The 72,089-nt window shown below is 42.6% G+C and overlaps 1 protein-coding gene and 1 long non-coding RNA gene across 2 annotated transcripts; both read left to right on the top strand.

Annotated features, from left to right (window-relative positions):
* Window positions 1-11,962: 11,962 nt before the first annotated feature.
* Window positions 11,963-18,658, top strand: LOC147912682 (uncharacterized). Its single transcript, XR_015549404.1, has 4 exons — window positions 11,963-12,413; window positions 14,251-14,330; window positions 15,023-15,215; window positions 18,002-18,658. It is a non-coding gene; the product is annotated as an uncharacterized LOC147912682 (long non-coding RNA).
* A 29,927-nt stretch (window positions 18,659-48,585) lies between these two features.
* On the top strand, window positions 48,586-66,050 carry ZNF671 (zinc finger protein 671). Its single transcript, XM_014794392.2, has 4 exons — window positions 48,586-48,888; window positions 59,017-59,143; window positions 59,670-59,792; window positions 60,419-66,050. Exons 1-4 carry the CDS (start codon window positions 48,856-48,858, stop codon window positions 61,675-61,677), a joined length of 1,542 nt encoding a protein of 513 aa, XP_014649878.2. The 5' UTR covers window positions 48,586-48,855; the 3' UTR covers window positions 61,678-66,050.
* The last annotated feature ends 6,039 nt before the right edge of the window (window positions 66,051-72,089 follow it).

Genomic DNA, 72,089 nt, shown 5'->3' with positions numbered 1-72,089 from the left:
TGTGTTACAACTGCCTACAGTATTCAGTACAGTAACATGCTGTACAGGTTTGTAGCCTAGGAGCAATAGGCTATACCATAGAGCCTTGGTGTGCAGTAGGCTATACCCTCTAGGTTTGAGTAAGTACACTCTATGATGTTCACACAACAAAGCAATCACCTAACAATGCAGTTCTCAGAATATACACCCATCATTTAGCAATGTGTGACTGTATGGAAAGAGAAAAATGCCAAGCAAGAATATTTTAGGGACCGGCCCAGCGGTGTAGTGGTTAAGTTCACGCACTCCGCTTTGGCAGCCCAGAGTTCGCAGGTTCAAATCCCGGCCGCAGACCTACACACCGCTCATCAAGCCATGCTGTGGGGGCATCCCATATACAAAATAGAGGAAGATGGGCATGGATATTAGCTCATGACTAATTTTCCTCAGCAAAAAGAGGAAGACTGGCAAGGGATGTTAGCTCAGGGCAGATCTTCCTCACACAAAAAAAGAATATTTTACTTGACAAAGCTTTCCTTCAAAAATGGAGAGATAAAGACCTTCCCAGACAAACAAAAGGCAAGGCAGTTCGTCACCATGACACCTTCCTTACAAGATAGGCCAAAGGGAGTTCTTCAAGCTGAAAAGAAGCACACTCCTGAAGGTAAGTATATAGTTAAATTCAGAATACACCAATATTGTAACGTGGTGATGTATCAATCGCATAACTCTAGGATAAACATTTAACGACAAAAGTATTAAAAATAACCACAGCCACGATAATTTGTTAATGGTTACACAATATAAAAAGATGTAAACAGGGACATCAAAAAAATGGGGAGGTAGTAAAAGGGTGGAATTGTGTATAACATCAAAGTGAAGTTGTTATCAGTTTCAAATAGAATGTTCTAAATATATTTTCTGTAAGCCTTGTGGTTACCATAACAAAGCAAAAATCTATTAGACAAAAGAGAAAGAGAAAGGAATCAGAGCATACCATGAGGGAAAATCATCGAATCACAAAGGAAGACCACAAGAGGAAAACGAAGCAACAAAAAAAACTACAAAACAGCCAGAAAACCAGTAACAAGATGGCAATAGTAAGCCCTTACAAAATTCTCCAACTCAAAGACAGAGTGGGTAAATGGATAAAAATACAAGACCCCACTATACGCTGCCAACAAGAGACTCACTTCACCATTAAGGACACACATAGGCTGAAAGTGAAGGGCAGAAGAGATACTCCAGGCAAATGGAAAATGAAAAGGCAGCAGAGGTAGCTATACTTATAGCAGAGAAAACAGACGTTAGGTCAAAAACTGCCACAGCAGACAAACAAGGTCATGACATAATGATACAGGAATCAATTCATCAAGAGGATGTAAGAATTGTAAGTGTACACAAACTCAACATCAGAGCACCTAAATACATGAAGCAAATATTAGCCAATCTAAAAGTAGAAATAGCCAGCAACACAACAATAATAGAGAACTTCAATATTCCCCTCTCAACAAAAGATAAATCATCCAGACAGTAAATCAATAAGGAAACTTTGGACTTGACCTATACTTTAGATCAAATGGACCTAACAGACATATACAGAACAGTCATCCAACTGCAGCACAGTACACATTCTCCTCAAGCGCAAACAGAACATTCCCTAGGATAGATCATACATTATAGGTCATAAAACCAGTCTTAATTAACAAATTGAAGAAGACTGAAATAATATCAAGTATTTTTTCCAACCAATGGTATAGGCACACCTCATTTTGTTACATTTCCCTTTATTGTGGTTCTCAGATACTGAGTTTTTAACAAATTGAAGGTTTGTGGCAAACCTGCATCCAGCAAGTATGTCAGCACCATTTTGCCAACAGCAATCACTTTGTGTCTCTGTGTCACATTTTGGTAATTCTCGCAATATTTCAAACTTTCTCATTACTATTGTATTTGTTATGGTGATCTGTAACAGTGATCTTTGATGTTACCATTTTAATTGTTTTGGGGTGCTACGAACCATGCCCATATAAGTCGGCGAACGTAATCAATAATTAGCACGTATGTTCTGACTGCTCCACCGACCTGTTGTTTCCCCATCTCTCTACCTCTCCTCGGGCCTCCCTATACCCTGAAACACAGCAATATTGAAATTAGGCCAATTAGTAACTCTACAATGGTCTCTAAATGCTCAAGGGAAAGGACGAGGCGCATGTCTCTCACTTTAAATTGAAAGTTAGAAATCATTAAGCTTAGTGAGGAAGGCAAGTTGAAAGCCGAGATAGGCTGAAAGCTAGGCCTCCTGAGCCAACAATTAGCCAAGTTGTGAATGCAAAGGGAAAGTTCTTGAAGGAAATTAAAAGTGCTACTCCAGTGAACACATGTATGATAAGAAAGCAAAACAGCCTTATTGCTAATATGGACAAAGTTTTAGTGGTCTGGATAGAAGATCAAAGCAGCCACAACATTCCCTTGGGCCAAAACCTAATCCAGAGCAAGGCCCTAACTCTCTCCAATTCTGTGAAGCCTGAGAGAGGTGAGGAAGCTGAAGCATTTGAAGCTAGCAAAGGTTGGTTCAAGAGGTTTAAGAGGAAAAGGCGTCTCCATAACACAGAAGTGCAAGATGAAGCAGCAAGAGCTGATGTAGAAGCTGTAGCAAGTTATCCAGAAGATCTAGCTAAGAAAATCAAGGAAGGTGACTACACTACACAACAGATTTCAATACAGACAAAACAGCCTTATATTGGAAGAAGATGCTATCTATGACTTACACAGCTAGAGAGAAGTCAATGCCTGGCTTCAAAGCTTCCGACAGCCTGACTCTCTTGTTAGAAGCTAAGGCAGCTGGCGACTGTACGTTCAAGCCAATGCTCATTTACCATTTCAAAACCCCTAGAACCCTTAAGAATTATGGTTAATCTACTCTGCCTGTGCTCTATAAACGGAACAACAAAGCCTGGATGACAGCACATCTGTTTACAGCATGGTTTCCTGAATATTTTAAGCCCACTGTTGAGAACTACTGCTCAGAAAAAAAGATTCCTTGCACAATATTACTGTGCATTGACGATGCACCTGGTCACCCAAGAGCCCTGATGAAGACGTACAACAAGATTAATGTTGTTTTCATGCCAGCTAACACAATATCCATTTTACAGCCCATGGATCAAGGAGTAATTTCGACTTTCAAGTTTTATTATTTAAGAAATACATTTTGTAAGGCTATAGCTGCCATAGATACTGATTCCTCTGATGGATCTGGGCAAAGTAAACTGAAAACCTTCTGGAAAGGATTCACCATTCTAGATGCCATTAAGAACATTCGTGATTCATGGGAAGAGGTCAAAATATCTACATTAACAGGAGTTTGGAAGAAGTTGATTCCCCAACCCTCAGGGGTGACTTTGACAGGTTCAAGACTTCATGGAGGAAGTAACTGCAGATGTGGTGGAAATAGCAAGAGAACTAGAATTAGAAGTGGAGCTGAAAATGCAAGTGAATTGCTACAGTATCATGACAAAACTTCTACAGATGAGGAGTTGCTTCTTATGGATGAGCCAACAAATTTCTAGAGATGGAATGTACTCCTGGTGAAGACGCTATGAAGACTGTTGAAATGACAACAAAGGATTTAGACTATTACATAAACCAGCTTGATAAAGCAGCAGCAGGGTTTCAAAGGACTGACCCCAATCTTGAAAGTTCTACTGCAGGTAAAATGCTATCAAACAGCATTCCATGCTAGGGAAATGGTTTGTGAAAGGAAGAGACAATCAATGTGGCAAACTTCATTGTTGTCTTATTTTAAGAAATGGCCACAGCCACCACAACCTTCCACAACCACCACCCTACTCAGTCAGCAGTCATCAACATCGAGGCAAGACCCTCCATCAGCAAAAAGATTACAACTCACTGAAGGCACAGATGATGGTTAGCATCTTTTAGCAATAAAGTATTTTCTTAATTAAAGTATGTACTTTATTTTAGACATAATGCTATTATCCACTCAAGAGACTAAAACATAGTGTTAACATAACTTTAATACGCACTGAGAAACCAAAAAATTCACGTTAACTCACGTTATTGTGACATTCACTTTATAGCAGTGGTCTGGAACCAAACCCACAGGATCTACTAGGTATGCCTGTATTAAACTAGAAATCAATGACAGAAGGAAAGCTGGAAAATTCACAAATACGTGGAAATTAAACAATATAATCCTGAAAAATCAACAGGTCCAAGAAGAAACCAAAAAATATTGTGAAAATAGTAACACAAAACACCAACACTTATAGGATACAGCAAAAGCACTTCTGAGAGATAAATTTAGAGCAATAGATGCCTATGTTAAACAAAAGAAAGATTTCAAACAATTTTCTACCTCAAGGAACTACAAAAAGAACAAATTAAACCCTAATTTAGCAGAAGGAAGGAAATAACAAAGATCAGAGCAGAAATAAATGAAATAAAGACTAGAAAAATAGAAAAGATAAATGACACAAAGAACTGATGTTTTCAAAAAATATAAACAAAATTGACAAACCTTAACATACACTAAGAAAAAAGAGAAGACTCAAATAAAATCAGAAATGAAAGAGGAGACATTACAACTGATATCACAGAAACACGAAGGATCATAAGAGACTACTATGAACAATTCAGTGCCAACAAATTGCATACTCTAGAAGAAATGCATAAGTTCCTAGACATACACAACTTACCAAGACTGAATCGTAAAAAATTGAAAATCTGAATAGACCTATAAGGAGATGAAATCAATAATCAAACATCTGCCAACAATGAAAAGCCCAGGACCAGATACATTCACTGGTGAATTCTACCAAACCTTCAAAGAAAAATGAACGTAATCCTCCACAAACTCTTCCAAAATTTAAAGAGGAGGACCACCTCCAATGAAGCCAGCATTACCCTGCTACCAAAGCCACATAAGGACACTACAAGAAAAGGAAATTACACCCCAATATTCCTGATGAACAGACACGCAAACATCCTCACAAAAATACTGCCAAACCAAATTCAACAGCACAATAAAAAGCTAATATACCGTGACCAAGTGGGATTTACCTCTAAGATGCAAAGACACTTCAACATACGGAAGTCAGTCAACGTGAAACACCACGTTAACAGAAGGAAGGATAAAAATCATTAGATCAGTGGGGACGGCCCAGTGGCTTAGTGGTTAAGTTTGCGCACTCCGCTTCGGCGGCCTGGGATTCGCAGGTTCGGATCCTGGGTGCGGACATATGCACCACTTATCAAGCCATGCTGTGGCGGTGTCCCATATAAAGTAGAGGAAGATGGGCATGAATGTTAACCCAGGGCCAATCTTCCTCAGCAAAAATGGGGAGGATTGCCAACAGATGTTAGCTAAGGGCTAATCTTCCTCTCCCACTCCCACACACACACACACACACACACACACACACACACAAATCATTAGATCATCACAATAAATATGGAAAAAGCATTTCAAAAAACTCACCATAGTTTCATGATAAAAACTGCTTCAAATTAGGTATAGAAAGAACATACTTCAACATAATAGACACTATATATGACAATCCCACAGTCTATATCATATTCAACAGTAAAAAGCTAAAAGCTTGTCCTCTAAGATCAGGAACAAGACAAGGATGGCCATTCTCTCATCACTTCTATTCAACATGGTGCTGAAGTCCTAGCCAGAGCAAGTGGACAAGAAAGAGAAATTAAAAGGCATCCAAATTGGAAAGGAGAAAGTAAAATCATCTCTGCACATAACATGATCTTACATATAGAAAACACTAAAAACACCTCAAAAAACTGTTAGAACAAATAAACAAATTCAGTAAAGTTGCAGGATGTAAACTCAATATACAAAAATCACTTGCATTTCAGTACATTAACAAGGAACTAACTGAAAGAGAAAGGAAGACAGCAATCCCAGTTACAACAGTATCAAGACTAACAAAATACTTAGGAATAACATTAACCAAGGAACAGAAAGATATACAATGAAAACTCAAACAATGATGAAGGAAATTGAAGAGGACTGAAATTAATGGAAAGATATTCCATACTCATGGATTGGAAGGATTAATACTGTTAAAATGGCCATAATACCCAAGCAACCTATAGTTTCACAATTTCAATGGTATTTTTCACAGAAATAGAAAAAAACATACCTTACATCTGTATGAAACCACAAAAGAGTGTGAATAGCCAAAGCAATCTTAAGAAAGAAAATCAAGGCTAGAGGCATCACATTCCTGATTTCAAACTATCTTACAGGACACAGTAATCAAAACAGAATGATACTAGCATAAAAACAGATCAATTGAACAGAACAAAAGGAGTAGGGGTAAATGCTGAGCCAGAAGTAAACTCAGATATACAGTCAACTAATCTTTGACAAGGGCACCAGAAACACACAATGGGGAAAGGATAGTCTCTTCAATAAATAGTATTGGGAAAACTGGACAGCCAAATGCAAAAAAACGAAACGGGATCCCTATCTTTTAGCACTCATGAAAATGAACTCGAAATTGATTAAAGACGTAAACGTAAGACCTGAAACCATAAAACTCCTAGAGGAAAACAAAGGGAAAAGGCTCTGTGACATTGTTCTTGGCAATAATTTTTTTAATATGACATCAAATACATAGGCAGTAAAAGCAGAATTAAACAAGTGGCACTGGATCAAATTTTTAAACTTCTGAATAGAAAAAGAAACAACAGAGTGAAGAAGATATACAAATGGCCAACAGGTGCTCACAAACACTATTCATCTGGAAATACAAATCAAAACCAGGAGATATCACCTCATACCTATTAGAACGGCTATGCTCAAAAAGACAAGAGGTAACACACATTGGTGAGGATGTGGAGAAAAGGGAATGCTTGAACACTGTTGCTGGGAATGTAAATCAGTGCGGTCATTATAGAAAATATTAAAAATAGAAGTTCTATTAAAAATAGAACTTCCATATGATCCACCATTCCCACTTCTGGGTATATATCCCAAGGAAACAAAATCAGTATCTCCAAGAACTATCTGTATGTGCATATTCACTGTAGCTTTATTCACAACAGACCAGATAGGGAAACATCATTAAGTGTCCAGCAATACATAAACTGATGAAGCAAATGAGGTATAGACATACAAACACTGGAATATTTACCCACAAATAAGAGAAGACTGTGACTTGAAACAAGAATGAACATGGAGGAAATTACAATGGTAACTGAAATAAGCCAATCAGACAAAGACAAATACTTTATGGTATTACTTATATGTACACCTAAAAAAAAAAAAGTAAAACTCTAGAAACAGAAAGCAGAATGTCAGAAGCCGAGGGTTTGGGAAATGGGGAGAGTTCGTCAAAGGACACACACTTTCATTTATAAGATGAATAAGTTCTGAGGATCTAATGTACAGCATGGTGTCTATACTTAATAATAATGTATTGTACATTTGAAATTTGAGAAGACAGTAAATCTTAAGCATTTTCACCAATAAAAAAAGGTAATTATGTCAGGTGATGGGTGTGTTAATTAACTTCATTGTGGTAATTATTTCATAATGTATATATATATCAAATCATCATGTTATACAATTTAAATATATATAATTTTACTTGTCAATTATACCTCCATAATGCAGAGGGGTGGGGGAGGCAAGCTGAAAAAGAAATCTAAACACTACAAAATGAACCAAACAGGAAGGTCTTGGAAAACAGCCCATGGTCCTGGTAATCAGTGATCATGACAATACCAGCAATTCCTGTCACAGGCAGCCACGAGAAACTGTCAGCTAAAGGAAGGGATCAAATCATAGAGAACAGAAATTGCATGGATCTGGACACATTCACCTGGCCAATGAGAAGGCAAGCAAGGTGCCATCCATTAGCTTCACTGCAAGACAACTGACCTGGAATCCTTCCCTATAAGGGTTCAGTACAGAGGATATTGGGGCTGCAGGGGAGAGAAGAGGGCAGTGCACACACCTCAGTCCTAGCAACACAGCAACGACCCAGAAAGATAGACAAGGATGTATTGCCCACAGTTCACCTGTGAGAAGGACACAGCACCTCCTGGGGAAAAGGAGTAGGGGGAAATGCAGAGCCTACTCCAGGTCACTGGGGAAGGAGAGGGCCTTACCCAGTGAGGATATGAGTGGAAAGTTCTCCAGCATCACATCGAGGCACAGGTGTCTCTGAGCCTCATCCAGGAGGCCGTATTCCTCCCAGGAGAAGTACACAGCTATGTCCTCAAAGGTCACACCACCCTGCTATGACTAACACAAATGAAACCATGATCATTCTCTCTCTCTGAGAACCCACAATGCATCTCCTCACACACCTTTCCCATGCTCATCCTCCTCCAGAGCTCCCCACTTCAGAGCAGACACCAGGCCCTGGTGCCACTGAAGCCTGATCTCTACTCAGGGTCCCATTCATGACTGTGTTCAGCCCTCAGCAACAACAGGCAGGGGGACAGATAAATGCCATCTAACTTCTGGGCCTGGCCTGCAGGGTCCCATCCCTCTCCTGCCAAGCAAGTTCCCTGGGGTCTCCCAGATGGTGCCTCTAAGACACATCCAAACGTGGGCTCCTGCTTTACAATTCAGTCCCAAACACCAGGGCCAGGGGCCTTCAGCTCACACTTCCTCTTGATGTGCACATCATTCTGTGGACTCCACCTCTGTCACATCTTCAGATCCCACCACTGCACCCCCATAGCTCTGCCATCTCCCTGCCCCACATCATAGGCATCTCCCTGGACTCAAACATGGACTTGGAATATGGTATCCAGAGAGTGCCTGAAAATTTCAAACACAATCTAGTACCACCGTAGTCCTCTGATAGATCCCACAGCCAGGGAAAGCTGCAAATGCTGCTTTGAAGGCCTCCCCACCTGCCTCTGATTTCTGCTTCAATAGTAGCCACCCAGAACCACATGTGAATTGCCGATCCCCATGACCCTCTTCCACTTCTGTGCTGCACTTGCTCTCCCCTCAGAAACCACAACCTTCCACTCTCCACTCAACTTTCATTGAAAGACCAGTCCAACTGGTCTCCACGTCAGGCACAGTGACTCTCACAAATGACCACATTTGCTCTACAACTTATCCACCAGTAAGACTGAAACTCTCCAGATCCCATCAAAGCTCACCACAAATTCTAGTGAATCCATACAGTAGTGAATTAATAAAAGCCCTGCACTGTGTCATCTTCTCTCAATTACTCCTCCACCTCCACAGCCATCTGAAGTCCACTCATCCTAGGAAAGCCTTGGCCACCTGCCAGATCAACCTCTCTCCTACACAGTTCTCACTATCACTTCTCTCTTTCACCTATGTTTGTGAGCAACCCAAATGAGGTGCCAAAGAAAAGAAGCACTCCTTGGCAATACAAGCTAGTCTTTCTGACCCGATAATAGCACTGCCATCAAAACCTGCTTTCCCCTCCTCAACATCCACAGCTCCACCCTGCTCCACACAATAGCCATCACCTTTGGATGTCTCCATCCTGAACCCCTTCCTCAGATTTCTAGACCTGTGGGTCCAGCTGCCCACTTGATGCCTCCACTCACTGTTCTCTGAAACATCTGATTCTTTTTTTTTTTTTTTTTGTGAGGAAGATCCGCCCTGAGCTAACATCCGTGCTAATCCTCCTCTTTTTGCTGAGGAAGACCGGCTCTGAGCTAACATCTATTGCCAATCTTCCTCCTTTTTTTCCCCCAAAGCCCCAACAGATAGTTGTACGTCATAGTTGCACATCCTTCTAGTTGCTGTATGTGGGACGCGGCCCCAGCACGGCCGGAGAAGCGGTGCGTCGGTGCGCGCCCAGGATCGGAACCCGGGCCGCCAGTAGTGAGCGCGCACACTTAACCGCTAAGCCATGGGGCCCGCCTCTGAAACATCTGATTCTTAACAGGACAAAAAGAAAACTCTAACATTCCCAAGGAAAATAAATCTACCGATAACTTCCCCACCCCAGTTGATGGAGCTTCCATCCCTTCAGCTGCTAAGACAAAAAAACAAAAACAAAAAAAACCCTGGGGTCATCCCTGACTCCTTCCTTTCTTTCCCTCACCTACAACTTGCAAAAGTCTAGTTGCCCTGTTCTAAGTGAAAGGACCTAGACTCCAACTTTTTCTCGCATCTCCATGGCTACCACTCCCGTCCATCAACACTCATGTAGATTATAGTATTTGCGTTCTCCTGGGCTCCCTGCCTCCTCCCTTAAAAACTGTCTATTCTTCACTGTTCAGCCAGATGGAGCCTGTTAAACCCGGGTAAGACCAACTCTTTCCTCTTATCCAAACCTCCCATTACCTCCCTAACAGATGCCCAACTTTTCAGGGAAACACATTACAGGACGGAATCCTGACCCCTGGCTCTGCATTCTTAACAAAAACAATGGAGACCCGCCGTCCCCTGTCTCCAGCTCAGTCACACTTCCAAGCATTTGTACATGTTGGTATCTGTCCCTGGAAAACCTTCCACACCTGCTTACTTTGGTTGGTAAAAAAGGGAAGATCTCCAGTAACCCTTGGCCTGCACTCAGGTCTCAGGGCTTGGTGGACCTTCAGGGTCCCCACATCCAAGAGCTGAGAAAATAGCAAGGGAAGAGTCTGAAGACACCACAACCTCAGACTTCACACGGTGGTGTCACGACCAGTAAGGAGCTGGGACACCCTCTCCTTCCCTGTGTAGGTTCCATAAGTGCTTTTTCTACTTTAGAACCTGTAGGAAGAGGCAGGCAACCATGGCTGGGCTAAATATGCACAGGTCAGCCGTGTATCCCCGCCCAGCCCTGGAATCGGCTGACACGGGAATAACTAACTAAACTCTTCTCAGTTCTCAGAGCTGCCTCTTACCAGCTTTGTGACCTTGGACGAGGACTCAACTCTCTGTGCCTCACTGTCCTCATCACCCCCCATTCCACTCTGTTCTCTGTCCGAGGAACTTTTGGAAAACTTTTTAAACCCTAACACACGCTGTGTTCGTCTTCCGTTCACAACCCTCCACGGCTCCCAGGGGCCTCGGATTGAAGGAACAGCCCCTCAGCTTCCAGTCCAGGCGACACCGCGCGTCACATTCTGTTCACTCCACACAGAACACGGACCCCAGGTCCCCGACTCCTCCCGGCTCAGTCGCCCTCCACGCCTCTCCCCCGCCGGGCCCTCCCCTGGGACCCTCTCCCACACCCGTCACCCCGGCTCTCAACAACAGGCCCCACGAGCGCCTCCCCGTCCCGGACACCGGGGCCTGGGCTGCAGGCCCGTGAGCGGCGCCCGCACTCGGGGCTCTAGGGCTGGGCTGGGCTGAGGGCGGGGAGGGCGCGGAGCACGAGCACTGACCTGAGCCGGCTCCCTCAGCGCGGCCGCCGCCATCGGACTCGGGGCTGAGCGGGGCCGGGAGCGGCGGGAGAGGAGGGGCCCCGGGCACGGCGGTCCCTGTCCCGGCCCTGGCGCGAGTCCCCCGGGCGACGTCGCCGGGGACGGCGGTCCCTGTCCCGGCCCTGGCGCGGGTCCCCCAGGCGGCGTCGCCGAGCCTCAGACCCGCCCTGTGCAGCGGGCACAGCGCTTCCTCTCGCGCCTCCTCGGTCCCGTCACCTCACCCCCGACCCAACTCTCCGGAGCCTCTGACGGGGTGAGCCGACAAGAGAAAAGCCTAAAGGACCGCGATGGGTGTGAGGGCAACCTGGCTGACTAGGTGGGTTTCCCCTTCCTCCCTGGAGGAGGACCGTTCTCGGTCAAGGGTATCCACGCAACGCTTTAACGCGCTAGAACCTCCAAACAAAGTGACCGCCCCTGAGGAGGAGGCCGGAAGTCCCGCCCCGGCACGATGCGCGCGCACGGAGACGCCTCATTCTGATCCCTCATTGGCTCCTCTCTACTGAGTCTCTACCTAGGCTCTTCCGGGTAATGTGGTTTCCCGAGCTCTAGAGGCCGCAGGGAAGGGTGTTCTGCGTTCTAACCGACCAGAGCACTGGCCGACAGGACCGCTGAGGGATGCTGGAAATTGATTGTCGTACCCAGGAGAGGGTTTGCTCCCTGTTAAAGGCGGCGAAGAGATGTAATTTCCCACCCGTGAAGCTCAGCCCGTTCTCGCAGGATAAAACTAGTATTTGAGATGCTCCCAATCTACTGCTGTGCATCGCCATAAAATCAATCCACGCATAGCTGGAAACTTTATGTTATTGCTCTTTCAATGCGTGGTGCGTGAACTGTTATTCAGTGTTGTGTGTTAAGTTACCTTTGGTCAGGAAGAAGACAGAACACTCCGTAGAGGGCTATGAGGGGAAGGAAGAAGAGGGATGTTAAGCCGCCCTGAAGCAGATGGACAAGCAGGAGCTCTGTTTCTGGTTCCCGCGGAAAACTTCTCCATCGTCTGTATCCACAGAGATTGTGTTCTACCCATTGAGGTACAGTGTTTTATCCGTATAACAATTCTTGCTCCGTATCCTAAGAAATGCTCAATTCCTTTTAGCAATCTTACATATATCTCAACCAGAGAGCAACTTAAGTAATACTATTTTTTTTTCTAATAGACTTTATTTCTTAGGGCAGTTTTACAGTCAGAGCAAAACTGAGTGGAAGGTACAGAGAATTACCATATACCTGCAGCCCCGACCCACTCCCCAACATGCAAAGTGTTCACACCCAAGTAAGAACTCACAAGTGTGGTGACTGTGACAAATTACGTATCAGCATGTACAACCTCATTAAACATTGGAGAGTTCACACTGGAGAAACTATATTAGTGCAGTGAATGTAGAAAATCTTTTAGTCAATCCTCCACACTCATTGAGCACCTGAGAGTTCATTTTGGATAAAGGGCTTACTAATGCACCGAAAGTGGGAAATTCTTTTCCAAAGCATTTTCACTACTTCCATATCAGAGAGTTCACACTGGGGTAAGGCCTTATGAGTGCATTGAATGTGAGAGGTCCTTTACCTTCAACTCCAGTCACTTAACACATCACAGTGTTCAAATGAGCTGAAGGCCTTAACATAAGAGTACTGTGTTTTGAACTAAATGAATTATTCTCTCCACCTCATTTTTGTGGAAGCCCTACTGTTACCAGACCAAACGTGAGTCCCCTTCTTGGAGAGTTAAATCCAACTGCACCAGAAGTACTTGTCTCACAAAGAAGAAATTTTATTTTCATCATGCAGCATAGAAAATGGAGACCATAGGGAACATTTTCGCAAAGCTATGGCTCCCCAAGCGCAGGGAGAATGGTACCTTTATTTGAGGTAGGAAATGAATATACAAAGGGGAAGTTTCATCATCTCATGTAGAGGTGGGCATAAGATTGCAGATGCATGGTTTGAAATCATGCTTTTACATACATCACATGATCTAAAAATGGCTGCTTCACCACCCCAAAAGGAGGAGAATTTGCGATGTTCATGAGGGCAGGTTACTTTAGTACAACTCTCTGCCTGTCTGCATAGGTGTCATTCTTGTGGTTGCAGTATGGGCTGGTCTGGGCAGGTTTGGAGCGGCTGGGTCGAGGGTGGTTGTCGCTGAGAGTTTCTTCCTAGAACATAGCTGAAACCACATAAGCGCAAGACCCCAAAGTCATTAGAGAAAGGAATATTCACACCTTTCAACAAGACAAGAGAATTAGGTCAAATACAAAAGTTTAGGCTTTTAGGCAAGACAAGAGAAACAGGTTAGAGTCCATGGCTGGTGACACTACCACTCAATTTGTCTGTGTTAAGGATGTAATTAAGGTTAGATACAGGCTGGTCTTACAGGACTGGTGATTTTATAAGAATAGGTAGAGACATCAGAGGGTTCTCTCTACTCATGCACACACAGAGTGTGAAAAATGTAGAAGTGAAAAATTAAAGCCATCAGTAAAATACTGTTTAGTAAGAGCTAATTGTGCAAAAAAGAACAGTTCGTGAACTTGGAGTCTTCAGATCCAAAACTGATATGAGGCTTAGAGGCATGATGTTATAGGATGGCTTACAAAATGAAAATAAGGACGTTGTTTAATGTTTACAATGATCGGTTATTACAATGAGGGTTTCCAAATGGCAGGGGATTGGTTAAAAGTGATTATCTTATACCATTTTAGGAAGATGACTTAAAATTTATTTTATGATTATCAGAGGGATTTACAAGAAATAAGTTTCAATTACATTCATGAAATGAACTATATTTAGTGTTGCTTAGGTGGATTAAATGGTTTTGGTGGCTTGGGGGATAGTCTAGCCTGGTCTCCATTTTGTTTATTTTAACAACAGGAAAGGCCACCTACAAGCCAGGAAGAGAGTTCTCACCATCCTGATGGCACCTTGATCTTGAACTTCTAGACTCCGGAACTGTGAGAAAATAAGTTCTTGTTGTTTAAGCTGCCCAGTCTATGGTATTTTGTTATGATACCCTGAGCCAACTAATGCACATTATAGTAGCAGGAGTTGGGTGCTGCTGTAACAAATACCTTAAAATGTAGAAGTGACTTTGGAACTGGGTAATTGGTAGAGTCTGGAAGAGTATCGAGATGCATGCTAGATAAAGAAAAGATTGCCTTCAAGAGACTGTTAGTAGAAATATAGACATTAACAGTGATTCTGCTGAAGTCTCTTATGGAAAATGAGATGAAATGTGACTAGAAGGGCAGCCGCGTAGCGTAGTGGTTAAGTTCAGCACACTCCAGTTTGGCGGCCCAGGTTCGTGGGTTTGGATCCCGAGCACAGACCTACACCACTCGTCAGCCATGCTGTGGCAGTGACCCACATACAAAAGAGAGGAAGATTGGCACAGATGTTAGCTCAGGGTGAATCTTCCTCAAGCAAAAACGGAGGAAAATTGGCAACAGATATTAGCTCAGGATGAATTTTCCTCACTAAAAAAAAAAAGTGACTGAAACTAGATGTGGTTTGTGATGCACTCGCATATTTAGCTGAGGATATTTCTAAGCACAACATTGAAAGTACATCTTGGGTTTTATTTACTGATTATTGTAAAATGCAAAAGGTGGAAGATGAACTGAAGGAAGACTTTTTAATCAAACAGGACTTGAAGAGTTCGAAACTTTTCCACCATCCATACTGCAAAAACATAAGAAAGCATGTTCTAGACAGAACACCAAGGTGTGGCTGGAAAGTTATTTGATAAAGAGATTACGGATGTGAATCACAACTTGAATCAACCATCTCAGGAGAACCCAGGAATAGAGATGGCATTTTGTCAGCAGAAACACTACCAGGTGAGACTATATGGGAAAGAAAAAAGCAGGACAGGAAGAAGGAAAGTTGTTGGACTTGTGGGATTTCACAGGACCTGACAGGAGAGCTATCTGACTGCAAACATGCGTTATCCTGGGGAAGAATTGGGCTGACCCTGTAGCATAGTGGTTAAGTTTGGCGCACTCTGCTTCAGCAGCCCAGGTTTGCGGATTTGGATCCGCAGCGCAGACCTACACCACTCATCAGCCATGCTGTGGTGGCAACCCACATACAAAGTAGAGGAATATTGGCACAGATGTTAGCTCAGGGCTAATCTTCCAGAAGCAGAAAAAGAGGAAGATTGGCAACAGATGGTAGCTCAGCTAATTGTCCTCAGCAAAGGAAAAAAAAAAAAGAGAAGGGAAGAATGACCCCAAAGACAATTAAGAGATCATCAGGGCTGCCATTCTCAGCACAGGCCAGGGGACAGAGCTGTTTCCTCCTCAGTTTCAGAGGGTAGGGTCCACTCTTCAGATCCAGTGGACCAGGAAACCACTGTACAGGCCTCAGGGGTAAGGCTTCCCTGCAGAGCTGAGGGGATAAGGGTGCCACTGAAAACCTGAGGTGTTGCGGCCACCATCTGGGTCTGTGGGAGTGTTGCTTCCACCCCAGAGGGTGGAACATCCAGCCAAAGAGAATTATTCTGGAGCCCTAGAATCTAATGTGATTTGCCTTGCCAGGACTTGGGAACTGTCACCCCTTTCTTTTTCTCCAATTTCACCCTTTTGTACTGCAGATATCTATCCTATACTTGTCCCACTACTGTATTTCAGAAGCACATAATTTGTCTGCTTTCACAGGTTTACACCTGGAGAGGACTTTTGCCTCAGGATGAGTCCTACCTTGAGTCTCACCTATATCTGATTTATATATTTAGATGAGACTTTGGACTTGGAATTGATGTCAGAATGGTTTATGATTCTTGGTGCTGTTGTGATTGGGTGAATGTGTTTTGCATGCAAGAAGAATATGAATTTGGGGTAGCCAGAGAACAGAATGATATGGACTGAATTGTGCCTCTCCCAAAATTCTTATGTTGAAGGCCTAATCGCTAACAAGAGTGTATTTGGCAATAGAGCCCTTAAGGAGGTATTAACGTAAATGAGATCGTAATGGTAGAACACTAATCCGATAAGACTGGTGCCCTTATAAGAAGAGGAAGAGACACCAGAGGGCTCTCTCTCTCCACATGCATGCACAGAGGAAAGGCCATGTGAGGACACAGTGAGAAGGTGGTCATCTACAAACCAGGAAAAGAGCCTCACCAGAAACCTACTCTGACATGTTGATCTTAGACTTCTAGCTTCCAGAACTGTGAGAAAATAAATTTTTCTTGTGTAAGCCACTCAGTCTGTGGTATTCTGTTATGACAGTCTGATATTGTGATAAGAAATGTGTATTTAGTCTTCGTCCCTGTTCCTGGCACAGAGCTCCTAAAACCCTAGGAATTTCCTAAGTGATAAGAGCTATAAAGGTGAAAGGAATGTCTTTGGTTATTCATAACTAGCCCCTTTAAACCACACCTGACTTTATGTTAATAAGATGACTTTTGGACAGCCCCTAAAGATGGGGGCTGGTTGCCAGGGGAACCAGTCATATCATTGAGGGGTTGGAACTTTGAGTCCCAACCGTGACCACTGGGAAGGACAAAGGGACTAGAGATGAAGTTTATCATCAGTGGCTATTGATTTAATCAATCATGCTTACGTAATGAAGCCTTCATAAAAAACCAAAAGGACAGGGTTTGGAAAGTGCCCATGTTGGTGAACATGTGGAGACTGGCAGGCTCAGAGAGAGCATGGTGGGGCCACACCCCTGCCCACATACCTTGCCCTGTGCATCCCTTCTATCTGGCTGCTCCTAAGTTGTGTCTCTTTATAAGAAACCAGTAATCTAGCAAGTAAACTTTTCCTGAGTTCTTGGAAATTGTTGTACCTGAGGAGGGGGGTCATGAACACCTCCAATTTATAACCAGTTAGTCAGAAGCATGGTTTATAACCTGGACTTGTGGCTGGCGTCTGAAGTGGGGGCCTTGTGGGACTGAACTCTTAACCTGTGGGGTCTGTGCCAACTCCAGGTAGGTAATTGTCAGAATTCAGTTGAATTGTAGGACAGCCAGTTGGCACCCGTGGAGAGCTGGAGAATTGGTTGGTGTGGGAAGAACCCCACACATTTGGGGTCAGAAGTGAAGTACTGAGTGTTGGTGTGAGTACAAAGAAGGAAGAACAGTTTATTGTCCTTTTGAGGCAGTCTGTATCAGTCTTCCTGGGCTGCCGTAACAAAATACCACAGATTGGGTGGCTTAAACAACAGATATCTATTTTCTTGCAGTTCTGGAAGCTGGAAGTCCGAGATCAAGGTGCCAGCAAGGTTAATGTCTTCCAAGGCCTCTCTCCTTGGCTTGCAGATGGCCAACTTCTTGCTATGTCCTCACATGGCCTTTTCTCTGTGCATGAGTCTCCATAGTATCTTCCTTTTCTTATAAAAACAGCATTAAAATTGTATTAAGGCCCCACCCTAATAAATTCATTTCACCTTAATTATGTCTTTAGGCCCTGTCTCCAATTATAGTCACACTGACGGTTACGGCTTTCACATATGAATTTTCAGGGGACACAATTCACTCCATACAATTGTTTTTGAGTACTGGAAAATATTTCCTCAATGTTTTGTGCTATTTATAATGTAACAGCCATAGACACCATACACTTTGTTTATCTTCACTGAAGCCACTCTTATTCACGGTAGTTATGTTCTCTACATACAGGTTGAGCTTCCTGAGAGCCTCTGGTCACAACATTTTCATCAACTCATCAATTCTTAGCATTGTTTCATGCGTGTTTCTATTTAAAGACACCATATTTGTCATGTATTGTTGATTTATTAACATTGAATTCATGGCCAACAGCACTGTAACTCATTCCTGAACAAAGCTTATCTAACACATATGTTCTTTCTAAGACACATCACAGCCTTGTACTTAGGAATACTAGACAGCACTTGGGAGCCATTTTAAACAGTGGAATCACCAAGAATAAGCACAAATGTGGCATGAAATAGACCAGAGAAAGGACACTTGTTTATAGCATTGGAGCTGAAAGGGGAAGGCAGAGTATGGCCTCATAGATCTTATAGTTTCCTTGTGGGGAACATGCACATTGGGTGTCTCAAATTTTTCACAGCTCTGCACAAGTTCACAAGTGAGTGTAAAATTGTTGTTAGTATAGGTTTTGGAATTATAAATAAATTTTAGGGGCCGGCCCCCTGGCTTAGCAGTTAAGTGCGCACGCTCCGCTGCTGGCGGCCTGGGTTCCATCCCGGGCGTGCACCGACGCACCGCTTCTCTGGCCATGCTGAGGCTGCATCCCACATACAGCAACTAGAAGGATGTGCAGCTATGACCTACAACTATCTGCTGGGGCTTTGGGGGAAAAAATAAATACATTTAAAAAAATAAATAAATAAGTAAATTTTAGCAAGTAGGTGAATTTCCAAAAAGGTAGTAGTTTCCAAACATAGAGTTCACAAAAAAAGGAGGATCCACAGAATAATTTTCTTATAATAAATTGTGTGTATTTAAAGTGAATATAATTTGTGTTTTGATATATGCTTAAACCCCTGGGGCCAAAACTTTTCTCCTACCCTTTTCATCCATCCTTCTTTACATCTAAAGTTATTGATACCAGGACACATTCTACCTTATGTGACAGATATTTTCAAATACAGACACATGGAAAGGACATTTATTTTTTGTCTTGTCACTTATAGCCATTCTGATGGGCGTAAGGTGATAGCTCATTGTAGTTTTGATTTGCGTATCTCTAATAATTAATGATGCTGAACATTTTTTCATGTGCCTCTTGGCCATCTGTATATCTTCTTTGGAAAAACGTCTGTTCAGATCCTCTGCCCGTTTTTTGATTGTGTTGTTTGCTTTTTTGTTGTTGAGTTGTGGAGTTCTTTGTGTATTCTAGAAATTAACCCCTTGTTGAATATATATTTTGCAAATGTTTTCTCCCAATTGGTGGATTGTCTTTTCATTTTGTTCATGGTTTCCTTCGCCTTGCAGAAGCTTTTTAGTCTGATGTAGTCCCATTTGTTTATTTTTTCTTTTGTTTCCCTTGCCTGAGGAGACATAGTATTCAAAAAGATACTGCTAAGACTGATGTCAAAGAGCGTACCGCCTGTATTTTCTTCTCAGGAGTTTTATGGTTTCAGGTCTTACAGTCAAGTCTTTAATCCATTTTAAGTTAATTTTTGTGTATGGCATAAGACAGTGGTCTACTTTCATTCAGGAACACTCACATACTGCACAGAGACTTGTGAGACAGGCATGTGATAGGGACGCCCCCAAAGCTGGAGTGTGGGACACACACACAGTCACACAGTGTCTGTGGATTGAGTGTCACAAGACAGGCACAGCCTGGCTTAGAGAGAACATCCCTCCCCTTCATCCCTGCAGGTCTGGTGACACCCTGATGGGAGTGAAAACAGGGAGCCAGGTGCACAGCTTGGCTCAACCTGGAGACTCACACATGTTTGATGCATGAATGTCGGTGCACAAGGACACTTGGTGGAAGGTAATCAGCCTCAGCCCTGGAAGCGGATAGCTTTACTCAGAACACCTCGAAACAGTGGTCTCAGGGGGCAGGAGTGCACGGTGGGGCAGGCTTTACAAGCACAATCAGCTCACTTCCAGCTAGCTTCAGGATGCGTGGACTCTGGCTCTCTCTGTCCCTCACACCTCCTTCAGCTCCTCTGTCCCTCAGGCCACACCCTCTCCCTAAGTTCCCCACTGCCCCCAGCACTCTCTAGCTTCCAGCTCCCTCTGTTTCCCAGGTGCAAGGAGAGAACAATGGGGCTCTCAGAACTCCTGACCCTGTGCACTCCTCATGGACCAAGATGCACCATTGAGCTGCAGAGTCTGGAGACTTTAGTGTGGATTTCGACTGTGCCCCTTCCCGGGACTGTGACCTTGACCAAGTCCCTCCCTGCTGTTGGCCAACATTTCCTTGTGTCCAAAATTGGAAAATTCACAATTCCTCCCCTGTGTTGAGGGACATGGAGAGGGCACATGTGTGATGCATGTCCCTTAATTCCACCAGGTGGCCTCCTCGGTGAGAAGACATGCCCCTTCTGAGGTGGCCTCCAAAAATATTCTCAAGAATATGGAGGTGCACCATGAGGGCATATAGAAATTCTCAGTATGTCCAGTGCTATGTCCCTTATGGCCCAGGTCACTGGCTGTACGTACAGTCTAAAGATTTTGTAGATGCCTGTAGCTTCACTTGAAGGGTATTGCTGCATAGGCAAGAAAACAAGAATCTAGAGAGAGGGCCTATAGCTCATAGATAGGTCTCGTGTGACCCAGTTCTAGTTGCTGGTGTCTCAGGGGAAAGTCGCCTTTATTACTTGCCGATTTTTCCTTCCACTGATACAAGGATGCCCCTCCCAAGACGTGAAGAGAGAAATGGTGAAATGAATACAGCAATTTCAAATCTTCTGGGTTTCCAAGAGTAGTGGGAGATCCAGAATTTTATGTAGAACCAATTCTCCAAAGCTTTATTACTGTATAGTTAAACTACAAATATTTAACTTGTACAAATTATTATATGTACCTATGATCGTGTGTAGATATATATATTCATAAACTCACTCTCACTCACACACACACACACACACACACACATGCACACACCAGTGAATCCATCATCATGAACAAGATACTGACCATAACTATTTCTCCCCACATTACCTCCTGCCCCTGGACAATCCCTCTCTCCCTGCCTTCCATGGTCTTCCTTCCCTAGACAACCATTTGTTGACTTTATTTCTGTTTAGATTAATTTTCCTGTCCTATAATTTTCAATAAGTCAAATCTTTATATAAATTTTTTGTGATTTCTTTCCTATTGCATAATTATTTTGAGTTTTATCATTGTTGTGTGTATGACTAGTTTATTCTCTATTGCTGAATAATGTTCTATTGTATGAATAGAACACAAAGTGTTTATCCTTTCATCTATTACTGGACGTTTAGGTTGTTTCCAGTTTTGGCTATTCCAGATAAAATTTCCACAGATGTTTGTATCAACTCTTTATATGGAAATATGCTTTTTTTTTCCCAGTAAATATCTAGGAGTGTATTGCTGGGGTCAGATGGTAAGTGAATATCTCTGTTGTTTAAGAAACTGCCAAACTGTGTTCTGAAGTAGTTTTTATGGACTAAATGTTTGGTTTCCCCCAAAATTCATATATTAAAACACTACCATTCCCCCAGCTGATGGCATTAAGAGATGGTCCCTTTGGAAAATAATGATGAGGATTGGATGAGGTCATGAGGGCTCCACCCTCATGAATGAGATTAGTAACTGTCTAAGTGTCTGAAGAGACAGAGCTTGCTCCCTGCCTTTCTTTCAGCCATATGAGGATACCAGGAGAATTTGGCTGTCTGCAACCTGAAAGAGGGCTCTCACCAGAACCTGACCATGCTGGCACCCTGATCTTGGACTTCCAGCCTCCAGAACTGAGAGAAATAAATTGCTGTTGTTTAAGCCACCCAGTTGATAGTATTTTGTTATAGCAGCCGGAACTAAAACAATAGTTAAACAATTTTAAATTCTGGTATTGTGTGAAAATTTCAGTTTCTCTAGATCTTCACCAACACATGGTATAATCAGTCTTTTTTTTTTTTTTTTTTTTTTTTGTGGGAAGATCAGCCCTGGGCTGTGATCCATGCCAATCCTCCTCCTTTTTTTTTTTTCCCCTTTTTCTCCCCAAAGCCCCAATAGATAGTTGTATGTCATAGTTGCACATCCTTCTAGTTGCTGTATGTGGGACACTGCCTCAGCCTGGCCAGACAAGCGGTGCGTCAGTGTGCGCCCGGGATCCGAACCCGGGCCACCAGTAGCAGAGCGTGCGCACTTAACCGCTAAGCGATGGGGCCGGCCCCATAATCAGTCTTTTTAATTTTCACCATCATGATATGTGTTTCTTGAATCTTCCTGCAAAGGAGAGAGGCACCATGCCTGGTGGCTTTCTTTGACTTTGACAGGCAATTTTTCCTCTGCGAGAAGTATGACTGATACAACAGGGTACAAGGAAGATGACACCATTGAGGGGGTCCTAGAGCAGGAAAGGGCTCTGCAGCAGGTCTGGGCTGTGCTGCAGGCAGTCCTGCCACTTGAGCCATATGATTCAGCTGACTCCTTGGTATTGAAGGTATCAGTAAGTGGAAAATATGCAGTATGGGGTTTTAGCAAATCTCAGACAGAGAATCACAAAGCAGGCTCCTGGGACTCTGGAGGAAGTCAATGCCATCTGCCGTACAGATTTCTACATCATTTTGAAACAACTGCTGTTGTGTCACTGAGCCACACTAGGACAGAATGCTAGAATATGGAACATTAAATTGTTCATCCAGAACAGCATGAGCAATGTTCTCTTGACCAAAGAAATAAGGAATAAAATCAGACAGGCCCTGCTGTATTCCATTATAAATTAGAAATGTACAGCCAGGATTGAGCCTGATAAGGTCCAGAGAACATGAGTAGGATGCACGAGCAGGTTTTCAGACTCCATGTCATACACTACGGTAGTAACAGCTGTCTTGACATGAGTACAGCCATGTTTGGCTGCTCCATTGACCTACAGCCACCAGCACAACAAAGAAATACAAAGCTGCTTTCTGTGTGGTGGGAACTGGCCTTTTCCCGGGAACTGGCCTTTCTCCCACGGAGAGAGTTGCAAGTTGTAACATTTCAAGGCTCTTGGAGCGTCCTGGCCCGGAATGGACTGGCCATCTGTGCCGGGCTAAGACGATAACCAAAGAGAACAATGCACGTGCGCAACTACTGGGCTGGGACGTTAGCCAGGGGGCTCGGTGCACGTACGCCACTGATAACCATTTGTGCATGGGAACACTAAATGCTTGCTCTGCAAACTCTGTAATTGCTTACTCTGAAAATTACTGATGGTATAAAAACTGCTGGAAACTGAGCCTCAGAGAGAGTTCCACCTAGAGAGAGTTCCACCTGTGGAAGGGACACCTTGCCCAGGACGTGTGATCCTTGCCCAGCCGCGTCGATTGACAGAGCTCTCCCGGCAGTGGGGCGTGGATGTTGTGAGTAACTGATTTGATGTGAAGTAATTGATTTGATGTGTAGTAAGTGATTTGATGTGTTCTCTTTTTGGTTAACCTGGTGTTTCTCTTTCTGGTTGATTTGTGTCATTTCTCTTCAGCCGATGTGGGTATTTTCCCTTTCCAGTCGGGCTGATGTTTTTTCCCTCTTAATATTTGACCTATTTGGATCTGTTTGCAGACTGTCACCTTTACTATCCTCTATATAATAAAATATACCTCAGTCCATTTGTTTGGAGTGGAAAGTGTCTTTTACGTCTCCGATCGAATCCCCGAACCTCTCTTAACACAGCTCACTGCAGTGTACTGGGTGAGAGTACCCAGTATTCTGGGTGTACTGCTGGAGTAGGAGAAAGTTGGAGTAGGAGAAAGTCTGAGCTTGGACTCTGCTTGGGACATTTTGGTTTATGGGTGCAAGTAAAATCCACGGTGGCTGCATCACAGCCAATTCGGGGTATCTCTGAAAGACAGTGGAGAAGCGATATTTTTCCAATCGGTGGAGCTATGAGCTGGTCATCCATTTTACATGAAAGAATAAGTATCCCAAGGCAACAACAAATACAAATTCCATTGCATCAGCCATTTATCTATCTGGATGAGGAAGGAAAAGTTGAGATACAGTTGACAAGGAGGTCTGGTGTAGAGGCATGTGGATGCACATAGGGGAATGTGGGCATAGTAGGAAGATTTTTGTGTGGTATATTAAAACCCACCAGAAAATATCACCAGCTACTCTGGAAACAGCACAATGAGAAGGATGGGTATTAAATTTTCTTTGAATATTTGGTAGAATTCACCAGAGAAGCCATCTGGTCCTGGACTTTTGTTTTTGGGGAGGTTTTTGATTACTGTGTCAATCTCTTTACTAGTGATTGGTCTATTCCGATTCTCTTTCTTGATTCAGTTTTGGGAGGTTGTATCATTTTAATAATTTATCCATTCCTTCTAGGTTATCCAATTTGTTGGCGTATAGCTTTTCATAGTATAATTCTTTGTATTTCTGTGGTATTTGTTGTAATTTCTCCACTTTGGTTTCTGATTTTATTTATTTGAGCCTTCTCTCTTTTTTTCTTAGTGAGTCTAGCTAAAGGTTTGTCAATTTTGTTTATCTTTTCAAAGAACCAGCTCTTAATTTCATTGATCTTTTCTATTATCTTTTTAGTCTCTATTTCATTTATTTGCACTCTGATTTTTATTATTTCCTTCATTCTACTGACTTTGTGCTTCAATTGTTCTTTTTCTAGTTCTTTTAGGTATGGTGGTAGATTGTTCATTTAAGATTTTTTTTGTTTGTTGATGTAGGCCTGTATTGCTATATACTTACCTCTTAGTACCACTTTTGCTGAATCTCATAGATTTTGGTATGTTCTGTTTTCATTTTTATTTGTCTCCAGATTTTTTTAAATTTCTTCTTTGATTTCTTTGTTGATCCGGTAGTTGTTCAGTAGTATGTTGTTTAGTCTCCACATATTTGTGACTTTTCCGGCTTTCTTCTTGCAGTTGATTTTTAGTTTTATACCATTGTGTTCAGAAAAGATGCTTAATATGATTTCAGTCTTCTTAAATTTATTTAAACTTGTTTTGTTTCCCAACATATGGTCTGTCTATGAGAATGTTCCATGTGCACTTGACAAGACTGTGTATTCTGCTACTTTTAGATGGAATGTTTTAGATATATCTAGTAAGTCCATCTGATCTAGTGTTTCATTTGAGGCCACTGTTTCCTTGTTGAGTTTCTGTCTGGATAATGTTTCCATTGATGTAAGTGGGATATTAGAGTCCCCTACTATTATTGTGTTGCTATCAGTTTCTTCCTTTAGATCTGTTAATAGTTGCTTTATATATTTTGGTGCTCTTGTGTTAAGTGCATATATGTTAATAAATGTTACATCTTCTTGATGGATTGTCCCCTTTATCATTATATAATGTCCATTTTTGTCTCTTGTTAACTTTTTTGGCTTAAAGTGTATTTTGTCTGATATAAGTATAGCTACACTTGCTTTTTTTTGCTTGCCAGGCAGCTTTTATGCCAAATAATTTAAGCATGTGCATACTTATAGTGATGCAGTGTCACATACTCATTGTTGCTGAGGATGAATATAGCATTTGATCAATCAGTTAGTACCTCAAAATATCATTGATGACTCTAGATCCTTATCAAGTTACACTCAGTTAATAAATGGAAAATAACACCTGTGAAAAAGAAAGTTGTTTCATGGGCCCCATGACTTAGCAGTTAAGTGCGTACGCTCCACTGCTGGCGGCCCGGGTTCAGATCCCAGGCGCGCACCGATGCACCGCTTCTCCGGCCATGCTGAGGCCGCATCCCATCCTGCTCAAACTCTTCCAAAACATTGAAGAGGAAGGGATGCTTCCTAACTTATTTTACAAGGCCAACATCACCCTGATACCAAAACCAGACAAGGAAACACAAAAAAGGAAAATTATAGATGAATATCACCAATGCAAAAAAATCTGAAAAAAATATTAGCAAGTCGAATACAACAATACGTTAAAAAGATCATACACCATGATCAAGTGGGATTTATTCCAGGGATGCAAGGATGGTTCAACATCTGCAAATCAATGTGATAAGCCACATTAAGAAAATGAAGAATAAAATCACATGATCATCTCAATACATGCGGAGAAAGCATTTAACAAGATCCAACATCCATTTATAATAAAAATTCTCAATAAAATGGGTATAGAAGGAAAGTACTTCAACACAATACAGACCATATACAACAAACCCACAGCTAACATCATATTCAACAGTGAAAAACTGAAAGCTATCCATCTAAGGACACCCTCTCACCCCTTTTATTCAACATAATATTGAAAATCTTAGCCAGAGTAATTAGGCAAGAAAAAGAAATAAAAGATATCCAAATTGGAAAGGAAGAAGTAAAACTGTCACTATCTGTGGATGACATGCTTTTAGATATAGAAAACCATAAAGAATCCACAAAATAACTATTAGAAATAATTAATGAATACAGTAAAGTTGCTTTATATACTTTGTTGCACCTATGTTGGGTGCATATATATTAATAAATGTTATGTCTTCTCGATGGATTGTTCCTTTTAGCATTATAAAATGTTCCTCTTTGTCTCTTGCTGTCTTTTTTGGCTTGAAGTCTATTTCGTCTGATATAAGTGGGTATATGGCTATACCCACTTTCTTTTAGTTGCCAGGCAGCTTTTATGCCAAACAATTTATGCACATGCATATTAGTGATGCAATGTCACATACTCATTCTCTCTGAGGATAAAATACAAAATCAACATAGAAAAATCAGTTGCATTTGTACAGACTAACAATGAACTAGCAGAAAAAGAAATCAAGAATACAATCCCATTTACAATCACAACAAAGAGAATAAAATAACCTAGGAATAAATTTAACCAAGGAGGTGAAAGACCCGTACACTGAAAACTTTAAGACATTGTTGAAGATATCAAAGATGACACAAAGAAAGGAAAAGATATTCCATGCTCATGGACTGGAAGAATTAACATAGTTAAAATGTTCATATTACCTAAAGCAATCTATAGATTCAATTCAATCCCTATCAGAATCCCAACGACGTTTTTCATGGAAACAGAACAAAGAATCTAAAATACATAGAGAACAACAAAAGACCCCAAATAGCCAAAGCAATCCTGAGAAAAAAGAACAAAGCTGGAGGTATCACACTCCCTGATTTCAAAATATACTACAAAGCCATAGTAATCAAAACAGCATGGTACTGGCACAAAAACAGACACACAGATCAATGGAACAGAATTGAGAGTCCAGAAATGAGCCCACACATTTATGGATAGCTAATTTTCAACCAAGGAGCCAAGAACATACAATGGAGAAAGTCTCCACAATAAATTATCTTGGGAAAACTGGACCGCCACATGCAAAAGAATGAAAGTAGACCATTATCTTACAGAGCCAGACCAGCACGGCGGTCCCTGTCCCGGCCCTGGCGCGGGTCCCCCAGCGGCGTCGCCGAGCCTCAGACCTGCCCTGTGCAGCGAGGACAGCACCTCCTCGGTCCCGTCACCTCAGCCCCGACCCAGCGCTCCGCAGCCTCTGACAGATTGAGCCGACAAGAGAGAAGCCAAAAGGACTGCGAGGGATGCAAAGACGACTTGGCTGACTAGGCGGGTGTCCCCTTCCTCCCTCATTGCTCCATGACGACTACCTTCCCTCGAGAAGGACAGTCCTCGATCAAGGGTATCCCAGCAGCCGCGTTACTGGATAGAACCTCCAAACAAAATGAGTGCCCCCATGAGGAGGCCAGAAGTCCTGCGCCGACCGGATGCGCACGCAGGGAAACGCCTCGTTCCAGTCCCTCATTGGCTCATCTGCGCTGTCTCTCTGCCGAGGCTCTTCTGGGTAATTTGGTTCCCCGAGCTCTAGAGGCCACAGGGGAGGGTGTTCTCCAACCTGAGAGGGCATTGGCCACGGGGCACGTGAGGGATGCTGGATACTGGTACTCTTAGGTAGAGGGAGGGGCTTTGCTCCCTGTTAAAGGCGGTGAAGAGATGTAATTTCAGACTGGGGGAAGGTCACCCTGCTCCCCACAGGATAAAACTATTATTTGAGATGCTCGCAAATCTACTGATCTAAATGACCATGACATTCCATAGGGTCAGTCAGACATAAAAGGAGTCCACGCATAGCTGGAAACATTGTTATTGCTCTTCAAATGAGTGGTGCGTAAAGTGTTACTGAGTGTCTAGCTGCAAGACATGCCAATCAATAGTCAAGAGGCAATGTGGTAGGAGAGAAAGGACTTTTTATTATAGCTTGCTAGCAAGAGGGAAGATGGCAGACTCATGTCCAAAAGAACCATCTTAAGGGGGCACAAAATCTTACAGCAGTTATATAGGTCAGTGGGTTATTGGGAAGGGGGTTAGGAATGTTGACCTTCCGGTGTTACAGACTGGGAGTGCCACACCAGATCTTTCAGTTTTCACTGATGATGGCTATCAGCATAGATTCTCTGTTCGGGGGTCATCACGTGCCTAAGGAACTCAAAAAAACAGTTATCATCTTATCATAGCTGGGAGGTACATGCACAAGCAGGGGTCGTAAAATCTACAGAGCAGTTAGACCTCCTGGAGGGTGCATATCCAGCTGGGTTAGTTTGTCAGAGGTCCTTCAAAGTTACAATAGAGTTTTTCTTTTCTGCAATATGGCTTCCCTTATGTCAACCTTGTCTTGAGCAGGTATCACGGTCAGGAAAAAGAAAACAGACTCCATACAGGGCCATGAGGGGAATGAAGAAGAGGGATGTTAGGCCACCCCAAAGCAGATGGACAAGCAGGAGCTCTGCCTCTGGTTCCCACGGAAAGTCTCTCTCATCTGTATCGACAATGAGTGTGTCCTAGCCACCGAGGAACATTGTTTTATCGTTATTACATTTCTTACTCTGTAGTATTCCTCTGCCCTAATTGTCCCAGGGCCAGGCTCCAGGCAACTAGAGACCACCCCTGTGCCCCAAAGTTCACCTGAGTTATTCAAACAGCCAGTCTTAAACTGTTTTCTCTGTCCTACCTTGCCTTTCCCTAGGAGACCCCAGAAAGGATCTGGCCTTGACTTTTCTCTCCCTCCCGTCTTCTGCCTCCTGAATACTCTGGTGTTTTCCCCTGGAACCCTGTGTGGCATGCAGTGACACCCACTCTGGCACCTATAAGCAAGACAAACTTCTTTGCAAGGCTTGTTCTCCCTTTTTTTTGTTGCCCCAGTGACTTGACCATAGCACATCCGGCATTCCTGGATTAACTGAGTGAACAATAATGGGAGTTCGTGGACAATACAAATGGCACTGCTTATCATCATACACGATAGAGCTCAGTGGACTGTTGCTGATTTCCATCCCTTAGCCAGGATGTCCCTGATAATGTACAGCACACAAGAAGCAACAACTTGACCAAACTTTAGGCAGACATCTTAGCACTGTATGCCCTGGCCAACAATGGCCCTATCTCCACATTTATTATGAACTTTTGAACCGTTGCCTAAAAATTGTCCCCTTCAGGTAAAAAACTCTGGGAATCTTTTGCCTCACAGACTCCCAAAATATAAATAAAAATCGCATATAACTCTACATATACAAAGGCCACAATACCAAGGCCTTGCAAGGACATTCTTCATTCTCTTTGGAGTTACAGACTCATTACTGGTAGTAACCAAGACATACATTTAACTTTTCAAAAGACACAATGCCGGGCTCTTGGGAAGGCATTCAGTAGAACTTTCCAGTCCCTAATAGGTCTCAGATAACCAGTTGTGAGAAAATAGGAAATATATATATTGGTCTTTGCCCCCTGTTTCTGGCATGGAGCTCCTAAAAACCCTTGCAATTTCCTGAGTGATAGGAGCACCTTTTTCCTCGTATTTGATCTTTGACCTCGGTTCCTGACACAGAGTTCCTAAATCCCTTGGAATTTCCCCGGGTGATGGCAGTGTCTTTTGTTCTAATGAGATGACTCTGGGTGGGCTCCTGGATGAGAGCTGGTCACCAGAAACACCAAGCCATGATTGGAAGCTTGGAATTTTTGGCCCTATGCCCCATCCCATTCTCCAGAGAGGAAAGAGGGGCTGGAAATGGAGTTAATAATTGATCATGCCTATGTTATGAAGCCTCCGGAAAAATCCCAATAGTACGGAGTTGGGAGAGCTCCGAGGTCAGTGAACACACGGAGGTGCTGGAAAAGTGGGGTGCCCAGAGAGAACGTGAGAACTCTAATCTTTCTCTCACATACCTGGCCCTATGCATCTCTTCCATCTGGATGTTTATCTGTATCATTTATCATGTCCTTTTATAAATAACTGGTAAACGGTAAGTAAACTGTTTCCCTGAGTTCTGTGAGCCACCCTAGCAAATTAGTCAAACCCAAGGAGGGGGTCTTAGGAGCCTCTGATTTATAGCCAATCAGTCAGAAACAGAGGTAAAAACCTGGACTTGCAATTAGCATCTGAAGTGAGATGGAGGCAGTTTTGTGGGACTGAGCCCTTAACCTGTGGGATCTGACGCTATTTCCAGGTGGATAGTGTCAGAATTAAGTTAAGTTGTAGGACACTCAGCTGGGGTCCCAGGGAATTGCTTGGAGGGGAAACCCCCCACACATCTCGTGTCAGAAGTGTTGTGAGTGTGGTAGTAGTGTGAGCGTAAAAGAGACACATAGGAGGAAGACTGAATTTGTTCCTGAATGCCGGTTTAGTTGAGAATCATAGTGATCTCCTCAAACATCTCCTTCTCAAATTTCAATCCAACAAATAAACCTCTAAAGGTCTTGATCTTGCCCCAGACCTTAACCTACTTATAATTGTTTTATTTTACTCCTATCCCACAAAGCCAGAGGCCAGATTGAGGGTGCATACTCTACCGGGACCCAGTAACCATAAAATGTCCCATGGGCCAGGCAGCTGCTCATCTTTTTTTTTTTTTTTTTGCGCGAGGAGGACTAGCCCTGAGCTAACATCCGATGCCAACCCTCCCCTTTTTTCTTGAGGAAGATTCGCCCTGGGCTAACATCTGTGCCTGTCTCCCTCTACTTTATATGGGACGCTGCCACAGCATGGCTTAACAAGCGGTGTGTTGCTGCACGCCTGGGATCCGAATCTGCGAACCCCAGGCCGCCGCAGCAGAGTGTGCGCACTTAACCGCTGCGCCACCAGGCCGGCCCCAGCTGCTCATCTTATCTGGGACCCACTTGAGCCTAGACTTCCAAAAACAAAAGCAAAAACAAAAACCCTGTCAAGCGCAGCTGAACACCATTCTGGTGACTGTTGATTTTTTTACTCCTGGTCTGGGCACTTCATTGGCCCTTCAAGTAAGCCATTGTTTCAACCAAACACAATGCTGAGGCTCATATCTACCTAAGTCGGTACCCACTTGGAGAGGACACCCCAGTTACACATCCCAGATGATGCTGCCCTGGCCCAGAAGCTCACTGCTGGAGATGACACTGTCTCAGATGACATCACCCCAACCTCACCATTGGAGATGACTGCATCTCCTGTGCTGGAGATGACTTCTCCTGAACGCTAAAACCTCTGCCCCAGCAATGCCCAAGGGACTGCCTGTACTAAGGCACAAATGGGACACAAGACATCTTTGCTTTTTAACCTCTGATATTAGGGATTCTATTATGTGCAGTAGACAAAATCTCTACTAATGAGGTAGGTTCAAGTCCAGTCTTTCCTTAGTGTCTTTTTTAATAAACTAAGTCTCCAGGTTCTAATCTATGAGGTATGTTGTCTTCTTTTGGAAGTGGACCTCAGAAGGCTTTTTGGACCTGGTGGAAACAAGCCTTTGAATATTGGATTAGTGCTTTAACAGTATTGAATCATGTCATGATTACTTAGGATAAACATGAGAATGTCTCATTTTAGGAGGTGGTGTTGCAGGTGTGCTTCCACCTAAGTTAAGCCTCCATATGGTGTGAGCAGTCAGGTATTTGGTGAGAGGCATCTCTGTGGAAACAAAAGAAAAACAAAGGTTTGCTCTTGGAGCAAATTATAAAATCATTCTGAGTCTGGAAAGCAGCCAGTCAAGGAAATTTCTAGATTTGAGCTCAAAATACTGTTAAGTGATAGAATGAAGATTGCAGTTTCAACCTGATGTATTTTCCTGATTTTCAGATTCAATGTCTTTGAAGATGTCATGAGGTGTTCTGTTGAACTCTTTGAGTGGCCCACCTAGAAATAGGCATGAAAGTTGTCCGTACCTGATCTGTTGTGATTTCTGTGAAGTTTACATCAAGCCATCCAGCTTTACCTTGTTAGGGCTTTGGGGAAAGGGCAGTTTTAGTTTTCAGTGATTCCAAGTCAGAAGACTGAAAGAAAATGGGAAATGTTAGTTTGGAGAGTGAGAGCCAGATATTGGAGAAAACTAGAAGAATGCAGGATCCAGTCCAGTTTGAACAAACTGGTAAAGAACAAAACATCAAGGACAATGAGCAAGACTAGAATCTGATAATGGGTACACTATAGTTTTCTATTGAGACACAATTTTTCTGTCTGAAATCATCCCATTTTTGCTAAAGATAATCACAGTAAGACTAGTTTGTTTGTAAAGTAGGTCTAGTCTCATTCAACTTGGCCTGATTATATAAGTCCAGCAAGGTTAGTGAATCTATGCATATTCTCAAATATAATATTCCAGTTAAAGCTTTGGTAATAACCAAGGGGCTTTAGTGCATAAAGTCAACCTTAGTCCTTTAAAACTGTCTGGTAATACAGAATTGCAGAATAGAACTTTAAAAGCATCTTTAGGGGCTGGCCCCATGGCATAGCAGTTAAGTACGTGTGCTCTGCTGCTGGTGGCCCAGGTTCCAATCCCTGGTGCGCACAGATGCACCGCTTGTCAGGCAATGCTGTGGTGGCATTCCATATAATGTGGAGGAAGATGGGCACAGATGTTAGCCCAGGGCCAGTCTTCCTCAGCAAAAAGAGGAGGATTTGCATGGATGTTAGCTCAGGGCTGATCTTCCTCACAAAAAAAAATAAAAAAATAAAATAAAAGCCTCTTTAGGCTAAGAAGTCAAGCCAAGGACTTGCCCAATTATGTCCTGTTACAAGGAGAACAGATTCTTATTGAATTCATGTAAATACCTATATTGCCATGCAAATAAGAATATTCAATAAGAGTTTTTTGAATTCTGCAGCAATCATGTAAGGAGCAAAAGATAAATGTTTCATTTTTGTTTACAAGAGTATACTTTACCAAATTGCTGTAAGTTATAGATAACTTAAAAGAGAAAAGAAATTCTTTAAATCTGGAAAACAAAACACTAAAGAACCATCAGCATTTCAATTAAAGTCATAAAAATTATAATCTTTGTTAGCTCATTCAATACCATGTAATTATTCTTGTTCTGCTTGATCTTGGGTTAGCAGTTGTATGAATCAGTTTTTCCATGAGAGTTTTAGAAATTCTTACCCAATTCACTGGTATGATCTTAAAGTTTTCAGAAACATGTATTCTAGACTACTTGTCAGGGTTCCTTCCATCCCTAGAGTACTTGTCAGGGTCTCCTTGAAGATGAAGCATTTTTGCCTGTAGTTGATTGAAAACACTTTCAGAGGAGAATCGAAAGTAAAACAGTAACTCTGTGAATGGCAAAAGACTTAACAATAGCCATTATTTAATCAGGTTAAAGGTCTGGTGACAATTCATTATTAAAAAACAAGGCAATTGACAAGTAAATTTGGTTATTTCTGTGACATATAACATTTTAAAATAATAATTAGGGCCGGCCCTGTGGCTTAGCAGTTAAGTGCGCGCGCTCCACTACTGGCAGACCGGGTTCGGATTCCGGGCGCGCACCAACGCACCGCTTCTCTGGCCATGCTGAGGCCGCATCCCACATACAGCAGCTAGAAGGATGTGCAACTATGACATACAACTATCTACTGGGGCTTTGGGGGAAAAAAAGGAGGAGGATGGGCAATAGATGTTAGCGCAGAGCCGGTCTTCCTCAGCAAAAAGAGGAGGATTAGCATGGATGTTAGCTCAGGGCTGATCTTCCTCACAAAAAATAAATAAATAAATAAAAAATAAAATAAAATAATAATTAGACTTATGATTGATAACATTATATATCAGATTTCTAGGAATTTTAGACAATTTCTCAAGCACTTCTGGTAATAACATATATCCAAATATAACCAAAAGAAGATTAAACATCACCATTATTTGACACTGCTTTCCATGCAATTTAACACATTAATTGTCCTAATTAAACATCTCTCTTTTCATATGGAGAGAAAACAAATCTTTTGAGATCTTACAGGGGCCCTCTGGAAAATCCTAAAGTTAATTCAAGGTGATACATTTTGTTTTAAATTTGATTTTGGAAAATCTAATAAAAGTGTCAAAAAGTTAAAAACCCTTGATCAAATAGGATCACAGGTTATTAAGAGCAGACCAATAATCTAAGAAACTGTTGTTTCAACAGAGAGAAATCTAAACTCTAGTTTTGTATAAGTACATTATTGTGCTCATTTAAAAACTCTTATAAATAAATCATTCTAATCTTAGCCAGCTTTGATCTCACCACATAAAATTTCTTTTCCACAAGCCTGGATAAGAAAGCATGAGCAAAATTGGAGATGAGCTGACAATCCAGAGATAGAGAAGAGAGAGAATAAGGCAACATGAGGCAATAAAGATAAAAATATATCAAATAATGGCAATGAGAGTATGTCAGCGGGAATAAATTATTTTGTGAAATAAGTGATAAATATAAAATTACATGTTTAGTATCGATTAATTGAATATTATTATTCAGTAAGGAAACCACTATCCAGCCAGCCCTGGTGGTCTAGTGGTTAAGATTTGGCGCTCTCACCGCCATGTTCATCTGACCTCCAGGTTCATTCCCAGTCAGGGAACCACACCACTCGTCTGTTGGTTGTCATCCCGTGGTGGCTGCTTGTTGCTCTGATGCTGAAAGCTATGCCACTGGTATTTCAAATACCAGCAGGGTCATCCATGGTGGACAGGTTTCAGCAGAGCTTTCACACTAAGACATACTAGGAAGAAGGATCTGGCCATCCACTTCTGAAGAAATGGGCCAGGAAAACCCTATGAATAGCAGTGGAGCATTGTCTGATATAGTGCCGGAAGGTGAGAGGATGGTGCAAAAACTGGGCGGGGTTCTGCTCTGCTGTACACAGGCTTGCTAGGAGTTGGAATCGACTCAATGGCACTAACAGCAACAAGGAAACCACTAGTAATCATAGTTTCTGGTTAAGTTATATTTATTTTTAATTTTACCCATCAACAAAATAATTCAGAAGAAAAATATATGTAAAGGACCTATGAATCAGAGGCCAAATAGAACCTAGGGAAGGAGACAGGCTAAAGAACACAACTGCAGTGTTACAGGACCTGATAGTAACTGAATGTGGTCAGAAATGGACAGATGTAAACAGTTGAAGAGGGTTCTTTTTTTTTTTTTTTTTTTTTTGGTGAGGAAGATTGTCCCTGAGCTAACATCTATACCAATCTTCCTCTATTTTGTATGTGGGATGCCACCACAACATGGCTTGATAAGCTCTGTGTAAGTCTATGCCTGGGATCTGAACCCACGAACCCCGGGCCACCAAAGCAGAGCATGCAAACTTAACCTCTACGTCACGGGGCTGGCCCCAAGGTTCATATAAAAACACACAACAGGGAAATAAAAGAACAAGAAACAATGAATGATTTCAAGCACAAATTTGTATTTTTAACAGAGTTGGCACCAGTGTAGTCCCTTATGAAAAGGATGGCCAAGGCTAGTGGAAAAGTTTTATTTTCCTGAGTGAGTGGCCACTTGGTGCTGACCCCAAGAGAGCTTCATTATGGGTGATTCAGATCAGGGTGAATACAATGAGAGAAACAAAAGCAGCTTGGAGGCAGCATGCCCTTGCAATGTGTGTCTGTGTTGTGACCTTATGTGGGCTCTGGGCTTGACCGTGACATAGAGAGACTTCTTCCTTAAAATTAAATAAATAAATGTCCATAAAAATGGGTATTCAGTGAGGTTTTGCAAATTACACCCCTCCTTCTCAGCCACTGGCCTTGTGCCAAGCAAGCCTCCGATGTACCTTTATTCGGTCAGTCATCCCTCATTCCTTTAGAGAACTGCATAAAATTCAAGAAGTCATTTGAGGTATTTTCTTGAATCAGGCTTGGGGTCAGCACTAAAATTCAGGATATACAGACTCATTGCCACATCCTGACTGAGCGACCTACACCAAGCTGTGAGGCTGTTACTGATCAGCTCCCTTTCTCTCTGTGGGTGGCTGACATTGGAATCCAGCTCCCAGTGAGGAGCTCAGAATTACAGTGACATTCCTTTCTCTTGTTCCCCAGCTTCCCTTCTGAGGTGGAGCAGCCTTTGCCCTAAACAGTTTCCAGATTACCCAACAGGAAACAGTCGTTACTGTCATAGGATTACCCAAATCCAAGAAAAATATCTCCAAGAAAGTTTAAGTAAGTAGTTTCATGAAAATTGGCTGTGATAGGCTGCTTTAGAATGAAGATTCTAAGCTTAGCAGTTGTAATTATGGAGGAGAGGGAGAAATATATTTTTTATTCTGAAATACTTAGTGATCTCTGCAGCCAGGAACATTGGAACAGAGGTGGCCGTCAGTGTCTAGGTGGGGAAGGACACCCGGACCTTGAATTATAATTATGAGCATCTCTGATCTTATCACCCTGCAGATCTGTGATCATCACACTGGCTGTGGCTTCAAGGGGACTTGGGGAAGTCTCCAGCTGAAACTTTTATCCAAGATAAAATCATCATTACAAGTTGCTAGTGAATAATGAGAAAATCTAAGGAGAATGCCAGGTATAATCCAAAGAGAAACTTTACAATAAACCTGGAAGTGGAAATCACAAAGGGAGAGGGGGCAAAGCACATGAAACCTGAGGAAACAGAGAACTCTGCCAGGGTACCCGTCACACAGAGTTGGTTCCCCCCACACACACCCAGTATTTTATTCCCTAAAGTGCTTCAGGACCCTGAGGGAAAAAATCACCCTTGAATGTCAGGCAGGAGAAAACATCTTTTGCAAATGAGACTGAGAAAGTGATTCTAGCAGTTCTCTTCAGATTTGGGTCAGAAACTATCTGGTCTACACTTCTCCTTCGGCAAGGGCTCTGACAGAATTGTATTCTTTCCCAATAAGGAGAGGTGCTGTGTGGGTACATACACATGCATGTTTACAATTAGTATTTACTCTATTTGTTTTATCTGCCCATCCCTCTATCCATCATTAATCTGTTTTATATTTTGATTCATTTCAGCACAAGATGCAGACATCAGAATACATCAACCCCAAACACATCATGAATGCTATTTACTAGAGTTTAATATTTGTTTAAGGTTCTTTAGGGGAGTAAATCTATATACAATGAAATGTTCAAATCTTAACTGAACCACATTCAATGTGGTGACATTTTAGAAATGTGTACACCTAGATAACGTGGTAAACTCCAGTCAAGATAGAGAACATGTTCTCTCTCTCTCCTCCTCCTGCCCCCAAAATCCTCTCGAGTCCCTTCCCAAATGATCTGCACCCCCACCTCCCAGACGTATCCACTGTTCTGTGTTTTAGCCTTGCCTTCTTCTAGAATTTCATATAAAGGGAATCATAGAACATGTACTTTTTTGTTTAATGTTTCTTTTATTCACCATCATATATTTTAGATAAATCTCTGTGTTGAGTGTATCAAACTTATGTCCTTTTTTATTATTTCAGAGTTAGTATCCCATGTATAAATACACCACAGTTGGCTTAGCCTTTCTCCTGTTGATGGATACCTGGCCTGTTTCCTGTGTTTGACTGTTATAAATAAAACTGCTCCTACTGTTCTTATATACATTTTGTGGACAGATCTTTAAAATTTTTCTTTAAAATAGGAAAAAGGAGAAAGGAAAATTTTTTTCTTGTATTGGGTCAAAGGGTAGATGTAGAATAGAAACTGCCACATATTTTAACACCTTCATAGTGCCATTTTAATCTCCTGCCAACAAAATATCAAAATCTATTCCCCCACATCCTTATTAACATTTGGGGCTATTATTTAATTTTGGCCATTCTGCTGTGTGTGTGCATTGGCAATTCACTGTGATGTGGATTTGCATTATATTGATAACTAATGATATTGAGCACCTTTATCATGTGCTTATTGGTTATTCACATACCTTCCTTTTTTTTTTTTTTTTTGGTGAGAAAGATTGTCCCTGAGCTCACATCTGTTGCCAGTCTTCTTTTTGCTTGAGGAAGATTGTCCCTGAGCTAACATCCATGCCAACCTTCCTCTATTTTGTATGTGGGACACCACCACAGCATGGCTTGATGAGTGGTGTGTAGGTATGTGTCTGGGATCCAAACCCGCAAACTCCGGGCCGCTGAAGTGGAGTGTGCAAACTTAACCACTACACCACCGGGCCAACCCTGACATACATTCTTTTTTTTTTTGAGGATGATTGGCCCTGCACTAACATCTGTTGCTGATATTCCTCTTTTTCTTTTTTATCCCCAAAGCCCTAGTACATAGTCGTATATCATAGTTGTAGGGTTGTAGCTCTTCTGTGTGGGGGACTGCCTCAGCATGGCTTGATAGGCGGTGCATAGGTCCACACTCAGGATCCGAACCAGCAAACCCTGGGCCACCAAAGCCGAACACGCAAACTTAACTGCTACACCACCGGGCTGGCCTCCCCACATACCTTCTTTATGAAGCTTGTGTTAAAAACTTTTGTTCAAACTGTTTGTATGTTAACTATTGAGTTATAGTAGGTTTTTATGTATCCTGGATACTAATCCTTTGTCATTCAAATAATTCAAATATATCTATGTTATTTTCTCCCACTCTGTGGCTTGCCTGTGCATTTTGATATTGATGCCTCTTTTGATGACCAAAATTGTAGACTTTTGACATACACTCTGTTACTGTGGTGGTAGGAAAACCAAGTGACTCATCTGTTGCAATGGGTACTAAAATATACAAATATCTTTTTTAATGCAAATCTTGTTTAGACATCTGTTTTTGTTTCTTTGGACAAATACCCATGTGTGGACTTACTGGGTTATAGCTTTCAGGATTTTGATTGAGGTGACTTTTTTTTTTTTTTTGAGGAAGATTGACCCTGTGCTAACATCTGTTGCCAATCTTCCTCTTTTTTTCCCCCAAAGCCCCAGTACATAGTTGTGATAGTTGTAGAGTTGTAGCTCTTCTATATGGGACACTGCCTCAGCATAGCTTGATGAGTGGTGAATAGGTCCTTGCCCAGGATCCAAACCTGCGAACCCGGACCACCAAAGCAGAACGCGCAAACTTAACTGCTACGCCACTAGGCCGGCCCCTGATTGAGGTGACTTTGCATCTTTAGAAGGCTTTGGGGAGATTTGGCATTTTAACATTACATGGGCATGGAATTTTTTTTCTACAGATTGTTGTACTTTCCTGTGGAAAACTCCTTCTTATTTTGTCATTAAATTATGCCTCACTGTTTAATGTTTCTATGCTACTATTACATTTACTTAATTTTATTTTCTAATTGGTTGTTGCTATCATATAAAAATAAAACTGATTTTCATATACTGACCTTAGTAATTCTAGAATTTTTTTATGTCATCTGCAAATAAAGATACTTTTCTCTTTCTTCCCAAACATCATGCATTTTTTCCCTTTGAATTATTACACTGTTTCAGACTTTCAAGACAATGCTAACTAGAAGTGGTGGGATTGGACAGCCTTGCCTTATTCCAGACCTTAGGAAAAAGCTTTCAGTATTTCACCAGTTACATATGCAGTATGTTTTGTATGTGCAGCTTTTGGAAGGCATTTTTCTTCTATTCATAGTTTGCAGAGTCTAGAGTCAAGTCTGCCTGGTCAGGCCCCCAGGACTCTCCCTCAGCTCTCATTGGGCAATGACATGGAGCACGGAAGATGCAAATCCTAAAGGAGATACAGAGCAGGTGATGGTCATCACTGGACCAGGGTGACCCACTCCATGACAGATCACAGGGAAGAATAATAAATAATACAAAGACCTTGGGAGAGTATCTTGCAGGAACAGCATTGTGGTCCCCACACTTAGTGACTGTGTCAGTGCCAGAAATTCTTGGCACAGTCAAGCCCCAAGAAATGTCAGCTGGGAGGGAAACATTAGAACCTGGGGCCCAGAGGTGCCATAGGTGAGGATAGAGTCACACAGAGAGGAAGAGTCCCTCCTGTCTGGGTGTGTTTCAGGCTTCAGGGCGGCAGGTGTTGGGGCTGCTTGGGAAGAAGAGGAGAAAGTGCCCACAGCCCAGCCCTCGCACCCTCAGCAAGACACTGGGGTGTGTTACCAGGAAAGAAGCAGTTCTCATGACTCAGATGTGAGAAGGACAGATCTGCCCTTGAGGAAAAGCGCAATGTCAGGGTCCAGCCCAGGACACTGGGGTGGATGTGAAGGCCTTACGTAGTGAGGCCATAGTGCAAAGTTCTCCAGCATCACATACAGACGTCTCTGAGCCTCATCAAGGAGCCTCCACTCCTCCTGGGGGAAGGACACACACACGGGAAGTCTTCAGAAGTCACACACCCTGCCAGGTTGGGGACAGTTGAGTCTTTGGTCAGTCTCTCTCAAGGATCCCGTAAGCATTCCCCTATACATCTGGCATTTTCCCCCAACTCTGAGGAAATACCAAGCCCTGAGGCCATAAATGCCTCCCTGTCCCATTGATGGTTTTGTTCAGCCCACTGCAACAACACGAGTAGGCAGATCAGCTTTCAGATGCCATTTAAGCTGTGAGCCTGGCATGCAGGGCTCCATCCTTCTCTTGCCAGCTAATTCCCCTGGTGTACCCCAGCTCATGCCTCCCTGAGACAAGCAAATTTGAGCGCCCCCTTCTCCCTTACATCCCTAGTACCAAGGCCCTGGAGCCATCAGTTCATTCCCTTTCTCTCTGTGCACATCACTATTTGGTTTGTTTTTTTTGTTTTTTTTTTTTATTTTTCCCCCAAAGCCCCAGTAGATAGTTGTATGTCATAGTTGCACATCCTTCTAGTTGCTGTATGTGGGACATGGCCTCAGCATGGCCAAAGAAGCGGTGCCTCAGTGCGCGCCCGGGATCCGAACCCGGGCCACCAGCAGCAGAGCATGCGCACTTAACCACTAAGCCACAGGGCCGGCCCTGCACATCACTATTTGGACTGCATCCATCTCACATCTCCAGACCACCACAGCTCATCACCACTGCCCTGACTCCTACTTCTGACTTTGACGTCTCAGTTGAGGACACATCCTTCCAGCTATTAAAACCAGAAACCTCGCAGTCATCCCTGGATCCTTCCTTTCTCATTCTTTTCCTTCACATTGGAAAGTCTAGCTGGTATTAGTTAATAAGGAGATTGTTAAGCAAACAAGTCTCTCACCTCCACAGCCAGAATCTGATTAAGCCATCATCAACACTCACCTGGATTATTGCTGTAGCCTCTTCCCCTGGTCTTTCTCCCTCCTCATTGTCTATTCTCTGCTCTGTTGCTGGGGAAGTCCATTAATATCTGATTCAGGTCATCTCCCTCTTCTGCTCCAAACCATCCAGGGGTCCCACCACTCTCAGAGGCCCAGATCTTTAAACTGCCATTTCAGGGCAGATTCCTGCCCCTTGTTCTCTCTTCCCACAAGAAAGAAAGGAGACTTTGGTGCCCTGAACATGCCCAGCTCACTCTTACCTCCAAGCATTCACATATGCTGGTTCCTGTGATTGAAACACCCTTCAACACCTTATCCCATTGGCTCCCAGATTTTGGAAGTTCTCCATATAAACCCTCATGTAGATTCAGGACAGTGGGCCTGGAGTGACCACCCTCGAGGGCTCCCAGAATCAAGAGTAGAGGCAGTGACAGGTGAAGACTCCCAGGGCATCATAATTCCCAAAATTGGACTGGTGAGGGCATGGGACACCCTCCACTTACTTGGACGTGATCCATAAGGACTTGTGCCACCATGGAAACCTGTAAGGAGAAGGAAGATGTGAGAGGCAGGCAGGTAACCCTGTGGATTTCCAGAGGCTCAGCTCATCCTCTTGTGGGAGATCAAAATTGGCCACCATGAAATACATCTCTTTACCTTGATTATTTTCTCTGATGGACATTTGACCTCCCGCAAACTGTCTAAAGAATTTAACATAGAAGGCCTGTTTCAGGAAGGAGCCACTATCATATGATGGCTGTAAAATAATGTAAATAGATGTTACAATAGGAAAGACACCAACAAGCCCATTTTATCAAAAATTCTGTCTCTCCCTGGCCATATTCTCTAGGTGGCCCTGTAAAAGGTTGTCAGACAAACATTTACATTTATAAGGGAAATCTCCATTTGTAAAGGTATCTCCCTCTCTGTACTGGGAAGAGGGGGGATGACCTCATCTCTACAAACTTATCAGTGTGGAAGGTGAGGTCTTCAGTCTGCATAATAACCTTTCTCTTGTTTACTGTGCTTTTCTGGTAATCTCCCATAACTGACTCTCCCCACCCCCAACATCCTCCTGTGTCTTTAGCTGAAGATAGTATTTAAAATGAGAACCTCCACCATTTTGTTGAGAAACTCAGTTTCCCTGGTTTCTCCCATGTATACATGTTATTAAACTTGATATTATTTTCTCCTGCTAACCTGTCTTTTAATTATTTGGCCAACCATAAGAACCTTAAGGGAAAGGGCAGAGGGGGATTCTCCCTCTTCCCCAACACTCACCCCCCCATGTCCTGGATCAAGATGACCTTCAGTGGACTGCAATTTGTGGCCCTCAATCCTCAGTGCTGTCTCTTACCAGCTTTGTGACTGTGGACAAGGGCTCAACCTCCCTGTGCCTCATCTGTAAACTAGGGGTAGTACTGGTACTGACCTCATAGAGATGTTGTTGGTATCAACAATGCAGGTCATGTCAAGTGCTAAGTAGTGCTCTCATCTTCCACAACAGTAACACTTCAGTGTTTTCAGCGCAAATAAATTAATGAATTTTTAAATATTTGGGTGTATGTTTTAACTGCTTTTTTAAGCATTTAAGAAAATGTGATACTTAAGACTTTTATTTTCAAACAAATTCTTAGAAGTATATTATACATGTTTATAAACATGCACACACATTATTTCGCATATAACAGACTGGGCATAATTTTTTCTTCTTTTCATGACATAAACCCTCTCTTCTGATTCTACATTAAAATTCACATATTTTTCATCTATTGGTGTCCTCTTACTGTATGTGCCATGTTTAAACTTATTTATCACCAGTAACTTTGCACTTCCGTAATTTGAAATATGGCATGTATACTGAAAACAGCACAAAATTTACATGTGTAGTTTAAAAACTATTTCTTTTTGTGTGTGTGTGAGGAAGATCAGCCCTGAGCTAACATCCATGCCAATCCTCCTCTTTTTTCTGAGGAAAACTGGCCCTGAGCTAACATCCCTGCCGATCTTCCTCCACTTTATGTGGGAGGCTGCCGCAGCATGGCCTGACAAGCAGTGCATTGGTGCATGCCCGGGATCCAAACCTGGGCCACCAGCAGCCAAGCGCATGCACTTAACTGCTAGGCCACAGGGCCGGCCCCTTAACAACTAGTTCTAACTTAAATAGCTGTTTAACTACCTGCCAGGTCAATACATGAACTATTAATAGCACCCAGAAGCCTCTTATGTAGTCCTTCCAATCATTTTTCCAAATCCCAAAAAGTTAAGCAGTTTTCTATTGTTTAAAATAAGCATTGTTTTGCTTTTATTGATAGTTTTAGTTTGTGGTGAACAATGACTAATGAAATTTAGTTTCTCCTGGTTTGAAACTTTCTATGAGTGGAATCATATGATAAGGATTATCGTCTGTTTTACTCCATTTGCACAATATATTGTATGTGATTTTTGGTTTTTTTTGGTAAGGAAGACCAGCCCTGAGCTAACATCTGACGCCAATCCTCCTCTTTTTGCTGAGGAAGATCGGCCCTGGGCTAACATCCATGCCCATCTTCCTCTACTTTATATGGGACGCCGCCACAGCATGGCTTGACAAACAGTGCATGGGTGTGCACCTGGGATCCGAACCCCAGGCCGCAGAAGTGGAGTGCACGCATTTAACTGCTGTGCCACCGGGCTGGCCCCATAGTGTATGTGATTTTAATCAGGCTCGTGCATGTATATCACTTTTATTCTTTTTTATCTTTGTAAAATATTTCATGGTATGCATATTTTTTTTCTTATTGAATGCTTTTTCCCCCCAAGTTATTGGAGATTATTAGCATATTGCAGTGTAAGTCCTGACAGCAGTTTTTCTTTTTTGTATTGGAAGTTCCTGACTTAAGCTTTGATTGCCAAGGCATCCACTTCAAAGGGCATCAACTTCAAAGGAGCATTTGCTTCAAAAAAATAAACACACTGCCAGCCACACAATGAAATTGGACTTTGCTGATGACCAAATCTCATCCAATCAATGAAGTACAAACCTAGCCTCACCTCAGCTAGCACCAATTCTTCTTTCATAAAACTTACCTCATCTTCCTCCCCTTTTCCCATAAAAACTCTGAGCCCCTCTCCTGTCATCAGGACACTATTTGGGTTTCTACCTGAGTCTGTGCTCCCCGAATTGCAATTCCTTGATCCCAAATACAGGCTTTGCCTCTTAAACTGGTTTCTGTTTTTGTAGGTTGACAGTTGAATAATGGCCCACTCTATGGCAAAAGGGTTTGCAGATTTGATTAAGGTAAGAGTTTTGAGATGGGGCAATTATCTGGGATGGACTATCTGGGTGAGCCCTAAATGTAACCTCAAGTGCCCTTAAAAGACGGAGGCACAGGGAGATTTGACTACAGAAGAGAAGGCAATGGGATGAAGAAAGTAGATTGATTCAGCTACAAAGAATGTGGACAGTCACCAGAAGCTGGAAAAGGCAAAGAAAAATTCTCCCCTGGAACTAGCCTGCTCACACCTTGATTTTAGCCTCATAAGATTCATTGTAGACTCTTGGCCTCCAGAACTGTAAGAGAATAAATTTCTGTTGTTTTAAGCCACTAAATTTGTTACAGCAGCAATAGGAAATATCTAACACACAAGAGATGAACTTCCTGTTTGCCTGCAACATGAAGCTGTATTTGTAAGGCACAGTCTCCAGGAACAAAGACAGAGCTAGTCTTATATAGGGTATTAGGAAGTCTGGTATTCAGTGCTTGGTGAACTTTCAGAAATGGGAGTGTTTAGGGTAGGGCGGACTTTTGGCTCTGTTCACACAGGCACTGGAGTCCCTCTATGGTTCAGAAGCTTACTCTCAGAAACATGGCCACTGAAGTGAGTCACTGCCTGACTGGCTATTGACTGGGAGCCTGGGATTGTCCCTGGTTGCTGTTGTCGGGGGAAGAGGGAGAATCTCCCTCTGCCTTTTCCTTAAGGTTCTTATGGCTGGCTAAATAATTAACAAGACAGGTTAGCAGGAGAAAATAATACCAAGTTTAATAACATGTATACATGGGAGAATCTCAGAAATGAGCAACTCGTCCCTCTGTCTAAGCTCCTTGCTTAAGTATTGCAGCTAAAGGCAAGGAACGTGTTGGGAGTGGGTAGTGGTCTGCGACTTCAGAGGGCAGGAAGACAATTCTTTTCAGGGTCATCTATAGATAATGTGGTCAGGGAGTGACAGAGTTTTTGATAAAAGGGGCTTGGTGGCATCCTATTGTAACCTCTATCCTACATTATCTTTACAGCCATCATGATAGAAGATCTGTTCCAGGAAGGAGCCACCATGTCAAATTCTTTAGGCAGTTAGTGGGGGAGGTCAAATGTCCCTCAGAGAAAACAATCAAGGTAAAGAGATATATTTTAGGATGGCCAAATCTTGATCTCCCACACTGTCTTTCTGGATTGGGATTTATCACTGATGGGTTGTGTTGACCTTAAATAAATAGCCACTTATTTCTCCAGCAAAAATGGGTTTATTCCAGATCCACAAAGAACTGGAATTCTGGTTTGCAACCATGGCAAGCCACATGCAAGTCCCCAGCAACAAGGGGAGGAGAAACTGTTTTACAGAGGGGAAGAGGAAGTTGGGAGGGTTACTCTAAACAGAGTCCACTGGAGGAGTTGAAAGTTCTAAGTGTAGTGGCTTTTCATTGGCTGAGTTTTGACAGTCTTTCTGTGGCTGCCCTGTTGCTGGGCCAGAAGAGGAAGTCTTTCTTCCTGTTGAGCCCAGCCATCATGGAGGGTGTCAGTGCTCCCCCTTTTGGCTTCCCCCACTCCGTGTCAATTGAGGTTTCTGTTTATTAATTTTCACAGTTGATTTTCAGAAGCTTAGTAATGTTATTGATTGTCTAAATTTCAGAAATGTAGTAGTGGAATAAGGCTGACACTAATGGGCTGATTTTCAGAGCCGTATGTATTGATGCATAGTTATCTCAAATTAACTGTGATTAGTTGTTCAGGATTTTGTTAAAAGGACAGTCTTCTTTTCCTGAATTTGAAAAAATGAAAATTTTTAATTCTAAATGCCATCTATTGATCTTCCCTTAGCCAAATCTACAGGAGAGATCATAAGGAATTTTCTAGATCTTTATTTGTAGAGAGATGATTTTCAATGTGTTGCCATTTAAATGATACCACCACCAATTACTGTGGTGGGAAAATAGCCTTATCTGCAGAATTTTGGTAGTTTATTGAAAAAAGCTGAATACAGAATACTTCGGGCATCCTGACAAAGTCAATAAAGAATGCAGGATAGGGCCGGCCCCGTGGCTTAGCGGTTAAGTGCACGCGCTCCGCTGCTGGCAGCCCGGGTTCGGATCCCAGGCATGCACCGCTTCTCCGGCCATGCTGGGGCCACGTCCCACATACAGCAACTGGAAGGATGTGCAGCTATGACATACAACTATCTACTGGGGCTTTGGGGTGAAAAATAAATAAATAAAATCTTTAAAAAAAAAAAAAAGAATGCAGGATAAAAATCATTAACGTAAGACATCTCCTGTACGTATGTTACCGGCACATTGGGTCCTTGTTGTCCCCCAAGATGGAAATCAAGAAAGACAACAAACCAGAGTAGGAAAGTAAAAGTTTATTAGCTTGTGCACAAGGGAGGCACAAGGGAGCCGGTGCAGAAAGGAAAGGGGCAGGTGACTGGCTCGTTAGGGAGTGGGATTATGGGGCTTTTATCAGGCAAAGGCTGGGGAGGAGTGCCTTGTCATGGCATGTAAACGTGGGGTTTTTCTTGTGCCTGCACTGTCATGTCACATGCTACTACATGGGATGCATGTATCATTAGCATGCTAGCTCTCCACTCCTAGGTGTGATTTTTAGTATGGTAATGGGGCTAGGGTCACCTTCAGTGGACTCCTGGGTGCTAGGGCACATGCGTAAGCCTAGAAAAGTCCTGAAACTGCAGAATGTGGATCTTGGTGGTCTCTTTCTGATTCTCCTAGCTTGCCGATTGGTTCATGGCCTTATCTTGTTAGGCCAGGGGCCTTGCAGATGGCCCTGTCTCATTAGGCTGGTTCCTGTCTCAATTGCACATACATTAGAGCAATGAACTACCACGACAGCACAGCTTTGCTCTTGATTTTTACCATTCTGACCTTTCCTAAATATCCTCTTTACCTCTCCCTCCAATTGCTCTGTGTTTTCAGGAAAGAAAAAAGAATCACAACTTGTAGACAAAGCTTTGAGTGTGGTCAAGATTCCAATACAGCAACGTGCTCAGCTTCATTCTCTCACTTCTCATACTTCAGTACTCAGGCTCAAACTTTACAGAGCTCTTACCTTTTTACACCTGTCACAGTTATTTCCCCAGAGCTATTTCCTCCACTCTTTTCAAATAACCATAGAATCATTATTAATAACTCTCAAGAATTTTTCCAGTGATAATCTCAACTCCCTGTGCAAACCTCTACCTATAATAACAGGTGAAATGGTAATCACTTCACAGCAAAGAGATGACCTGGTATCCCAAACATTTGTCTCAGGGTGCATATGACCCGTTTTGGACTTATACTCCGACTGTGACAATGACAGACACAATCCAGGCAAGAAATGGCATTCAAAAGGTCGCACTCCTTTTCTGACAGGTCTCAAATCTTAAAAGCAATTCTATGTATCTTGGGATATGGATAGGAAATATTATCTGGAAGAAAACAGTATTACTTGCTGGATTGAATACAATCACTGATTATACAGGAATGAGAAAAGTTTTCTGAGGAAATCTGTCCACTGGCTTCAAGGCAGCTCAACGTCCCTCTTTCTTCCACTCCGTGGCCCTGTCTGGATTTTTTTCTCTTGTCCCTAACCAGAACTGAAGTTCATAAAACTGATGCTGAAGCTTCAGTCTATATGTATTTAAAAAGCAACAAGGTAATAGTCATTAGCTCCCAGGTATGAGCGCACACAGAGACTTTATGGTGTGGTGTGTCATCTGAAATAATGTCTCCAAACATTTCTGTGATTGGTGCAGACTACACTCCAGGGAATCTGGGTTCGGGCCCTTTAAGAGGAACGAAGCCCCGCCTCGTATGTGGGGACTGGCCGTCCCATTTACCGACGCGCTCTTCCCGGCGTCACTCGCTCTTTTCCCCGGGAGCCCAGGCCGGGAAACACTCCTCTGGACAGCTGGCTCAGCGAGAACTACATTACCCAGAAACCTGTGCGCCCCGGCACGTCCAGTGAAGGCCCGGGAGGGGGGCGCTTCCGTGCGTGCGGAGGATATGGGAACGGGACTTCCGGCGTCCTCTCCGCAACAGACGTTTTGTAGGCTCTTGTGAGGTTCTGCGGCGCCTGGGGATTTGGAATGTTTGGTCGCGCCGGAGGGGGAGGAATAGGGAAAGCGCGTTTGGAGGCGTTGTCCCTACTGCACGGAGGCGAATCCGAGGCTTGGCCGGGGCGGGGCTTGGGTCGGCGGTGTCCGCGTCCTGGACTCAGACGCCCGCCTGTCCGGTCCTGCTCCGCCCGCAGAGTCCGATGGCGGCGGCCGCGCAGAGAGAGCCGGCTCAGGTCAGTGCCCGTGCTCCGCGCCCTCCCCGCCCTCGCCCAGCCCAGCCGTAGAGCCCCGAGTGCGGGCGCTGCTCACGTTTATCAGTCTAGATCCCTGTGTGCAGAACAGTGGGGAGTTTATGGTTGGGGTCCCATTTTTGAAAGCCAGTGTGATGACGTGGAGGGGAGTGTTAACAGGAAGAGGGACCGGCATAAGCAAAGGCATTCGAGGTGGGACTGAACCAGAAGCTTTCGAGAGATCCATGTCATATCAGCAGCACGGAGCAGAGTGTGAGGAGTTGTGCTTTCATTTTGAGGACTCTGGGGGCCATAAGAGTTTTGAATAGAAGAAAGGATTTATCTGAGTGGGAATTTTAAAAGGATCCCGAATTTTGCGCAGGGCCAAACAGATTAAGTTGGGGAGGGGAACATGAGGATGGATGCATGGAGACCAGTAAGGTGGCTCGATTGCAGTGGACTCCAGCAATATTTTGATGGTGAATGGACCAGAATAGTGCTAGGAGAGGGGGAAGAAGTGATTAGATTCTGGATAGAATTTTAAAAAAGAACCAACAGTATTTCCTGGTGCATCAGATGTGGCTGTGATTGATGATAAGGAGTGAAAAACCAAGGTTTTAGTTTTTGTTTTTTGTTTTTCATGGACATCTTGAAAATGGAAATCAGGAAGTCAACGTAGGGAAGAGGTTACAGGGGAATCCAGAAGTTGGACACGGTTGATTTTGAGATGTCTCAGTGCAGGTGTCCCATGGGCAGCTGGACTGGAAGGTCTGGGGTTCTGGAGAGGGGGCTGGAATGGAGATGTCTATGGGGTGAGGAGAGTGGTCCGGACTAAGTCAGGCCTAGAGAGCATTTTTAGGGGGAACAGTCTTAAGTACATTATTTTAAATGGTCCTGGATGAGAGAGGAGGGCTGTGGCTGGGAGGCAGGAGAAAAATGGTAGGCATTCCTGCGACGTCCCTCCAGAAACGGAGGGAAGAGGGAGAGGTCCTGGCATTTGAAAGGGTTCTGTCCAGTGTCTGCATGAGAAGCAGGCTGTAGAGTATGAGGAGCCAGGCCTAAGATGGCGACCGAAGTTGGGGTGCTGTCAAATTGCTACCATCTAATGACCTCACCCTCACTTTTGAGCAACCTGTTTTGAACAACACACACTGAAAAGCAACTCCGGTGCCAGGGGTGATTCCACTACATTCAGTCTTGCCAAAGTCCCAAAATACCTCAAATGCGTTATGATAAATTTTCCCAGTCTCCTTATGTTTTTGACTAAATAAATTTTCCAAGGACAGGCTTATTGGGGGCATCTTGCCTCACAGGAAGTTCATACCAAAGAATCCCTTTAATATAAGTTGTCTTGACACAGGAAATGTTTCTGCTCACACTCCCTGTGTATTATTTGATTTTAATGAGTGTAGAGGTGACAAAACCCTACCTCTACCTATCTTAGGTTTTCAGCTGGGACTCTTTAACAAAAAAACAGATTAACAAGAGAAAAACAGTTTATTAACGTGTGCTGCACACATCACAGAGGAGAAACCTAAATCAAAAGTAACTCAAAGTGGCGGCTTAGAATCCCAGCTTCTATAGCATCATCAACAAAGAACAATAAATTTGTAGAGAAATGACAGGATGAAGAAAAGCAGTTTTAGGCTTCCAAGGGCAGCAAATTGTGGGAATGTAAATATATAGGAGGAAACCAATGGAGTACGGTTTGTTTGCAGATTCCTTTGGTGCCAGTCTCTGGGCTAAGAATCTGTCTCCAGTAAGACAAGAATTGATATCGTGCCTTTAGGCAGAAAAGGGGAAGCTTTTTCTGTGTCTGCTGTTTTTTAATTGCCTTTAGCTCAAAATAATTTTTATGTCAAAGAGGCATATTTTGGGATGATATATTCTGGTATCCTTCGTGAGATACACAACAGCCAGGAAAAGTTCACGTTATCTAAATTCCTAGATTATTTTCACTTTGTATCCTCTATCAAATTGATTTTATGAGAGAATTAAGTGTTAAAGAGTCCATTATAGGTAGTGAATTGATTTTTCTGTACATTTAGACTGGTCCTAGATTTGTACCTTCGTTGGGGTATTTAAGACAATGTTCACTAAAATCATTTTCTGTAGGAGCCAATTCTCTCATGGAACCCTATTTGAGGAAGGCTGCTTAAGATTATGGTCACACCAATTCTAGTGTGAAGGGGTGGGTTTTCCAACACTTCCAAGCAATTTTACAACACCAGCTGGATGTCCTACAGTTCAACTCAATTCTGACACTGTTTGCCAGGAGATAGCATCAGATCCCACAGGTTAAGGGCTCAGTCCTGTAAGACTGCCCCTCCCCCTTTCAGATGCCAGTCACAACCCCATGTTGTGACCTGCCCTTCTGACAGACCGGCTGTAGATTGGAGGTTCCAGCGATCCCCTCCTTGGGTTCGATTAATTTGCTAGAGTGGCTCAGAACTCAGGGAAATGTTTTACTTACTAGATTAACAGTTTATTATAAAAGGATGTAACTCAGGAACAGCCATATGGAAGCTCTCATAGGACAAGGTATGGGGAAAGGGCGCAGACCTTGCATGCCTTGCAGGTGCACTGCTCTCCCTTCGTTCACCAACCTGGAAGCTCTCTGACCCCCTTCCTGGGTTCTTAGGGAGGCCTAATTACATGGGTGTGATTGATTAAATCATTGGCCATTGGTGACTGAGCTAAATGGGGGAGAGGGGCTGAAAGTTCCAACCCTCCAGTCAGACGGTTGGTTCTCCTGACAACCAGCTGTCATCCTTAGGTGCTTTCCCAAAGCCACCACTTTAACATAACAAAAGTCATCTTTATTGCTTTCATCACTTAGGCAATACCAAGAGTTTTAGGAGCTCTGTGCCAGAAGCAGGGACAAAGACCAAATATGTGTACAGTTGTGCATCGCTTAATGATGGGTATACGTTCTGAGAAATTCATCGTTAGGCAGTTTCATCATTGTGTGAACATCATAGAGTGTACTTAGAAAAACCTAGGTGGTATAGTCTACTACACGCCTAAGCTCTATGGCACTAATCTTACGGGACCTCTGTCGTATATGTGGTCCATTGTTGACCGAAATGTCGTTATATGGCACATGACTGTATTTCTTGTTATAAATCACATTATCACACTGTTCTACTAAATAAATATACATATATTCACAGAGAATTCAGAAAATTTGTGATCTATATTGTGGCTTCATTTTTCCCTTAGTGAATGTAAGTTTTTAAATGTTCAGCAGTGTAAAACCAAGATGAATGTGTATCTTCTGAATATTCTATTTTTAATATCATCTGTATGCTTATTCTTTGTTTTATTTGTCTCTCTCTTTTTTTGTGTGTGAGGAAGATCAGCCCTGAGCTAACATCTGTCACCAATCCTCCTTTTTTTTGCTGAGAAAGACTGGCCCTGGGCTAACATCCGTGCCCATCTTCCTCTACTTTATATGGGACGCTGCCACAGCATGGCCTGACAAGCAGTGCATCAGTGCGCGCCCAGGATCTGAACCCGGACCGCCAGCAGCAGAGCGTGTGCACTTAACTGCTGCACCACGGGACTGGCCCCTATTTGTCCCTTTCTGAGAGGATAGACAAGAGCGAGTAATTTATACATTTGTATCCACAGTTGTGTTCAGTTTTTTTGCTTTAAATATTTTACATATTTTAATTATAGAAGAGATTGTCAGGCTGTATTAAATGCATGGGCAAACTCCGTGCAGCCTATAATAAATGATCCTTAATTACAAAAATAGAGATAAGCTAAAAGGTATGGAATGAAATATGACATGAATACTAACCATAAGAGGGTTGGAGTAGTTATATTAATATAAGGAAACATCAACTTCAGGAAAAGTAATATTGTCAAAGATAATATAGTGACATTTTATAATATTAAACAAGTAATTTAATCAAGAAGATATAACTGCTAAGTGTATTTGTACCTAAGAACAGGCCTTCAAAATCCTTTCCTCTCAATAATTAATAGAATAGACAGAAAAAAATGTAAAGATGTAGAAGGCATGGCCAACATCATCAACTAACTTGATTCAGTAGATATGCATACAGCAGAATACACGTTCTTTTCAAGTATACTTGGTGAATGTTCCATTCACCAAGACAAACCAAATGCTGGTACATAAAATAAATTTGAGTCAGTTTTAAAATTGAAGTAATACAGATTATATTCTGTAAAGAAAACTAAATTAGAAATTTTAAAGTATCTTAGAAAATCCACAGACATTTAAATTTTTTAGAACACTTAAATTATCAAAGAGTAAAAGAAGAAATAAGGAAAACCAATAGAAGATAAACTAGAAGCATATTTTTGTGAAATAGGCAAGGGGAATTTACATGTAATCAACTAGCCCTGGTGATCTAGTAGTTAAGATTCCATGTTCCCACCTCCATGGCTCAAGTTTGTTTCCCCATCAGGGAACCACGCCACCCATCTGTTGCCACACTGTGGCAGCAGCATGTTGCTGTGATGCTGAAAACTATGCCATTGGTATTTTTAAATACCAGCCGGGTCCCATGGTAGACAGGTTTCAGTGGAGCTGACAGACTAGGAAGAAGAACCTGGCCACCCACTTCTGAAGAAATTGGCTATCAAAACTCTATGAGTGTCAGTGGAGCCTTGTCTGATATAGTGTCGGAAGGTGAGAGGATGGTGCAAAAAGGCTGGGCAGAGTTCCGCTCTGCTGTACATAGGCTCACTAGGAGTCCGAATCAATTCCACAGTACTAACAACAACAAATTTAAATGTATCACTAAAAAGCAAAATATATTACGTGGAAAACTGATAAATATATTTCTAGAATTGTAGGCTTCTATTCCATAAAGCTCATGGCAGGCAAAATTTAGAGTCAAGAAAGATTGAGAGGGAGGCCAGCCTTGTGGCGTAGTGGTTAAGTGCATGCACTCTGCTGCTGGTGGCCCGGGTTCCGATCCTGGGTGCGCACCAATGCACCACTTGTCAGGCCATGCTGTGGTGGCGTCCCATATAAAAAGTGGAGGAAGGTGGGCACAGATGTTAGCCCAGGGCCAGTCTTCCTCAGCAAAAAGAGAAGGATTGGCATGGATGTTAGCTCAGGGCTGATCTTCCTTGCCAAAAAAAAAAAAGAAAGAAAGATAGAGAGAGGATATCTCCAGTGTCTAAAAATGCCAAGGGATCAACACATAGGCCATACAAGGAAATAGTATTAATTAGAATAAGAAATAAGATTCCAACCTAAATGGCTAAAATAGGATCGGACAGTCAATGGAAGAGGAAATCCAGGTGGCTATTAGGCATATGAAAAAATATTCAAATATTTAAATTTTAGAAATACACACAAAATACACCTGTTTTTACAGAACACACAATGTAAAGAAAATTCTAAGGCATCTGAAAATTTTACTAGAACTAGCGTCATGAAGATAGACATAAATAGCACTAAGACAATAGTTAGCAAATAAAATTCAGCAATATGTAAAAAGAACGCCATGACCAAAACAGATTTATTTCAGTGATGCCAGGCTGGTTTAATATTAGAAAAATAAAGAACGTTATCCAGCATATTAACAGGCTAAAGAAGAAAAATCACTGGCTTAAGTGATTGTAGCAAAGTGCTATGTACAAGTTCTCTCTCTCTCTTTACATATATGTATAAATAACGTGTTTGGGAGGGTAGACAGACAGATATAGATGTAAATGAACTGTAGTCTATATGTCAACAGTACATAGAAAACAAAAATTGAATGATGAAATTTTACAAATCAACTCTACTATCGCATCAAAAAATAAAATGCTTAGGAATGAATATAATGAAATATGTGCACATTCTTTCATTATATTCATTCCTAAGCATTTTATTGAAAACTACAAAATTGTTTAAATATTACTGAAAACTTTGAAGTTTGGTTGAAATCTACAAAACACTGCTGCTGACAGAAATTAAAGATGACCTAGGGGCCTGCCCAGTGGTGCAGAGGCTAAGTGTGTGCGCTCCGCTTCAGCGGCCCGGGGTTCACAGGTTCGGATTCCGGGCGTGCACCGACGTGCCGCTTGTCAGGCATGCTGTGGCGGCGTCCCATATAAAGTAGAGGAAGATGGGCACGGATGTTAGCCCTCGGATGTTGGCCAATCGTCCTCAGCAAAAGGAGGAGGATTGGCAATGGATGTTAGCTCAGGGCTGGTCTTCGTAACAATAACAAAAAAAGATGACCTAAATAAACAGGGCGATCTTTTCCATAGAATTCGGTGGTTTCACTTTTCCTCCCTTCCAAGGATTTTGTACTCCCTTTGGTCTCCAGTATCAAGTGATGGTGCGCCACTGGAGACTGACCCTGGTGAACCTGAGTCAAGAGAATTCAGCCTGAGCTTCCATTGACCACACAGATCAACCTGGGACCAGTTTACCCGAGGACGGTTGGGCAGGGCAGGGTGGGTGAGGTTCTAGTTCCTGCCGGAGGTGAGCGCCTGGAACCCTCTGAATCAAGGGTGCAGGTCAAGAGAATGTGGATGGTCAGGAGTCACTTTCTGTCTTCCAAAGCGTGACAGATTTGAAGCACTGTTGGGAGAATGACCAGAGAATGGCATGTAATTCCCCAGGTAATAATTCCAATTATGTGCTGTGGATACTATTAATTCCCCATTTCAGAAATGAGGAAACTGAGGTGTGGAGAGGTGAGGCTTCCTGCCCAAGGCACCATAATCAGTAATGAGGTTACTAGCTGCAAACCCAGGTAAGCTTCTCCCTAGAGCTCAGGCCCTGAAGTCAGACACTAGACGCCATGTGGTAGATTCCATTGCCAGTTTGAAGCCAAACACCACATGATTGGTTCTAATCCAAGTTCAAAGTTTGTGGATTTGAAAGTAAGATATAGAAGAATTGTGCCACAAAGTTTGAAATGATGTCAACTCTATGCTGTACTTACTCTTGAGGAAAAATATTTCTTAAATTGTAAACCTTGAGTTATCTTGCCTAGAAGAATGTATCCCTAGTGCTTCAGACTACCTGAAATTTATATCATTTTTTATGTGTGATTTTTTTTCTTGAAATAATTTTAAGTGACAGAGATTGTACACACTGTGCCAACCTATAAAATTTTTAATCATTCCTGTCAGGGCTACCCGTAGGTCTGGGGTATGTGTATTTGAATTTTGACAGATACTGCCCTTAACTCTGCAAATAGGCAAGCTTGACTTATGTCCCCCAACATGGGTACATGAGAGGCCAGACTTGTGATGATGAGGACCGTGTATCCAGCACTAACTGTGCCTTGCAGTTTTAAGTGCTTTATGCAGAATTTCACCAAGATGTAGATACTTTTTCTGCCATTTTAATGAATGGACGTTTATGTTTGAGGAACATTTAAATAACTTCACAGAGGTTGAGGAGGTTTTATCTTCATTTTTTGTTTCATATCTCGGAGGTGAAAATGCTTGCGTGGGGTCCCAGATTAGGAGGGTGGAGGCCGGGATATATAGCCATGAACCTCCAAAAGAGCCAGGGCTGGTGCATCACGCTCAGGACGTGGGGCATCTACTGAAGACTGAGGAGGCAACGTGAGGCACAAGATGACGCTTGGGGGATCAACTGGCAGGCTCAGCACACAGTAGATGCTCGATAAATGATTCCTTTGCCTTCTACCTTCTGACCACCTGGGCTTCCCTTTTGCGCCTGGTGGTGACTACAGTACTCAGAAGGTTCTGCACCATGAGGTGGCAGCTCTCAGCCAGTGATGGCCCAGGAGGGGGGCCTTTCCTGGGAGCAGTTCACATTGGGGCAGGACTTTGAGTGTCTTCATGGTGGCCATCTTGGCTACTGCACTTTCACATCCCTCTGATATAAGACTAATATGCCCCTCTCTGGTGTGTTGGCTTCCAGGGGCGTGTGGTGCCCGCTGCACAGAGGCGGCTGGAGATGCAGCAGCAGCCGACTTCCGTTGCTCCCGTGCATTTCGCCCATCACCTCCAATGATGGTGGCCAAGCTGATGGCTGTACCTTCACCCTCCCCAATATGTGGGATTACATGTCTTTGCTTTCCTCTGTCTCTGAAATTGTGTCTGTAGGCTCTGAGGAGGCAGACTCGATCCAAGCCAGCAGTTATATGGAGAGGTTCCCTCATAGAACCCATAGCGATGAGGGGTGAAAGGCATCCCAGGCGTGTCCAGATGCTTGGAGGTGAGGCTGAGCTGTATCCCATGAACTGTAGATCTCTTTCCTTTCTGGTGGAGACAGCAGAGGGACAGGGTTCAAGCCTGAAATGGTGAGCTGAGGAGCGCGGCCTCTATCCTGAGGGTGGTGGGAGCCACAGGGAATGTGGAGCAGGGTCTCAGCAGGCTTGCTCTGGCTACAGAGTGAACAGACTGGGAAGGGGTGGGGGTGATGGTGGAGGCAGGTGTGGAAATTAAAGCAGCCCACCCAAATAAGAACAAGCAAAGGTTCTTTATTCAGACCCTGCTATAGCAAGGGAGTCAGGCGCCATCACTTGTGTTTGGCTGAGGCTCAAAGGCACGCAGGGGAGAGGGTAAGCTGATTGGCCCTAAATTGGAAGCAGGTGCAGGAGTTAGGGGACATGGTAGTTTTCACCGAGTCCTGACCTTTTTGGTCGGGTTGCTGCAGTGATTGTGGTTTGGCTTCCCATGCTGGTTGCTGCAGAGGTTATGGGTCAGAATTTTGTCTTTATGTCTGGGCACACCACAGGGAACCAGGGAGGAGGCTGCTCTAATAGTCCAAATGAGCATTGGTGGGCTGTGCCTGAGTGAGTGCTGTGAAGGTGGCAGGTGAGGTTGTATTCTCAGTCTTACTTTACTAGGGCTGATTTTATTTTCTGAAGTGGATTGTGACAGAGGGAAGGAAGGGAGTCAGAGATGACCCGACGTTTTGCACCTTGCAGTAGTTATCAACTGAAATGGGGAGGTTGGTTGTAAAATTAATTTTCAGAGGATTAGGTGGAGATAAGAAGATTGTGACTGGTGAGGGAACAGGGACAGTGTGTGTATGATATGCAGAATAATGGCCTCACAAAGATAGCTGTGTGCTAATCCCTGGAACCTTTGGATGTGTTACCTCTCATAGCAAAAGGAACTTGATGTGTGTGATTGAATTAAGGATCTTAAGATGGACAGATTATCCAGTGAGCCCAGTGTAGTTGCAGGAGGATAGAGTCAAAGAAGGAGATTTGAGGAAGGAAACAGGTCCGAGTGATATGATTGCTAGCTTTGAGGATAGAAGAAGGGGCAAGGAGTCAAGGAATGCAGGGGATCTTCAGAAAACTGGCAAAGGTAAGGAAACAAATTCTTCTATAGAACTGCTAGAAGGAATACAATCCTGCTGACATCTTAATTTTAGCCTAGTGAAGCCTAATTTGGGCTTATGACTTCCAGAATTGTAAGATGATAAATGTTTGTTGATTTAAGCCACAAAGCTAGTAATAATTTGTTATAGTGGCAATAGGAAATTAATACAATGTGTAGCAGAGAAATGGAAGAGGGCTGAGGGTGCATAAAGTATGCATGTGGTTCTGGGCGCCTGTGATTGAGAAAAGGAAAAGGTGCAGATTGGGAGGCCTTCAAATCAGAAATGGGGGCTTTCCTTGGCAATTGGGGCCGTTGGAGGTTTGGGGCAAGATAGGAATCCTGATTGTATTGCCAAGTGTTCTCTCCGCACTATGTGGGGAGTCCAGGGTGATGTCTATGGTGTGGGCCAGAAGAGTGGTAGAAGGGAGCCAAAGATGTGGTCCAAGGAGTAATGTGCATGAGAGGAGGGAGTGGGAACTGATGGTCCTAAGGCCCTGTTACTGGAGGCTTAAGTGAGAAGAGTGAGCCCAGGTTTATTCTAGGCAGCATGATCTGGTGTACCCCAGGGGAGATGACTATCAGGAGAGGAGGTAGGCCTTGGTGTGCCAGGCTCAGAGCTTAAATGGCATCTGTCTCCCAACCTGCTTGTTGTTGCTATGGGCTGACACAGTGATCACTGGGGTAATCAGGAGAAAGCAAGGACCAATGGTACTAGTGCCTGGTATCTCCTCTGACTTGGGACCTGGGGAAGTGGGTGAGCAGGATGTTGTTGTGGGTGGATAGTGTGGGCATACTCAGTCAAGAGACTTTTCCTGGACCTTGCTAGCCATGTCATTGCAGGGCTGTGTGATTTCTGAGGATGTGTTTGTGTACTTCTCCTGGGAAGAATGGATTCTCCTTGATGATGCTCAGAGACTCCTGTACCGGGATGTGATGCTGGAGAACTTTGCACTTTTAACCTCACTGGGTAAGGGCCTCACACCAGCCCATCACCTTTTTCCTTTTCCCCATAGACAGCTCTGTCCTTCATGGGCACAGCACTGTCAGTTCATGGGCACTGCCATGATCCTTGCCAGGTTTCCTGGAGTAGGTGCCGTGGGTGCCAGGGCTAAGCTGTATGGAGGGTCCTCGCCTCTTACCGAGCAGTCCTGAAGCCACGTTGCTGAGGGCTTGAGGGTCACAAGATGTGGTTTGCCCAATGGATCCTGTTAATCCTGCTCATTTTCTGGGCTGGTGAATCTGTCCAGAATTATGGCACCTCTGTGCCCAAGGTTCTGTCCCCTTCCTCCAGGTGACATTTTCTGGGACTCAGTTATACCAAGAGTTATAGGCACTCACATAACCACTACTTGTGAGGACCTTTGGACTGTTGCTACAGAATCTTCCTTCAAGGTTCTTGTTTGTAATTTTTTTTGTTTTTTACTTGTGGTCAGTCATAGGGTGGGTTGCTCTGCACCAGTACTGACTGCTCACCTGTCCTGTGTTTCCGTTAGGAATCGCATCCTCCAGATCACACTTAGTTACACAACTGGAGCAGGGGGAAGAGCCCTGGATGCCTGACCAGGTGGCTGTGACTCCAGCCACAGAAAGAGAGGCTCAAAAGGGACCTGGACCTGGTAAGTGCACACCAGGGAAGGGTATGATGTCAGGGTTGGGTTCAAAACCAGCAATATTGACTCTTCACACCAGTGTTTGGTTTCAAGGCTGGTGGCCACACACTGTTTCTGCCTATCCTTCCCCATTCTTGACACTAAGCCTTATTTCCAGTCTGAATTCTAGCCCCTTGCCATCTCCCATCTCTCTGGTATCTACCTTGCACCTATTATTCCTCTCCACTACTCAGTCTACGTTGTTCTGCAACATTAGCCTACACTTAATGAGTTGTGAGATGGGCATATATCATTAAATAGTCCTTGAACACCAGCTACTCACTTTTAATTGGATTTTTCTGGGCCTGGACATGCCGTTCTGCATAGCATTCACCTGTTGCAATAGCCAAGGTTCTACTGGAAGCTGTTTAACTGTATTCCATCCTCACGTCCTTGCCTTCAGGAGGATGCCTCTCCCATTCTGTGACTTTCGGAAGCCCGGTACGCATAGCAACCCCTTCCTCAACCTGACCTGCCTCTCTTGTCCCGGACAAGTCCCATGGACTTATCCCTGGCTGTGTCAGACATTTACGAAGAGTTTTCCCCCTCCACCAAAGTCAACATGCACCTCATCAGTACTTCTCTGCTTTCAGGTTGTTGGTGTGGAGTGGAGAATGAGGATGCATCCTCTGAGCAGAGTGTTTCTTTAGAACGAGTGTCACAAGTGAGGACGCCTATGGTAGTTCTAAAGACCCACCCGTGTGACATGTCTGGCCCAATGTTGAAAGACATCTTACATCTGACTGAATACCAGCAGGGAGAAGCCAAGGAGAAACCACACACGTGTGGGGCATGTGGGAAGCAATTCTGCTTCAGTGCAAACCTTCACCAGCACCAGAAGCAGCACAGTGGAGAGAAACCCTTCAGAAGGGACAAGGGCAGGGACCCTGTGAAAAGCTGCAGAATCTGTGTGTCAGAGAATCCCGACACCTATGTTGAGGGCGGAATGTACTTTCCAGCTACCTCTGGCCTTCTTCAGCACCAGGTCCACCACATCAGGATGAAGCCCCATAAGAGCACTGAGCTTGGGGGAGCCCTTCACATGGGACAGAGGCATCACAAGTGCAACGAATGTGGGAAAGTGTTCACCCGCAAAGACACTCTTACTCGGCATCAAAGAATCCACACTGGAGAAAGGCCTTATGAGTGCAGCCAATGTGGGAAATTGTTTAGCCAAAGCTGTGACCTTTTTAAACACCACACAATCCACACTGGAGAAAGGCCTTATGAGTGCAGCGAATGTGGGAAATTCTTTAGACAAATCTCTGGCCTTATTGAACACAGGCGAGTTCACACAGGTGAAAGGCTCTATCAATGCAGTAATTGTGGAAAATTCTTTAGCAGTAAGTCTAACCTCATTAGACACCAGGAGGTTCACACAGGAGCAAGGCCTTATGTGTGCAGTGAGTGTGGGAAAGAGTTCAACCGCAAACACACACTTGTCCTGCACCAGAGAACTCACACTGGAGAAAAGCCTTATGAGTGCAGTGAATGTGGGAAAGCCTTTAGCCAGAGCTCCCACCTTAATGTACATTGGAGAATCCATAGCAGTGACTATGAGTGCAGCAGATGTGGGAAAGCCTTTAGCTGCATCTCTAAACTCATTCAGCACCAAAAAGTTCACTCTGGAGAAAAGCCTTATGAGTGCAGCAAATGTGGGAAAGCCTTTACCCAAAGGCCAAATCTTATCCGGCACTGGAAAGTGCATACTGGAGAACAGCCTTATGTGTGCAGTGATTGTGGGAAAGAGTTCAACCGCAAACACACACTTGTTCTCCACCAGAAGATTCACACTGGAGAAAAGCCTTCAGACTACAGGCAATGTGGGAAATCCTTTAGCCAACGCTCCTAACTTACTGTGCATTTGAGAATTCCTAGCAGTGACTTTGAATGCAGCAGACATAGGAAAGCCTTTATGTAAAGACCAAACCTTATTCAGCACTGGAAAGTCCACACTGGACAAAGGCCTTAGCAGTACAGAGAATGTGCTGTCTCCTTGTTCAACCTAACACCTCTCCCCAGAGGGAAGCTCTGAGAGTAGGCATTTTGAGGGAGCCATCGTTCAGAAATGGAACCTGATACTTAGGAACCCTGGGGAGGTTCCCTATTTGGGCCCAGTGTGTGAGGTGCTTTCAGGAACTGTGTTGCACATTCTAAACTGCCAGGTGCGTTTGCCAGTGGTGGAAGCCATCTTGCTGTTACCATCTGGCAAAATCCCACAGCGTATGTCAGTCCAGAGATGAAGCATGTCCATTTGTGAATAACGATCCTAAGGGTCTTCTGCTCAGATGTCTCTCTGAGTCCCAATGCTGGATTGCCCTGTCTTTCTCTAGCTGTAGCCTATGCTTTGCATTTAAATAAAAGCCCTAAAGGAGAGTGCTCTTGGAGGCTTACAAGTCCAAAGATATGTGTGATGTCTTTGTAGGTGTAGTTACAGATAATAGAAATCAATGTATATAGAAAGGTGTACTTGTGTATATATCCTCTCCCTCTCTCTGTCTTTGAAAGAACCTAACAGTCAGTGACTTAGCAGTAGAAAAGAGCACAACTAGTGCTCAATTGTTTATTTACAAATACCATTCTCCAATAAAAGGAACCAGAGCCTGTCCAGGCTGTGACAGGAAAAGTGCAACATGTGCCTGACAATATTCTTGCCTTCAGAAACGGAATTCTCAATAATATTGACACACACAAAAAAGCAGAGAGGCTACAGCTTTAAGGACACTGTCCAAATCTGGGACAATTTTAAAATGTCCAGGTTTCCTTCTTGCAGTCCACAACTAGAAAATAAAGTGAAATGTATGGTGCAGTTCAGGAAGTCTCCAAGACTGCTCTCAGGTTCAGTACTTCACTAGAAGACTGCACAGAACTCAGCAAAGCTGTTATGTTCGTGATTACAGTGTATGACGGCAAAAGATTCAGATTAAAATCATCAACAGAGAAAGGCCCATAAGGTAGAGTCTATGAGAGACCAGGCACTGACTCTCCAGTTGTCTCCAATGGAGTCATGTGGACAGCACTGATATCCCTCAGTAACTGTGTGATGATACATGTGGAGTATTGCCAACCAGGAAAGCTCACCGAGCCTTGGTGTCCAGAGTTTTCATTGAGGATCATGCAGATGTGTCTGACCACCATGTAGCTGACCTTAGTCTCCAGCTCCTCCAGAGGTAGAGCTGATAACGTGTGGGCATAGGCACCACCCACGTGATCATAGGATCCAGGAGCTCCGCGTGTTTCCAAACTCGGCCTTAAGGGAAAAGAGGCTACCTGCTTGTGAATACGATGACTACCTTCTTGCGTTCCCCTAGTAGCATATTTCTGCATAAACCATTTTCATTTTATTAGGAAACACTTCTGGGCACTGCCTGCCTTATTAGAGTGTTTCTCTAACGTCACCTGACTCATGGGGATAATGTCAGGTCTCAGGATTATCTTATGTTCTTCAGTATTAGGGAAAGTCTCCATTAAATCTCAATAGCCAGCTAGTAATTGTATCTCAAACAGAAATTTTCTGGTCTAACATCCCAGTGGTAGCCCCTTGGTGGTGGTCACAGGCTTTTGCCATAAGCCCCAATCTGGATTCCACATGAGGCTATTGTAGAGAGAATTGTAGAGCTATTGGATGCCACCAGCACTCCAGCTTTTAACATGTCATTAAAGAAGTAATCTCTGTCCACCAGGTATCTATACTGTTCCATATTCACAACCTATGTGGGTTCAGGCAATATTACTGGTTTTCATTTGGCATGTCCAATCTATATTGGCTGAAGGGCAAATTTACATGCTTCCATTTTACAATATCAGATAAAAGAAGGTAGGAGTCATTTTTCCCGTATGGATATTCTGTTGTCCCAGCACCAATTATTGAAGAAAATGTCCTTTACCCACTGCACTTCAGTGTCATCTTTTTTACAAATCAAATGACCGTATAGGTGTTGATCTGTATTGGGACGCTATTCTATTCTCTTGCTCTATTTGCCTTTGTGCTGCAACTTCGATCTTAATTTATGTGGTCTTACAATGACATGGTGTGACCTGGTTGTGAATCAGCTTCCTGATTTTTTCCTCTTCAGAATTGTCTTGAAAATTTTGGGCCCTTTGATGCCCCTATAATTTTACAATCAGTTTGTCAATTCTCTCTCTCTCACACACACAACTTGCTGGGTTTTCCTTGGCATTGCATTGAATTTATAAAGCAATTTGGGGAGTATTTGAAACCAGCATGAAACGTATATATTATTACATTTTGAAGTGTTTTTTCAAAATTTTTTTCCTCCATCTTTATTGAGGTGTATCATTAAGTTGTGTTTTAAAAATTATAAATTTCCTTGTGAAATTTTTGAACAGATTTATAGATATGTAAATTTTAGGTGAATAATCACTCTGACACACTCCTCACCTGCATCCATGTCCCGACCTGGAAGGAACACTTTACAATGGATGAATGTGATATTGTGGTTTATAAGAAATACATATTTGGTCATTCAGATGTGAGCCATTCTAGCAAATTAATCAAACCCAAGGAGGGGGTCATGGGAAACATCTGTAGCCAGTTGGACAGAAGTGCTGGTAACAACCTGGGCTTGTGACTGACGTCTGAAGGGGGGGGCAGTTTTGTGGGACTGAACCCTTAACCTGTGGAATCTGTTGCTATCTCCAGGTAGGTGGTGTCAGAATTGAGGTGAATTTTGAGACAGCGAGCTAGTTTCCAGAAAATTGCGTGGATGTGTTGGAAAATTCCTCCCCATGTTGAAATTGATACCAGAACTATTAATGAGTATCTTCGTTCATTTTCAAATATTCACTATCTCTCTTAACTCACCTCTGATTGACTTCCTGTTGAGTGAATTTCCCCTCCCCATTATCTTGGTGGAACTTTACTAATTATCAGTGACCATAGGGTGTCAGTGGTCATCGAGGGTGGGATATCACCGGTTATCACCAGCCCAGTAGTTTGTTTACCGAGAGTGAGGTATCTCTTTTGTACTTTGGTGTTAACTGCTCTCTTTATTTCATTTTGCTTACTGAATTGCAAAATGAAAACAGGAATTATTGACTTAATTAATCCTGAATTGAACCATCATTGTGAAAAATATGAAAAAAAAAGTTCTCAAAAAACCTACTGTGTAAAGACGTGACTTGTAAAACAAGATTAGAAAAGATATATAAAATTTTATGTATTTGGCACTGTGGATGGTTTTTCCACCCTACTTTACATTTGCAGGCCACACTTTGAAACTCCAAATTGCAAGTCATGCTTGACTAATTATTGTTTTTACTAAAAAAAGATGATATAAATTTTGTATAAGTGTGAATCGGCCATAAACTAATATTTAATCAGAAGGCTAAGTGCATATTTGGGAAATTCAATGTCATTTTCAATTAGTTTTGCATTTTTCTGGTGTTTGTGAGAAAAATATTTTATAATTTATGGCTTCTTTTCTCTAAGAATTGCCTGTTCAGAAACATTGCCAAAAAAGTACTCAGATTATCATCTCTTATTTTATGTTCTATGAACTTAAATGTTTTATTTTTTTATGTGTCTTTCATTTTTAAGTAATTTTTAATTTTTATGAATGCATATATTAAAAAAGTGTTGTGCTCTCTGGTTTGGTTCATGCTTAGTAATATTTTGCTAAGATAAAATTATGAAGACATACTGCAATATTTTTATCTAAGAGTTTTGTCATTCTTTATGTCTAGTACTTATTTATTTTTCTCTAAGATTAAAGCTAGAAATGTTTGCTATGAGTTTTTAACTAAATCTCCAATATTTCAATATTTAGTAATTTATGTTAAACTATTTCTCCCAACAAATTCATCATCTACTTTTATTATATATGAGCTCCTATAAACTTCTCCTAGGGATCTAACAGCAAACATGGATTGTTTCAGGCTCCTTGTTCTATTCTTTTTTTGTTTTCACCAATAACAATATGTGGTAATAATATTTTATATATTGTAATGCAATTATTTTCATCAAACTGATTTGTTAGTTAACTTATTTAAAAGTTTGTGTACTTTTGTTACTAGTACAGGAACTTCAGAAATGTTTATATTTGTATTGGAACTTTATTCAATAAGATACTTTTGTGAATTGTTATTATAAATGGAAAACTTCTCCTCTAAGACAATTTTCTGTTATTATTTAAAATGGATTTTATGAATTAAATGAGATTTTTAGTTTTTTTAGCATTTTCCTCATACTTCTTAATTTTAATATTGCACCATTTTACTTGTGTTTTATTTATATATTTTTCCTTATAGATTTAAGGAGGATGTTACTTATGAATAGGGAAAATTTTGACTACCTGGCATATGTGATGATTATAAACTACATAATTGATTCTGATAATATTTCATGTGGGGGACTGGCCCAGTGGCATAGTGGTTAAGTGCTCAGGCTCTGCTTCTGTGGCCTGGGGTTCTCGGGTTCAGATGCAAGGTGTGGACCTACACACCACTCATCAAGCCATGCTGTGGTCGTGTCACATATACAAAATAGAGAAAGATGCCACAGTTTTTGGCTCAGGGCTAATCTTTGTTAGCAAAAAGAGGAAAATTGGCAACAGATGTTAGCTCAGGGCCAATATTCCTCAGCAAAAACAAAGAAAAGAATAAAACAAAGTTAAAAAAAAGATTTCCTGTGGTTCTATAGTGTTTCTCAAGTGTGCAACAATTTTAGTTCTCAATCATGGAAATTTAAATACATCTTACAGCTATTATTTCTGCACTGCTGAGGGGACTCTGCTCAGAAGATGAAGACTCGATAAGGGAATGTCCAGCGTGGTAGTTTTCTTCCTTCTCAATTTGAAAAAGCCCCCATATTTTACCATCCAATACTGATTAATCAGTGAATTTTGGGAAGAAAAAAATGTTCTTCACATGGAAATGTTCCCTAAAATGTTGGTGAAATTTTTTTTCTTTTGTATTTTTCCACCTTTATCCATCATGAAAAATATTTTTATATGGCCATACACAGATCTCATCCAAAATCAACTCTGTGTGTTTGTCCAGAGTCGTCTTAATGTGAATTGATTTTCTACTTGTAACAATTGGGAGATTTCCTATAGCAATCTAGATCCTTGCCTGACAAGGATCTTTCTGACAAATGTGATAATTGGGTACTCTGTGTCATTAACTGACCAAAGTTTATTGGCAGCTCCAGGTAAACAGGTTATGTTTTCTACTGTTCGTCAAGTACCCACAAGGCTGGCATTCATCATTCTCTTGGGGAATGACATTATTTGAATATTGAAAAACAGTTAAAAATATGGAACGAAAATAAGACTTTACATAATACCATTAAATGAAAGGCTAAATAAATTTCTTAGAATTAAAAAATAATGTTGCATTATTGAAAGAAATTGATGATGCATAAAAAATAGAAAGACATCCCATGCACATGGATCAGAAGAATAAACATAGTTAAAATGTCCATACTACATAAAGCAATCTACAGATTCAATGCAATCCCAATCAGAATCCCAATGACATTCTTCATGGAAATAGAACAAAGAATACTAAAATTCATTTGGGGCAACAAAAGACCCCGAATAACCAAAGCAATCCCGAGAAAAAACAAAGCTGGAGGCATTACAATCCTTGAGTTCAAAAGATACTACAAAGCTATAATAATTAAAACAGCATGGTACTGGTACAGAAACAGACACACAGATCAATGGAACAGAATTGAAAGCCCAGAAATAAAACCACACATCTATGGACAGCTAATCTTCGACAAAGGAGCTAAGAGCATACAATGGAGAAAGGAAAGTCTCTTCAATAAATGGTGCTGGGAAAACTGGACAGCCACATGCAAAAGAATGAAAGTAGACCATCTTCTTTTGCCATACACAAAAATTAACTCAAAATTGATCAAAGACTTGAAAGTAAGACCTGAAACTATAAAACTGGAAGAAAATATAGGCAGTACAGTCTCTGACATTGGTCATAGAGGGATCTTTTTGAATTCCATGTGTACTCGGACAAGAGGAACAAGAGGAAAAAATAAACAGGTGGGACTTCATCAGACTAAAGAGCTTCTGCAAGGCAAAGGAAACCAGAATCAAAATGAAAAGACAGCCCACCAGCTGGGAGAAAATATTTGCAAAGCATATATCCGACAAGTGGTTAATCTTCATATTATATAAAGAACTCACACAACTGAACAACAAAAAAACAACCCTATTGAAAAATGGGCAGAGGATATGAACAGATATTTTTTCAAGGAAGATATACAGATGGCCAATAGGTACGTGAAAAGCTGTTCAACATCACTAATCATCAGGGGAATGCAAATCAAAACAACACTAAGATATCACCTTACACCCGTTAGAATGGCTATAATCTCCAAGACAAAAAATAACAAATGTTGGAGAGGTTGTGGAGAAAAGGGAACCCTCATTCACTACTGGTGGGAATGCAAACTGGTGCAGCCTCTATGGGAAACAGTGTGAAGATTCCTCAAAAAATTAAAAATAGAAATACCTTATGATCCGGCTATCCCACTACTGGGTATCTATCCAAAGAACATGAAATCAACAATCCGAAGAGGCTTATGCACCCCTATCTTTTTGTGTGTGAGGAAGATCAGCCCTGAGCTAACATCCGATGCCAATTTTCCTCTTTTTTTGCAGAGGAAGATTGGCCCTGGGCTAACATCCGTGCCCATCTTCTCTACTTTATATGGGACACCAGCACAGCATGGCTTGACAGAAAGCGGTACATCGGTGTGCACCCGGGATCCAAACCTGCGAACCCTGGGGCCGCTGAAGCGGAGCTCGCCCACTTAACCGTTTGCACCACTGGGCCAGCCCCACACCCCTATGTTCATTGCAGCATTATTCACTAAAGCCAAGAAGTGGAAGCAACCTAAGTGTCCCTCGACTGATGACTGGATAAAGAAGATGTGGTATACATATATACAATGGAATACTACTCCGTCATAAAAAAAGACAAAATCTTCCCATTTGCAACAACATGGATGGATCAGGAGGGTATTATGTTAAGTGAAATAAGCCAGACAGAGAAAGATAAACACTGCATGATTTCATTCATATGTGGAAGATAAACTAACACAGAGACAGAATAGTTTGGTGGTTACCGGGGGGAAGGGGGTTGGGCAGTGGGCACAAGGGGTGAAGGGATGTATTTATATGATGACTGACAATAATGTACAACTAAAAGTTCACAATGTTGTAAACTATTATGACATCAATAAAAAAATTTTTTTTAATGTTGCAGTAAAGAGAATTCTCAAAATTATTAACAGAAGGTGTCAACTTAAAAGCAAATTTCCCGGTCATTTTACCCTCAAAATGAGTTTTTTGGTAAGAGTCAAAAGAATTGCAATTCAGGATGTGCATGCTATGGTGAACCATAGGCAAATCCTGAAAACAAAGGAGGGGAAATTGCTTTTACAGAGTAAAAGGGGGAGTAGGCAGAGGCTGTTCTAAACAAAGTTCACTGAGCTGCAGCATTTCTCATTGGCTGGGCTGTTGCCAGGAGAAATCTTCCTTCACTAGTAAAGTAGTTTTACTTCCTGTGGAAGATGGAAGTGGACTTCTCTTCCTGGTTGATGTAATTGACAATGTATGATAGAGAGTGAGAGCTCTCCCTACAGGCCTTGCTGACTCCAATTTAGTTAAGGTTTCTTTTATTAATTTCCACAAAGGATACATTTTTGAAAGCTTCTATAAGAGAAACTGAGAAATATTGACCAAAGTGGGAGAATACTTGAATGAGGATGGTGGATATATTACATGGACTCAGCAGTTACTTCTGTGGATATTTTTTTAGCAAACCTCAGATACTTCATGCAAATACAATTAAGTATGTATTTTTTTAAAAGATAAACAGTATTTCATTAAGAACTAAAATATTTTTATCACACCAAGAATAATATAAAATTATCATCAAATATCTAATGATTTTTCCCTCTACACCGGTATTGCTCAATGTTTTCAAGAATGAAGAAAATTTCATAGTGGAGACAAAATCATCAGTGACTCTTGTAGTCAAAGGCTTAGATTAATTCTATCTTTTCTCAGGCTTCACTACTAAAATTTCTCTAAAGTCAACTTTTTTCACCATCCACTGATATTTCCCCAGAACCATGTCTGCCACCACCTTTGAAGCACTACATAGTTATTGTTAACACCTGTGGCATAATAAGAACTATATATTTGGTCTCTGCCCTTGGTTCCTGACACAGATCTCTTTAAACTGTGGGAATCTCCAGAGTAAAAAGTGTGTCTTTTTTGGTACTAATGAGAGGACAGGGCTGGGGGCCTCCTAGATAGCTCCAGGATGGGACTGGTCACTGTAAAGACCAAGGCCTGATTAGAGGGTTGGAACTTTCAGCCACACACACCCCTACCTTCAGGGAGGGGAGGGGCTGAAGGTTGAGATAATCACCAATGGCCAATAATTTAATCAATCATGCCTACATAATTAAACATCCAAAAAAAGAGAAGAAAGGAAAAAAGCTAAACTAGGGGCCGGCCCTGTAGCATAGCAGTTAAGTGCTTGTGCTGCGCCGCTGGTGGCCTGGATTCGGATCCCGGGTGCACACCAACGCACCACTTGTCAGGCCATGCTGTGGCGGCATCCCACATAAAGTGGAGGAAGATGGGCACGGATGTTATCTCAGGGCCAGTCTTCCTCAGCAAAAAGACAAGGATTGGCATGGATGTTAGCTCAGGGCTGATCTTCCTCACACAAAAAAAAAGCTAAACTAGGAGGTTCTGAGAACTTCTGGGTTGTGAACACATCTACCTACTGAGGAGGGTGGTGCACCCCAATTCCATGTGACAGAAGCTCCTGCTCTAGGAAAGCTTCTGGACTTCACCCCATCTACCTCTTCATCTGCCCGATCATCTGTATCATTATAATAAACCAGTGTTAGTAAGTAAAGTATTTCCCTGAGTTCTGTGAGCTATGATAACAAATTATCAAAACTGAGGAGAGGCTCCTGGGAACTCCTGACTTGTAGCCAAGTTGCATGGGAGTGTGGGTAAGCTAAGGTAGTAGTTACTAATGGTGTCTAAAGTGGGGGGCAGTCTTGTGGGACCGAGCACTTAATCGATGGCATTTACACTAATTTCAGGTAGTTAGTGTCAGAATTAAGTTAAATTGTAGGACACCCAGTTGGTGTCCACAGAGAATTAGGGAATTGCTTGGCTTGGAAACACACACATTTGGTGTCAAAAGTGTTCTGGCCTAGTGGGTGTTGTAAAAGAAAAACAAAAACAAAAAACATTTAATAGGGGGCCGGCCCGGTGGTGTAAGCGGTTAAGTGCACGCGCTCTGCTGCGGCGACCCGGGATTTGCCGGTTGGGAAACCGGGCGCGCACCAACGCACTGCCTTGGCAAGCCATGCTGTGGCGGCATCCCATATAAAGTGGAGGAAGATGGACACGGATATTAGCCTAGGGCCAGTCTTCCTCAGCAAAAAAACAAACAAACAAACAAAAAAAAAAGGTGGAGGATTGGCGGATGTTAGCACAGGGCTGATCTCCTCACCAAAAAAAAAAAAAAAAAGACGTTTAATAGCTTCCTGGAATTTGTACTTTATAACTGTTTTTCTGAGATAATATTAATTGCAATTACAAGAGAAATTATAACCACTTCCCAGCGATGAAAAGAAATCATAGATTTAAGATATTCCCAATATCTTGGCGTGGACAGTATCCTTTGCATACATGCTCCACCTTTGAACATTGCAGCCCTTGTCCTGTACGAAAAAAGCATTTGTTTCATTGTTCTTTTTGAGACTGATGTCAGACTCCTTACGAAATTGAATATATGTCAGGATAGCAAGAAAGAGATATTAAATAGATAAAAGTGTTGGTCAATTAATTGGACACAATAATTGACTATACAGATAGGAGAGATATTTTCTGTGGGAACCAGAGAGATCCACCTTTGTACTCCTGCTTCAGGGTGGCCTCACTTCTCTGTCTTCCCTGTCATGGCCCTGTCTGGAGTACTTTTTCCCTTGTCCCTGACCAAACATACACAGACCAATAAAACCGTCTCTAACGCTTCGGTGTAAATACATTGGAATTTCAAGAAGATAATGCTTATGTTTCTCTTCCAGTGGATACATTTTGTGTCTAAATGACTCTATGAAACAATATGTTCATTTGAATCTGTAGCCTTTTGGAACAACTGAGGTAATATTCTTAGCTTCTGGGACCATGCTGACCTTCAAAGAGTCTGAGATAGTATGTCTCCAAATACTTGTGTGATCCGCTG

The sequence above is a fragment of the Ceratotherium simum genome, chromosome 33, assembly GCF_057802395.1.
Source record: "Ceratotherium simum simum isolate JZ-2026a chromosome 33, ASM5780239v1, whole genome shotgun sequence".
In the NCBI taxonomy this organism is placed as follows: domain Eukaryota; kingdom Metazoa; phylum Chordata; class Mammalia; order Perissodactyla; family Rhinocerotidae; genus Ceratotherium; species Ceratotherium simum.
Note: the sequence above shows the minus strand (reverse complement) of the source record. Positions and strands in the feature narration are given on the sequence as shown.

What these genes read in the sequence shown, in the direction of transcription:
- ZNF671 (XM_014794392.2), top strand. Translation starts at nt 48,856, where the DNA reads ATGGCGGCGGCCGCGCAGAGAGAGCCGGCTCAG. An exon ending in CGCAGAGAGAGCCGGCTCAG is followed by an intron (nt 48,889 to 59,016) that starts GTCAGTGCCCGT and finishes ATGTCATTGCAG; the next exon opens with GGCTGTGTGATTTCTGAGGA. An exon ending in TGCACTTTTAACCTCACTGG is followed by an intron (nt 59,144 to 59,669) that starts GTAAGGGCCTCA and finishes TGTTTCCGTTAG; the next exon opens with GAATCGCATCCTCCAGATCA.